The sequence below is a fragment of the Myxine glutinosa genome, chromosome 3, assembly GCF_964187855.1.
Source record: "Myxine glutinosa chromosome 3, kmMyxGlut1.1, whole genome shotgun sequence".
In the NCBI taxonomy this organism is placed as follows: Eukaryota; Metazoa; Chordata; class Myxini; order Myxiniformes; family Myxinidae; genus Myxine; species Myxine glutinosa.
Genome location: NC_136263.1, coordinates 170,794,543 through 170,866,631, shown reverse-complemented (window position 1 = coordinate 170,866,631; position 72,089 = coordinate 170,794,543). Strand labels below are relative to the sequence as shown.

Below are 72,089 nucleotides of genomic sequence, written 5' to 3'. Positions count from 1 at the left end.
TTGCGCTGAGGTTCGGGCATGGAATTTCTAGGAGGAAGTATAATTTGTATGCAATGAAAGTACATGTAATATGGGATCGAGTAAGATCGAGTAAGCTTCACCAGTGCGCGTGCGCGAATTTACGTCACGTCGGCAGCGAGAAGGCGTTCCCCAACACGAACCAATCAGGAACTGCCACGCCCACTTATATGATCTCAGAATTCCTGTGACAGGAATTAGCGTTACACTGGCTGGAAGTCAATCGCTAAAGGCGCTTCCTCAGCGCCAATAAATATACACAGAATCTTGTTTCTCACAGTCTGAGAATCCTTTCGGTGCTTTTTTGCAAACTCCAAGTGGGCTTTCATGTGTCTTTCACTGAGGAGAGGCTTCCGTCTGACCACTCTGCCATAACTCCCAGATCGGTGGAGTGTTGCAGTGATGGTTGTCCTTCTGGAAGTTTCTCTCATCTCCACACAGGATCTCTGGACATCAGCCAGAGTGACCATCGGGTTCTTGGTCACCTCTCTTACCAAGGCCCTTCTCCCCCGATTGCTCAGTTTCGCCGGGCGGCCAGCTCGAGGAAGAGTCCTGGTTGTTCCAAACTTCTTCCATTTAAGAATTATGGAGGCCACTGGGCTCTTGGGAACCTTCAATGCAGCAGAAATTTTTTTGTAGGCTTCCCCAAATCTGTGCCTCGACACAATCCTGTCTCTGAGCACTGCAGGCAGTTCCTTCGACCTCATGGCTTGATTTTTACTCTGATATGCATTGTCAGCTGTGAGACCTTATATAGACAGGTGTGTGCCTTTCCAAATCATGTCCAATCAATTGAATTTACCACAGGTGGATTCCAATCAAGGTGTAGAAACATCTCAAAGATGATCAAGAGAAATGGGAGGCACCTGAGCTAAATTTCAAGTGTCAGAGCAAAGGGTCTGAATACTTATGTCAATGTGATATTTCAGTTTTTTCTTTTTAATAAATTTGCAAAACTTTCTAAAATTCTGTTTTTTCTTTGTCATTATCGGGTATTGAGTGTAGATTGATGAGGGAAAAAACGAATTTAAACGATTTCAGCAAAAGGCTGCAACATAACAAAATGTGAAAAAAGTGTGAAGGGGTCTGAATACTTTCTGAATGCACTGTATACTAATCGTATTACATATAGCATATACTACACATATATCATATACTATAGATATTACATATGACATATACTATACATATTACATATAGCATATACTACACTTATACCATATACTATACATATTACATATATCATATACTATACATATTACATATAGCATATACTACACATAGAGCATATACTATACATATTACATATAACATATACTATACATATTACATATAGCATATATATATTACATATTACATATAACATATACTATACATGTTACAAATAACATACTATATATATTGCATATAGCATATACTTCACATATTATATATAGCATATACTACACATATAACATATACTATACATATTAGGCCAAGTTAAAAAAAAAAATGTTTCTTGTCCCCGCCCGCTTCCTTTTTGGTCGCCGCCTACTTTTATTTACTATTTAATACTTTTTTTTTTTTAATATGTACTTGTTTAAAAAAAAATCGTTTTGCGAAGACACTCGGTCTAAAACTTGCCGTTTCCGGGCGTTTGCTGATCGTATCTTGTGCATTGATGATCTGAACTATTATGGATCCTGCCCTCTAACGGAACTTCCTGGTTAATACATGCTAGGCTTAACGCAGACACTTTGTGCTAAAGACGGTCAATTCTCGCAGCGGTTGTGCACTGGGCAAGTGCAATTTACGTGTAAAAATCTTGCATTTCATACTTTTAATGGTACAAATTTGAGTAGGGAATATGACGATATTCGTATGTGTAAGGATCAGCCTTCCAATGAAACTACAGTAGTTGTTTTTTAGGATTTCATCAATCTTTTGGTCTGTTCTCTGAGTAGTCTCCAATATGAACAATTCTTGTACTATTAGTGTATTATTGTGTTTTTATATTAAACAAGGACACATACCAAATTTAAACATTGTCATTGTTTCTTTTTTGTTTTATTCAAATATAGTTTGTCTGGTGTAACACATGACATGTTCCATTGATTGATTCTATTCATATGCCATTTCAGTTAAAACATATATTTATTTACTAATTTGGAAATGAAATTGCAGGCCTTTCGGTAACAATCAACACTGGCATGTTTCACATTACATTGGACAAACTATAGAGTCTTTAAGTCAACCACAGTGGTCATTTAATTCATGGCAGCCATCTTGGAAAAAAAAAGCAAAAAAAATGAAAATAGTAAATAGTAAGGGCGTCCCTCCTCCTTTTTTCAAAAAAGTCCGGACGAGAAACTTTTTTATTTTTTTTTACTTGGCCTAATACATATAGCATATACTATACATATTATGTATAACATATACTATGCATATTACATATAGCTTATACTATACATATTACATATAGTATATACTATACATATAACATATACTCTACATGTTACATGTAGCATATACTATACATACTATGTATACTGTATAGCATATACTATACATATTACATAAATGTATAGCATATACATATTACTTATAGCACATACATATTACATACAGCATATACTATACATATTACATATAGCCTATCCCTGGTAATTCTATTTTTACATATAGCTTACGTTTGTTGTAATGTATATATTTGTGAACTACAAAAGGTGCATTTAAAGTATTTTACTCCATCTAATGTTGTTGTTTTTTTCGTTCAGTTAAAAAAATATTTCAAAGCAACATTTTCTTGGGAGCTATTAACCCTCCACGTTTCACTCTCGATCTGCTCCTGAGTTTATATGATCTCACTATAAACAACGTTTTGGTTAGTCGGCTTGCAACATGTGCAGTTCCTCCCCTTCTCTGGAATTCACTCTGTTTGGCAAAGATGCGCAGATCGAGTGGGTCTCCTAATCTACTCGCTGCAACGTACAGCTGTCCATGTGTAAAAACACATGACAGGTTTGATCGCTTCGACATGTTCGGCCTGTACGGCATACAAATTAAAACGTCGATCGTTGGAGTCAGCCGTCTTAAGCTGTTGTACCCCGTAATGACATTGTAGATGTAATGACGTACGGACACAAAACTGCCCCTACTTTAATATGTAGAAGATGATATATTTTAACCTTCAGTGACTTTGCAGTCACTACAAAAGGATTAGTGTTCTGATTAGATTTACTATAATATTAACATTACATTATCATTATTATGAAAATGATATTACTATCAAAAAACCGAGGCCAATTCCTTACTTCCGCGTTTATTAGTACCGTACACCGCTTATCATTGATTCATGAACCATACACCGCTTCAATCCATTAACTTTGCATTCACGACATTGGGATTAAATTGTTATGGTTATATTTACTATATTATTATTATTATTATTATTATTATTACGAAAATGATACTACTGTATTGAGAAACCCTGGCTTAGTTTGTCCGAAGCGGCCTGACGGTGAGGCATGAAGCCTAAGGTCTATATGTACCGTGTTGTTGGAAGAGCTGTAACGCCGATGCTTTCGATATTTGATGGACATTTTAACAATCGGTTTGTTTGTGTTTCGCACTGAATGAAAAACGTAAATGTAGAGCATGGTGATTGTGATATATGACAGGTTTGACGATATGTTCGGCATGAACGGCATGTAAAGCAAAATGGCAGTGTGGGGAGTCAGCCGCCATACCGCTGTAATGACATCGCATCACCCCTGTCATGTGACCCGACCCTCAGCTCTGATTGGTGTCCATTTGAGGGGACATACATACATACATGCATACTTACTTCCATGCATACATACATGCATGCATACATACATACCCGACAGACAAACGCTGTTCTAGATGGCTTTGCCCTATGGTCCATGCCGTAAAAAGTCCACCCTCTCCCCCAATCTCCTCTTTTCACCCAAGAAAAACCTTAACCGTTGTGTTTTCTGCAACAAATATATCTGTTAAAGCTTGGCTTCAGTGATTTCCAATGCTATTGCTCCTACAGATGCTACAAGACTGAGCATTTAGTAATGCAGTCTAGTGTAGACTGCAGCAGATATGAGAATATGAACAATATGCGTATACACTCACACTCACACTCACACTCACACTCACACACACGTTCCAATCACCTCTTCAGAAGCAGGTGGGTCTAATTAACAGGCATGTAAGAGATATTGACAGGGACTGACACAATCTGTCAATTTCCCGACCCGGATCTCAGTCAACGGAGCATCTTCTCTTCTGGACTTGGTTATGTCTAACTTCCCTAAAAATGTCTGCTGCTCTTCTGCTCCAATCGGCTCATCTGATCATGTGCCTGTTAAATTGGACATCTCTCTGACCATTCTCAGAGAGCCTCCTCAGCGTCGACGAGTCTGGCATTTCACTCAGGCCAACTGGCACGGTCTTCAAGCAGCCATCAATCATCTGGACTGGTCTCCCATCTCTACCGCCTCTGACATCAACTCATCCTGGGAATTCTTCCAAAGTAAATTGCTCTCTCTCATGCACAGATTTATCCCATCTTGTCTTCAGTTGTCATACCCTTCCTCCCGTCCATGGTACACGGAATCTTGTGGTGAGGCTATTTCCCAGAAACAACTTGCATTCGTCTCCTGGAAAGCAAATCCAACGGAAGGAAATCTCATTTCCTTTCACAAAGCCCGAAACAAGTGTGTGTCCACCCTCAGGAGAGCCAGGAAACAATATCTCTCCGTTCTCAGGACCGAACTCTCTTATCTGTCTCCCTCTTCCAAATCATGGTGGCGTCTGGTCAAATCTGTTTCTGGTGTTTGTTCCCCCTCCATCCCCTCCCTCACCTCAAATGGCCACACGGCTGACTCCGCACGTGAAAAAGCTGAATGCCTCAACTCTGTGTTTGCCTCTAAATCTTGTGTCCCAAACCCATCCCTCTCTGTACCCACCGTACCCAGTCGTACCCAGCTGCTCCTGGACTCTGTGTCCTTTCCTCCTGACAAGGTGGAAAAGTTTCTGTCAACTCTCGACTCTGATTCTGCAACTGGACCTGACGGCATCATCCCACGGGTCCTAAAATCCTGTTCTTCCGCTCTTTCACTCCCTCTCTTTGTTCTCTTCACCCTCTCTTTTGCTGAAGGTCATCTGCCATCTGCTTGGAAATCTGCCAACATCAGCACTTTGCACAAAAAGGTGCAAAAACAGATCCCAGCAACTACAGACCAATCAGCCTTCTCCCAATTATCAGCAAAGTCATGGATTGCTTCATTGCTTCATCATTGCTTCAGATATGAAATCTTTCCTCTTCTCCAATGGCTTGATCTCTGATTATCAATTTGGTTTCAGACCTGGTCACTCTACTCTGGACATGCTGCTTCTGCTTTCTCAACAATGGATGGAGGTCCTCAATGCCAAACAGGAAATTAGAGCCGTCTCCCTTGACATATCACGTGCCTTCGATACGGTCTGGCACCGCGCTCTGCTCACCAAACTCTCCTCTTTTGGTATCCATGAAAATCTCCACGCATGGCTGGCGGACTTCCTCTCTAGTCGTAGTCAACGTGTGGCCCGAATGGGTTTCTCTCATCTCCTCTTCCTGTTCAGGCTGGAGTTCCCCAAGGCAGTGTTCTGGGCCCTGTGCTTTTTCTGGTCTTCATCAACGATCTCTCTGACTCTTGAAAATCCTCTCTATCTCTTTGCTGATGACTCTACTCTCTGTCGCTCCATTCTTCATCCCTCAGATCGGCAGGCTGCAGCCTCCTCACTCTTTGCAGACCTGGACAAAATCACAGACTGGGCAAACAAGTGGAACATGTTTTTCAATCCTGACGAATCTCACACTCTTACGGTGTCTCTCCGAAAAGACCGACTGGACAACCCTCCCATCCACTTTCTGAATAATCCTCTCCAAGAAGTTCTGTCACTCAAGCTTTTGGGTCTCACTATCTGCCATGATCTTTCCTGGGAAAACCACATTTTGAATCTGGCCTCCAAAGCCGTTCGCCGACTGGCCATCCTCCTTCGTGCGAAGTCCTTCCTTGGCACACCTGAGCTCCTCACCACATACAAGGCTTTCATCTGCAGCTCAATGGAATACTGCTCTCCCCTCTGGGCTGGTGCTCCTGCCTCACACCTAGCTCGTCTTCACGCTGTTGAAACCAAAGCGTTCAGAATCATTGGAATCTCCCTCGATGAAGCTAACGCCAAGGGCCTCTCACTCACCGCAGGCAGGTTGGTGGTCTTTCTGTCTTCTACCGACTCCTCTCTGGCCTTGCCCCCCCCAGCTCTCTCTGGGCTCTGTCCCGCAAATATTCCTACAGGTCGCACAAGATCTGCCTGCAACCCTCTTATGGTTAAACTGCCAAAATCAAGACTCTCTGCTCACCTTCTCTCCTTCACTCCTCTTTTCTCCCGCCTCTGGAACAAACTCCCTCACTCTCTTCAATCCCACTCCACCCTCCAGGTCTTTAAAACAGCTGTTCACCACCATCTCTTATCTTCCCCCATCCAAAACCTTGATCTTTTCTACCCCCACTAATTTCACCCCAATTCCACTTTTTTGAAATACCAACTTCTGTCCTGGAAGTCCTTGGTGTCCTTGTGTTTTATACTTCTGCCACCCCCCACCCCCTTCCCATGCCTCCTCCCCCCAAGCCCTCTCCCTCCCACACATCTCCCTGCTCTCAAATGTTGTGTTTGTGTGCTTCCCCTTCTCTCCCCATCTTGTCTTCTGCTCCCTCTTTTTATATATTTTGTTTGTCTGGTTTATTTGTTTGTGAAGTAAATGTTAGCTCTTTCAGGATCCTCGATTCAGTATACAAAATATATATATATATATATTTTAAAATAAACAAACGGCATGTTAAACAACACAAACCCTCCCAGAGCAGACACTATTGAAGCTTCTCCTGCATCTATTGTTTTTTCTTTGACCCTTTTATCCCGATTACACATGTCTTATCCAGCAAGCAAGATTTTGCCGCACTACCGTAGATAAGCAAGCTATCGCTTAACTTGTAAACGTCTGTTTCATGTTTGTGCAGTTCTTATATAGTGGTTGGCGATGCCTTTGGATGTGCAGATTTCCGAGATGTTAGCTCCTCGTATTTGAAGGCATCTTGTTTTCTCATATCGTGAATTGCGACCTCAGTTGCGAAACTGAACAGGGAGACGTAAACTCAGTTAGTTCTACAAGACCACACAAATGCTGAGACGCAATTATTCATTATTTTTTAAGTCAACAATTTGATCAGCAAACTGCTAACATGTCACCCAAAAACAAACCACATGCAGTGGTGATTACCTATGATCACGTGATTAGACAAAGGTGAGCCTAATGCGACGTTTTAAAATTGGTTCCAAAGACAATTTGAATGCAGTCGTGCACACAGCTAAGCGCATACAGTCTATAACCCAACTTTCTGCATTGGAACGTTTCCACATGCTTCGGTGTTTGGTTTGCCCTCAGTTTTGTAGCATTGGTTTGCTAAAAGATGACTACCTTTTGGGAAGACAGTGCTACCCGTCCAAGAAAAGCTTTTTAAAAATGTCATGTCGACATAATTTCCTTGTTCTCTTCAACGCAAACAAAGGAAGGCCAAATGGCAGGGCATTTGATGCAAACACCAATAGCTCATCAACATTATGCAATGCAGGGTTCACATCACCGTTGGCAGCGAAAGGGCTTGAATTCGCTTTTCAAAAATCTTTATACTGTTACGGTTTAGGAAGACTGCATCGAGGCACATCCACCACATAAAGGAACCCTGGAGTTCAGATATGTCCATGGTACCGTATTTTGTTTAGTTAGATTACCTCTCCTCTCGTATTAGTAGACAGGAAAATGTGTTGAGTTTGTGCAGCAGATTCAAAACCCCCTTGTAGTTCTTCTTTTTCTGAATCCCCTCTCACTTTACAAAACCCAAAATTTTTTTTTTTTTTTTTGAATACAGGATCGAGGCTCGTGAAAGAGCTAACATTTATCACACAAAAAAAATCAAACAAACACATAAAACATAATAAGGGGAGTGGTAGACAAGATGGGGAGAGAAGGGGAAGCACACAAACACAACATTTGAGAGCAGGAACATCGGGAGAGCTGTGGGAGGGAGAGGGCTTGTGGAGAGGAGTCGTGGGAAGGGGGTTGGGGGTGGGGAGGGGTGGGAGAAGTATAAAACACATGGACACTGCAAGGACTTCCAGGAAAGAAGTTGGTTTTTCAAAAAGGTGGATCTGGGGTGAAATTAGTGGGGGTAGAAAAGATCAAGGTTTTGGATGGGGGAAGATAAGAGATGGTGGTGAACAGCTGTTTTAAAGACCTGGAGGGAGGAGTGGGATTGAAGAGAGTGAGGGAGTTTGTTCCAGAGGTGGGAGAAAAGAGGAATGAAGGAGTGAAGGTGAGCAGATAGTCTTGATTTTGGCCGTTTAAGCATAAGAGGGTTGCAGGCAGATCTTGTGCGACCTGTAGGAATATTTGGGGGGACAGAGCCCAGAGAGAGCTAGGGGAGCAAGGCCGGAGAGGAGTCTGTAGAAGACAGAAAGACCACCAACCTGTCTGCGGTGAGTAAGTGAAAGGCCCTCGGAGTTAGCTTCATCGCGGGAGATTCCAATGATTCTGAAAACTTTGGTTTCAACAGCCTGAAGCCGAGCTGGGTGAGAGGCAGGAGCACCGGCCCAGAGGGGAGAACAGTATTCCATTGAGCTGCGGATGAAAGCCTTGTATGTGGTGCGGAGCTCAGGTGTGCCAAGGAAGGACTTCACACGACAGAGGATGCCCAGTCGGCGACTGGCTTTGGAGGGCAGATTGGAAATGTGGTTTTCCCAGAAAAGATCATGGCAGATAGGCAGATGCATGGCAGATACATAATTCATTACAAATCCAACGGATCGGGGATGTGAACCTCCTCAACAACATAGTGGAGCTGAAGCAGTCAAGCCAAAGACCGCATATGGGTGTGTTGCCAGTCACTATGTCGCTGAGCCAGGAGCTCTGCCAATGAGAGCCATATGGCAACAGGCGCGCACAACTCAGAAGGCGGCACCCGTGAACAAAAAGCTGCCCTCGGAGCTGGTTGGTCCTTCGACCACGCCTCTCCCGAGGACTTTATAAACCCGAGCATCCGAGGCATCAGCGGCTGTTTCTTGCATCCACTGAACGTCGTGGATTCGGGCTGAACCTGCAAAAGTGAACCATTGTGAAAGCAAACCTCTTAAGGATGTCATTAGCTGGGAGCAAATGGGAAGTTGCCACGGAGTAAGGGCTGACGAGCTGTGGAGTTTTTCCTGGACGTGCCGGTTGACACACTAACTCGCACTATCTTTCTCTTTCTGTCCCTATTTCTAGTTTGTTCACGTGGAATGCATGAGAGCATTCAACGATTGCACCCTCGACACAGTCAGGGCTGGGTTATTGACTCGCATTCACGATTTACTCTGTCACATTATGAAGCATTCACCTGCATCTCTCCCCACACGGTGCACTACACCATTGCCCTCTCCTCTTTCTCCCCTCCCCTTTTCCACTTTGGGACCAGCGTAAGCCTGCAGGCTTATGTTGGTTGAGCGAAGGGTCGCCACCAAACCCTGCCTACCTTATCTCTCTCAGGCTATCCCTCTTGCTTGTTTCGTTTCCTGGAGTGACCGGGGCACCTGTGTGTGTAGATACATGTGTGTTTAAGGGTAAGTTCTTTCTTTGTGACCCGTTTTACCCTGTATATGTGTGCCTTTGCTTAATCTTGTAAAAACTTTCCAAACTGCCCGATCGTCCTTTTTCCATTGGTTTGACAGAGTATGTAAATCGTGGATGCGACTTCTGCCACAAAATTTTGTTAGGACCAGTGATTAGCCGATGTCCCACTTGCGGGATCGCTCGACCGTTCTTGATTTTGCAGTAGTGGGGCGTTGAGAGCATAGTTCTCTATCTGGGGGGATTCATTTACCAGGAAGGTAACACGGGAATTTGACACTGGGGCCTTACCTAAATTTATCATCTCAGACAGCGTCAGTTGTTGCTTCGCAACCCGTCATGACGCAGAATTATCTGTGGCTCGTCGCCTTCAGTGTCAAAGGTCAGGAAGCGTGTCCGAGAAGTCCCTCGTGACCCAACCGCCAAACCCATAAGAATGCTCACCTCTTCTGGCAGGCCAGCTCGGTGGGTGATGTATTTATTTATTATTTTGGTTTAGTGGTGATTTTAATTTCTCAGTGAGGAGAATGTGATTATAAAGCCTTGTAACCTTACCAGACAGGGTCAAACCCGTGCATTATTCAAATGGACTGCTATTCTGATGACCGTCGTGTCTGTGGACATTGATCTCGGTGTATATCAGTCGCTTTCCATGTGATTATACCATGAGAAAGTAATAAACATAAATGCAAATTTCGCATGTGGAAAAAGTAAGTACACCCCTACACAATTGGCACATTATTTCCACAGAAGTGAGGCCAAGATTGGTTGGATTGCTGCAACTGCCTTCACGTCAAGGTAGAGTTACCCCTGTTGGTCAAAACACCATACAGTCACGTGAAAAAGTAAGTACACCCCATGTAAAGTTTTGACTTTTTCAACATATTTCAACATGCTATTTGATCTGATCTATTTTTGATCTTCTATTTGATCAACAACATGCTATTACTATTTGATCTTCATTTCGACAATATTGATAGATAAAGGTGATATAATATAACAAATATCATGAAACATTTACATTTTGTAGTCCATTGTATAATTTAAATAAACATAAATGCAAATTTCGCATGTGGAAAAAGTAAGTACACCCCTACATTTATCACTACTTCAAATACCAAAAATTAGAATCAGGTGCACCAGCTCAGGTGAAAATGATTAGAACATCGTTGGAGAGGATCTTGGAAGAACCTGTCTTATTTAAACCTCAGACATTCAGTTTGGTTTGCTCTTTGTTGTTGAAGTGTGTGGCGTCACCATGCCTAGATCAAAAGAGCTCTGAGGCCTTCAGAAAGAAGGTTATAGATGCCTACGAGTCTGGGAAGGGATTTAAAAAGATCTCCAAACAAGTTGAAATCAATCATTCGACTGTCCGGAAGATCATCTACAAGTGGAGAAGATTCCAAACAACTGCCAACTTGTTCAGGCCAGGCCGCCCCAGCAAGTTCAGCCCGAGAGCAGACCGCAAGATGCTGAAAGAAGTCTCGAAGAACCCCAGAATGTCATCACGGGACCTGCAGGTAGCTCTTGCCACTGTTGATGTCAAAGTGCACAAGGCTACCATTAGAAAGAGGCTGCACAAATTTCATCTACATGGGTGGTGTGCCAGGAGGAAACCTTTGCTGTCCAGAAAGAACATCAGGGCAAGACTAAAGTTTGCCAATGAACACCTAGGCAAAGACCAGCACTTCTGGAACAATGTGCTCTGGACAGATGAGTCAAAGGTAGAGCTATTTGGCCACAATACCAGAAGACATGTTTGGCGAAAACCAAAGACAGCATTTGACCACAATAACCTGATACCAACTGTAAAGCATGGTGGTGGAAATATTATGGTTTGGGGCAGCTTTGCTGCATCAGGGCCTGGGCAGCTCACCATCATATAATCCACTATGAATTCTTCATTGTACCATAGGGTGCTTGCTTGAGGATAATGTGAGGCCATCTGTCGGAAAGTTGAAGCTCAACCGAAGGTGGACCTTGCAACATGACAATGATCCGAAACATAACAGTAAATCCACCAAGGAATGGCTGAAAAGAAAGAAATGGAGGGTTCTTGAATGGCCAAGTCAAAGCCCGGATCTAAATCCCATCAATATGTTGTGGGGGGATTTGAAACGAGCTGTGCATGCAAGAAACCCCTCAAACATCGCACAGCTGATAGAATTCTGCATGGAGGAGTGGGCAAAAATGTATCCCAGTCGATGTCAGAGACTGGTAGACAGTTATAAGAAACGCCTACTTGAGGTTGTTTCTGCTAAAGGGGGCATTACCACCTATTAGAGCCAAGGGTGTACTTACTTTTTCCACAGAAGGAAATGGCATCTGTTAATTTTTGGTTGAATAAATTATTGCAAAGTCAATTCATTGCTTTTTGTTCAATTAGATCACCTTTATCTCTAGATACTGTTTAAATGAAGATCAAATATTGATATGTCCACCTATGTTAAAAAGATTTTAAAAACATTTCACGGGGTGTACTTACTTTTTCCACATGCGAAATTTGCATTTATGTTTATTTAAATTATACAATGGACTACAAAATGTAAATGTTTCATGATATTTGTTATATTATATCACCTTTATCTATCAATATTGTTGAAATGAAGATCAAATAGCTGTATGTTGAAATATGTTTAAAAAGTCAAAACTTTACATGGGGTGTACTTACTTTTTCACGTGACTGTATATCACTTGCCTTCTGCCATCTTCTCAGTGTCTTCTATTCCACCACCTTCATGTCATGTGGTTGGATCCAGCTTGTTTGCAGAGCTTTGATGGCATGGACTAGAGGAACGTTTGTTGCAATTTTTCTGGAGCATCCTGGTCTGCCCTGCAGGAAGTAAGTTGTTGGTGACTTTGTTGTTGGTTGAGATATTTTTGTTGTCCATTTGACAAAGGCAACAATATTTTTTCATGAGTTTGAAATTCATATAAGGATTTAGTATGTGTAGCCATATTGGGAAAGTTGAGGCCTACTTAAAGCTGAAGTACTATCCTTTTACCACCTTGCACCACATACATTTTCTTGTATGGTATACAGTGCCTTCAGAAAGTATTCACACCACCTGACTTTTTCACATTTTGTTGTGTTGCAGCCTGAAATTTAAAATGTAGTAAATTGAGATGTTTGTGTCACGAATCGACACAAAATACCCCAAAATGTCAAAGTGGATTTTTCCTTTTGAAATTTCTACCAAAAAAAAAACAAAAAAAAAAACTGCAATGTCTTGAGCCAATAAATATTCATTCAACCCCTTTGCTATGACACTCCAAATTGATCTCAGGTGCATCCCATTTCCTTTGAGAATTATTCTTGAGATGTCTCTCCAACTTGATTGGAGTTCATCTGTGGCCAATTAAATTGATTGGACATTATTTAGAAAGAAACACTAAATAAACACACCTTTCTATACAAGGTCTAACACTTGATGGTGCATGCCAGAGCAGAAAACTCCATCATTAGGAAATGGAAGAGAATATTGAACTACCCAGACTCTCTCTTGAGCTGGCCGTCCAACCAAACTGAGCAACTGGGCAAGAAGGATCTTGGTCATGGAGGTGACCAGAAACCCAATGACCACTCTGACAGAACTACAGAGTTCCTTAGCTGAGATGTGAGAACCTGCCAGAAGGACAACAGTCTCTACAGCACCTCACACATGTAGGGTTTATGGGAGAGTGGCCAAACGGAAGCCACTCCTGAAAAAAGGCACATGACAGCATGCCTGGAGTTTGCAAAAAGGCACGTGAAAGACTCAGAGCATGAGGCAAAATATTCTGTGGTCTGATGAGACGAAAATGCAACTCTTTGGGCTGAATACAAAGCGCTACGTCTGCTGGAAACCTAGCACAGTTCATCGCCCATCCAACACCATCATTACCGTGAATCATGATGGTAGCACCATCATACTATGGGGATGCTTTTCATCGGCAGGGATTGTTTTTTTTTGGAGGGATATCGGGAACAATGAATGCAGCCAAATCCAGGCAAATCTTTGAGGAGAACCTGCTTCAGTGTGCAAAAAAGACCTTAGACTGTAGCAAAGATTTACATTCCAACAGGACAATGACCCCAAGCAACAAACAGCCAAAGTAGCACTGGAATGGCTTCAGAACAAGAATACAAAAGTCCTTGAGTGGCCCAGCCAAAGCCCAGACTTGAATCCCATTGAGAATCTGTGTAAATACTTGAAGGTTACTGTTCACTGCCGCTCCCCATCCAACATGACAGAGCTTGAGGAAATCTGCAAGGAAGAATAGGAGAAACTCCACAAATTCAGATGTGCAAAGCTGATACAGACATTCTCAAGAAGACTTGAAGCTGTAATCGCTGCCAAACTCACTTCTACAAAGTATTGACTCAAAAGGTGAGGGGAGGGTGGGCAGTGGGGGGGGGGGGGGGGGAGGGGGGAGGAGTGGGGTGAATATTTCTGCATTTCAATACCCTCGCCAGAGGAGAGGGTTTTGCATTTGAGTCCGTCTGTTTTTTGTCTGTTTGTTTGTTTGTTTTTCCACACATAATAAATAAGATTTTCTCTGCAACAGTTGGTCCCATTGATAGGAAATTTTCACCAAAAGTGCAACTCCTCCTATATCATTTAATTTTTAATGATAATTATGACGTCATAGGTCACGTGGTGCAGGTGCCATCTTGGAAAAACAGACAAAACTTTGAAATTGAGAAGCTTTGGAAAAAATCTTGGAAATTGAAGCCATATTGGAGCCATTTTTGAAGCTTTGAAGCCATATTGGAGCCATTTTTGAAGCTTTGAAGCCATCTTGGAAAAAAACGACAAAAAGACGCTGCATAGAAAAAATTGAGATGGCTCATTGTAAAGAACTCTCCATGGGGAATAATATATGTTGATAATGATGTCACAAGCGCCTCCCTTATGACGTCGTAATTCGACAAGTACCAAACTTCATCCGATCAGGATGAAATTTCTTCAGCGTCATTTAAGGATAAATTGGTAGAGAGAAAAAATAATGATGACGTCATCGGTCACGTGTTTCGGCGGCCATATTTGTTTTAACGCAAAAGCCTTAAAAAAACACAAAAAACACGTCCTGGCGAGGGTCTGCAATCTCTGATTGCGCTTTCTTGTTTTGCAAATGGACTTTTAGGAATCCAATTATATTTCTTTCACAATATTAATCGGTGGCAGTTTCACTTGAAATGCACATTCAACGTGAAAAAGCGTAAATACATTTTAATGGATAGAATGTGCAATAAGATAATTATACATAGCAGTGTTTTGCAAATATACATGTACGTTCTTTGGTTGTGCATTCAGGATGTGATGGTATGAATTGGCAGTAAGAATATGAGTTAGAATTTTTCACTTTACAATGCATTTCAAACGTTTTAAATGTGGTGGTGTGGTTGAAAGAAAAAAAAAAAAAAAGGGATTTAACGTTTCAACCATCAAACTTATCTCCCTCCTCTAAAACCTGCCGGTGCCTTGCTAAGTCTGTCTCCGGAGTACGCCCCCCCTTGATCCCTTCCTTCACTTCAAATGACACCACAGCTGTCTCAACCCATGAGAAGGCAGAATACCTCAATTCTGTGTTTGCTTCCAAATCCTGTGTTCCCAACCCCTCGATCTCTGTACACACCCTACTCAGTCGTACCCAACTGCACCTGAACTGTCTGTTTCGCTTGAGAAGGTAGAGAAGTTTTTGGGAAGCCTCGACTTTGATTCTGCAACTGGACCTGAGGGCATCAGCTCACATGTCCAAAAAAACCTGCTCTGCTGCTCTTGCACTTCCTCTCTCTGCCCTTTCATTTGCCCTATAATCCATCTGGTTGGAAATCTGTCAACATTTCCGCCTAACATAAAAATGTGCCAAAACATATATCCTTAAATACAGACCTATCAGCTTACTTCCATTCATCAGCAGTGTCATGGAATCCAACATCACGGTTCACATAAAATCCTTTCTTTTCTCAATCACACCATCAGTTCAGATTAAGACCAGGTCACTCAACCTTGGACATGCTTCTGCTCTCCCAACAATGGACGGAAGCCCTCAATGTCGACATGAGATCAGGGCCGTTTCTCCAGAAATATATTGAGCTTTCAATACAGTCTGGCATCCCACCTTGCTCTCCAAACTCTGCTTATGGCATCCAAGGCCAACTCCATGCGTGGCTTACTGACCTCCTCTACTTTCGTAGGCAATGTGTGGCTCTCAACGGAATCCTTTAATCTCTTCTTCCTATCAAGTTTGCAGTACCCCAAAAAGTGTTCTAGTGCCCAAGACCTTCCTGATCTTTGTCGATGTATTCTCTGACTCTCTGGAAATCCCCTTTATCCCTTTGCTGTTGACTCCACCCTCTACCTCAATCTTCAGATGTGCATGCAGCACCTCTTCCTCCCTCTGCAGGCCATACCAAAATCATGAGCTGGTCAAACACTAATTCGGATATATCTCATCTCATACTCACCAAAATAACCCTCCCACCTATTTCCTTAACAATCCTCTTGAAGAAGTTCAGTCAGTCAAACTTTGGGTCTCACTATCAGCCATGATCTTTCTTGGATAAACCACACTTCTAAGTTGGCCTCTAAAGCAAGTTGCCAACTGGGCAACCTCTGTCATGCAAAGTTTCCTTCGCATGCCGCAACTTTTATCTACCTACAAGGCCTTCATCCACACCATGATGGAATACCGCCTTTCCCTCTGGACTGGCACTCCTGCCTCACCCATTCATTACTCATCTTGACACCATGGAAACCAAGTCATTGCAAATCATTGGAATTTCCCACCTTGAAGCTGAGTCTATGGGCCTCTCACTTTCATATCATAGACGGGGCGGTGGTGTCTTCGTCTTCTACTGCCTCCTTTCTGGTATTGCACCTCTGCCCCTGCCCCTACCCATGTTTCTGCAAGGGTGCACCCGATCTGCCAGGAACCCCCTTCTGGTGAAACTACCAAAATCCAGAATAACTGATCACTTCCACTCATTCGTTCTTGTTTTTCCCTGCCTATGGAACCAACTTTCTCAGGCTCTTTAAATCTCATTCTTCCCACCAGGGCTTCAAGACAGCTGTTCACCACCATCTCAGATCATCGGCATTCACCAACACGATCCTTTCTACCCCTACTATACCACCTCAAGCCCATCTCTTTCCGAGCTTCCAGTTTTTCCCTTCCACTTCTGTGATTGAGAGTTTGCGGATGTATCCATCTTGCTCAACACATCTCCTCCCCTCACGGTCATTCTTCCCCACATCTATTATTTCTCCGAGTCTTCCTCTATTTTGTCCCTCCACCTTGCTGTTGGTGTGTTCACCCTTCACTCAACTCGACCCATCTTCCCCACAATCTCTTTTTCCTGTTATTTTTGTTATTTTGCGTCCGATCCGTTCCACGAGTCTTTACAATGTACATTATATGGAAAAAAAACCTTCTCCATTTCAGGTCCATGCATTAATGCTATGAAAATAAAATTATACGTATAGTGTAATAATAATAATTAATTAATAAGCCTGTTGCATGAATAGCAAAAATAAAAATTTGTGCTCAAGGCACTGTACATTATTTAGTGATCTCGCAGGTCAAAGTTCATAAAGTTTGGTTGAAAAGTGCAAGTTGCTTGGAGTGAGCGCTAGTAAGCACCAGCGGTCCCAGGGACCGGCGAACGATGTCGAATCGTTGCTCCTCATCAGTTCTCTATCTCTTGGGGACTCATGTACCGCAGGCGTAAGAACACGTCATGAGGATGATTGCAGTTTCTGTGACAGTGACAGGTTTTTATCCACATCATAAGCCAGGTGACGCTGCCCCCACCCTGACAGTCGAAGTCTACTGAAATGCTGGATGTTCGTCGAGGTGTACAGCAGCGACCGTCTGCGCAACCACCGCAGAAATTAGGTCGGTGGTTTTTCCGGCTGGTGCACCCAGACAACACGAACGGTTGGGGTTGCGGAGGCTGGTACGTCTGCACACACTGCTTCTGCTCCAGCTTGTGGGGTAAGGAGGGAAGTGAGTCAATTAATCGGTGTGAATTGTTGTTTGTTGTTTGTGCAATACATTTCATAAGAACGTCAACTGAGCATAGTACAAGTGATGAAAGCTTAAATATTCAATTCAAATACACAATAGTAGTAAATAACTATTCAATTATACAAACAACAACAGGCATTTTAAGGCCATTTTCCCTGCTAGAGCGGGGGTTAGCCATGCAATTATCAAGTAAAATAATTATGTCTGCAGGTACACAGCATTCTGAAAGGTGTTCACAATTCCTTCGGCCATTTGTTCGTATGCAGCACAGGGTTGTGGGGAAGCATCATTGGCTGGGGGCGCAGCTGTGCCGCTGATGCAATATCCTCTGCAGATTCGGGCCGGAATTTGTAAATCTGTTGATGGGGCCAAGGATAGCACACCAGGGGATCTTCAATGTCCACCAACGAATGCCAGCAGATGGGATGCTGAGGTTAACAGATTTTTATTTAAATGAGAAAATTATTGAAAGTAGCAACATACTAGGCATTTTTACCCGTCCTCGCTGACAGACTTAATCAAGAGAACATGTTGGACTTCACAAACATTCTGTTCTGTTCACTTTATAATTTCCCCTCGATCATCCTCCATTTGCTTGGAAGGCCGGTACCACCTTTCTCAGCCAACCTTGCTCTTTATATATGGCGTGAGCAAAAATCACTTTCACTTCGCTGTGTAGCTCGGTGTTGGAGGCTTTGGTTTGAACATCCGCTGAAAATGAGTGAAATGAAACCTTTTTTTAAATTTCGAATTTTTCTCACTCAAATCTCAACATCTCCGTAATGCATAGTATCGGGTTTATTAAGCTCTTTTACAGGTGAATTTTATAACTTATAGTTCAAGATGATTTGTAATAGTAGCTACCACCAGGTGGTGCTATACAATAAACACATTTACGTCGAGAGAATTGGGGTCTTTCCACCCTGATGTCCCCCTTCCCCTTCCCTGTTATTTCCACTTCCCCCTCCAGATATGCTACCCAGACCCCAGACAGAAACCATACTTGTACCCTTAGGCACCATGTAAAATTTGGTTGGATGTGGTCCAGTAGTTGGTTTTTGAAGCGTATATCAACAAATAAATATGTTTTTTTTTTTCTTTTTCTTCTTCTTCCTTTTCTTCTCTACTTCTTCTTCAGTAGCTACAATTATTCTCACATTATTGTGGGGTTGGCGGGGGGATGTTCATGGTTCGTCGTCCATGAACTAGCCAGCCAGACCTGACCTTTGACTAATTAAACAAGCATTCTAAGTATTGCGCTGCAATACATGTCCCCTACCAAAGTTAAAAGTGCCATAACTTTGTCAAAAATGATCGAATATGCAAATTTATGCACGGTTGATGCTGGTTTTCAAACTTGATCTGAGGTATGCTGAGACACGTGTGTCACGCCTGTCCTCGTTGATAAGCCCGCAAGGTCGCTCCGTGGAGCAGCCTGCACGTATTGCACTGTGTGAATTATATAATTACCAACTCACGGTCTGAGGTTACTAGCGATTCAAGAGATATCCATTTTCTTTTTTAAATATTTTCGTTTAATTAACGATATCTGCCAAACCACGTGACCTATCTCAAATTCCAAAAGGACATTTTAGTAGACTGACATGCTGAACAGATATGTGGTTTCCCCTCGATTGGATCAAAAATGAGGGAGGGGCTCGGTTTTAAAGGTTCATGCTTAAAAACGTCATAACTCTGAAACCATGTGACGCATGACGTCATGCTCGCTGACTTTTTTGTTCGTCATGGGTATGCGATTCTGCCTGCAAAGTTTGGCCTCGATCTGTTCAACCGTTGCAGAGAAAAAGGGGTTTTCGTGTTTTCACGAAAAACAATATAGCGGCCGAACCACGTGACCTGTGATATAATTACCATTAAAATATTCTACAGACCGAGTTCCTCCTACGGTGAAAATTTGATCTCAATCGGTCCAATTATTGCAGAGAAAATGTTTTTTTAAAGGAAATAAAACTTAAAATGGCACTGAGTTAAGCATCATCAGAATTATCAGAATTCCCAAAGTTCACAGTGCCATAACTTTGTCAAAAATGATCGAAACGTCGTGAAGTTCGAACTTGACCTGTAACTTATCATGAGGAAACCATGTGCCAAGTTTGAAATCATTAGCATTAAGCGTTTATAAAAAAAAGTCCGGAAAACTGTTCTTTGCGTGACGGACTGACTGACTGACTGACAGACAGAGGGACGGCGTGCAAACCTATAGTCCCCTCCGGTGTACCGGTGTACCTCTGGTGTTGAGGGGACTAACAAGCATTCTGAGTGTTGTGCTGCAATACATGTCCCCGACCGGCAGTCTGTCATCCGGAAAACTGTTGGGGAAATTACCAAAGTTCAAAGTGCCATAACTGTCCAAAATGATCGAAATGTCGCGAAGTTCGAACTTAATCTGTAACTTATCATGAGGAAACCATATACCAAGTTTGAAATCATTAGCATTAGGAGTTTAGGAAAAAATTCTGGAAAACTGTTCTTCGCGTGACGGACGGACGGACGGACGGACGGACGGACTGACAGACGGAGGGAAGGAGTGCAAACCTATAGTCCCCTCCGGTGTACACCGGTAGGGGACTAATAACTGACCAAATACAGCACTGGAGTATCAGGAGGAACCCAAAAAGACAAAGATTGATTCATTAGGAGGATCCTGAATAGGATTCGGATTTCGCCTGCTATTCCTCTACCTCCAAACCCATCCAAGCACAGTCTGGTGAACCCTAGAAAAACTACTTGCAAGATTCACTCCTCCATAGACAAAGAAAAACAAGCATTCTGAGTATTGCGCTGCAATACATGTCCCCGACCGGCAGTCTGTCGTCCGGAAAACTGTTGGGGAAATTACCAAAGTTCGAAGTGCCATAACTTTGTCAAAAATGATCGAAACGTCGTGAAGTTCGAACTGGATCTGTAACTTATCATGAGGAAACCATGTACCAAGTTTGAAATCATTAGCATTAAGAGTTTAGAAAAAATGTCCGGAAAACTGTTCTTTGCGTGACGGACTGACAGACGCAAACGGACAGACGGAGGGACGGAGTGCAAACCTATAGTCCCCTCCGGTGTACACCGGTAAGGGACTAATAAGGGAAGAAGGAGAGATGGAGGACAAAAAGAAGCATAAATAAACAAATAAACCACAAATACACACACCAGAAAATGCTCACCACTTCTTACCTTACCACCACAGAATGTACACAGCAATACACACACACACACACACACACACACACACACACACACACACACACACACACACACACACACACACACACACACACTGGAAGTCCTGCATTTGTTGTTTGGCCAATAATGAAGGGAGGAGGGGGAAGTTTTTGACATTTGCAGCTTAAAATGCTCATGAAAATGGACCAGTATGGGCGTGACAGTGCAGCCACGTGACTCAAGTGCACCATTACAACACCAGTGTGAACGTTTTGTCTCGAGGATGTCCACACGTGTTTGCCTCGAGGATGTCCACACGTGTTTGCTTAACTGTTCTCTAGTAGGAAATGAGTGTGGCAAACATTCCTCCATCTGTTTTGGCCTTGTTTCCTTCTGTTAGGGTAAATGTATGGCATAAAAATGCTTGTGGCTGTCTGGGGCGAGGATGGGTTTGGAGAGGGATGGGGGGGGGGGGAGCAGTTGAGCAAAGAGCAGAAATGATTGTATTTACAGGAAGTTTAAATGGGAGGGGGAGGGGGCGGGGGGGAGAAGTGGAGTGAGGAATTATCTTCCCGTAAAATCAGCCATAAGGGATGCTCAGAGAGTAGGAAAGAACTGCAGTGGATTAAGGCAAGGGGGTTGAAGGGGGTGCAAGATTTCACAGTTGGTAGGAAGAGGAGGTTTTTAGTACGTTTTTTAAAAATAACCATGAGATTTGATGAGCTTAAAAAAAAAATCTATCGATCTATGACGTCATTGGAATCTATGACATAATTGTGGAAATGATTATCACAACATTCTTTCTTGTAGAGCTACTTGTGCATGAACCTGACTTCCATTTGGTGCCTGTAAAAGGGTTAAGTTGTGCAACTTTAAATGTTTACTTTCTACAAAACCGGATTACTCATCGTGTTCAGAGAAGAGAGGTCATCCCAGTACCCCTTGGCTTGGATTCTGTATAAGCATGTTTTACAAGCTCTACATCCCTTTACGGACAGGACAGCGGATCGACCAGGACTAGTTTCTATTTTTCCAACTAGATTAGAAACATGCGGTTCTACTCCACGGGAGAACAAATCCAGGATCAGAGACCCCAGACGTAAGCACATTAACAACGGAGATGTATTTTTGTCCATCAGCCTCCAAGTTTGTTACTTGCGAACGAAGGTTTCTCAAGTATATTGGTTGGTCTTGTGCACTGTACTGTCCGTTTGTCTGTTTCTATGTCAATCGCTTACAGGTCACAATTTTCAACCAATCTTTACGAATCACAAAATGGTAGACTGGTCATAAGGAAGAAACCTATTGATTTTGAGGTCAAAAGGTCAACGTAGGCCAAAGGTCATCAACTTTGTCAAATGTGTAAAATCCTCAATTTTCATCTGATTGACTTGAAATTTGAAGAGGAATTACATATCCGGTCACTGAATCAAACACCAATTATTGTGAGGTCCACATAGGCCAAAAGGTCAACATAGGCTGAAGTTCAACAACTTAAGGTGGACTTTCTAAAATCCTCAATTTTCATCCACTTCACTTGAAATCTAAAGAGGATATGCATATCAGGTCACTGAATTGAACCACCAATAATTTTTTTAGATTAACATATTGCAAAAGGTCAACATAGGCCATGGGTCAACAACTTAGGTGAAATTTCTAAAATCCTCAATTTACATCCGATTGACTTGTAATTTTAAGAGGATTTGCATATCAGATCACTAAATTCAACCAATATTTTTTGAGGCGAAAAGGTCAACATATGCCGAAAGGTCAACAACTTATTTTGGGATTTCACAAGTATCGTGCTATGCACGACATATTTTGGTTCATGAGTTATCAAACAGAGTGACCACTATATTCGTCATGTGTGTGTGTCTGTCTGTCCGCAGCATAACTACCCGATGATATCATCCGATCTTGATGAAATTTGGGTGGGAGGTTGATATCATGATCTAGTTGTGTCCTTCCCAGAGTGGGCGTATTGCGCCCGTTGTGGGCGGAGCCACACCCGAAAAAGATGTCTTTTTAGGGGGTAATCGAGTTCAAGCTACATCTTCTCTGAGGGGTTTGGTGGAATCTGACAGGGGTTTCGATATTTGGTTAGGCCAATGTCATGTGTCTAGCCCCACGGTGCTCGATTTTTCATTTTCGCCCCAAGGTCAAGGTCAAAAGGTCACAAAATTTAGAAAAGTAGATTTTTGATGGTTTTATTACATTGTTCACTTCCTGATAGGGTGAAATGTCGTACATGATCTTATATTATCACATACATCATGAAATACAAGTTTTCCACCAAATTTCAGAATCCTCGACCTTTGACCTTTGAAGGTCACAAAGGTCAAACTTTCAAAGTTGTTGGAATCTAACCGAATTTTTGGTATTGTGTAGCTAACTAACCTCATAACTGATTATACATTATTTTCTAGCTCATTTCAAGGTCAGTAACCTTCATTTTGACATTTCCGGGCCTGGCCTGTCCGGGCCTGTTTCGGTCATACAGTAGTCCGTCCTTTGTCATTGAATACCGCTCGCTCGTGAACCATCGTCGTCTCCTGACTTGTCTTGTTTTTTTTTCTTTCTTTGTTTCCATGTACATTTAAGTACGAAGCACGTTTGTTTGGGTAGGCTTTTAGCTACCGAAATCGATGGAATTCGACAAATTTCTAAACAGTGTAAAGCAATTTTACAGATAACCTTCATCATCTTGATCACATGCCCACTTGCATTCAAGGCGAGGGTTTTTTTGGCAATTCGGATGCACACATCCAAAACGGTTGCAAATAGTGCAAGTGTGACTGTTTTTTTTTTTTTTGCACTATCTAATCCTCGTAGTGTGGCTGACACACACACACACACACACACACACACACACACACACACACACACACACACACACACACACATACACATACACACACACACACACCTCTATTTCATTTATGTTCCTCAGAATTCTATCACGCGGCTGACTTTTTAAAGAATAACAAGACCAAAAGTCTAACAGCGGCATAGCCGGGCTTGTACAATATTATAAACCACAAACACACATGATTAGCTTTTCAAACGGTCGCTAATGCTGTCTATAACATTAAACAAATAAATTTGGAGGATCTATTTACCCCACAAAGGTTGGAGGTGTGCTCATTTTCCTATATTGCTCATAGGCCTAAACGTACCATATTGTTGGAAGAGACGTAACGCCGATGCTTTCGATATTTAATGGTCATTTTAACAATCGGTTTGTTTGTGTTTCAAAAGGAATGAAAAACCTAAAGGTAGAGCATGGCGATTGTGATATATGACAGGTTCGACGATATGTTCGGCCTGAACGGCATATAAATCAAAATGGTGTCTGTGGAGAGTTAGCCGCAGCACCGCCGTAATGACATCAGACGTAATCACATCACCCTGTCATGTGACCAGATCCTCAGCTCTGATTGGTATACGTTTGTATACCGCTTGTGAGGTTGATTACTTAGGGGGTGAGCCCCCCCTAAGTGTGTGCGTCATATATATATATATATATATATATATATATATATATATATATATATATATATATATATATATATATATATATATATATATTATATATATACAGATATATATATATACAGATATATATATATATACAGATATATATATACAGATATATATATATATAGATATATATATATATAGATATATATATACGGATATATATATAGATATATATATACGGATATATATATATACGGATATATATATATATATATATATATATATATATATATATATATATATATATACACACACACACACATTGTGTTTGTACATTATTCTTTCACAGCTGAGTCATAGCACCTAGAGGTCGCGCGTTCCCAGCGCCGGGAACATGCATACATGCATACATACATACATACATACATTCATACAGACGGACAAACTGTGCTGCCCGATGGGCTACACCGTAAAAATTCTGCTCTTGAAAGCCTTGATTATGTACACAAAGACCAGTAATGGTTATTCCTAAAATATAATATAATTTAAAGGATTAATTAATTTAAGTAATTTATGTTAACTAGCAACGGTACCCACCCTATGGGCAGGTCTTCAATTGGGAGGCCCAAATGAAAAGGCTAAATATCAGAAATTGAAGTAAAAAAAAAACAAAAAACGATTCATATAAACATCTGTTAAATCATATCACACGCAAATCATCAAAATCTGAACAGTATCTTTAGAATTTCAATAAAAGCCACATCACTGTTCATATCGGTAAATATTATTCCATCGTGTTTCAAATCATGATCGATACACTATGATCGTGATGATCGTGATCGTGATCGTGAATCGTGATCGATAATCGTGTTCACAATCGCTATGTCGTATGTACTCCCGATACGTGTAACTGTACCAAATCAACAGTTAAAAGGATTTTGAGCGGATAGCTGTTACGGCCTTGGCAAGATCGATGGAGACAGCGATCTGTTAGCGATCGATGGAGACATGTTGCTTTCCCGGGTGCCGCACAAACGGCTGCACCGATCGCGCGGCACCCGGGAAAGCAACATCGTCACAATGAGAACAATGAACGTTATGCGAATGCGAATGTTATACGGGAGTCCAAACCTGAGAATGCTGGAGACCAAAGCTGAAATTGGGAAAATCTAAATGTCCTATTTTACTCCTGGAGATCCCAGGATTATCCACCCAAAATATCTTTGCGATCGGTTCAGCAGTTTTTACGGTACCTTCGAACACATAGACAGACGGACGGACATTTGGTGAATTATTGTAAGATTTTACAACATCCCATATTCAACTTTATTTAAATTGTAAACCTCAAAACATAGTTCCCTTACCTAAATTAAGAACCTTGACCTATAAGCAATTGACTTCCTCATTTCCTGACTGCACAGATCACCAGCTGGACATCATTCTTCCTTGAGGTTTCGATCCTTTCAGCCCAGGACCTCTCCAAATGGTGGATTCACATCAGTAGATTACCCACGTTAACAAATCCACAACCTCAGTTGCGTCCAGGCAGTTAGTCAACCCATCAATAGACACACAAACACCTATCTCACATACATGGACATACAAACAAAAAAACACAGGACAATTAGATGAGACGAGCACCACCACTGAGCATGTGGGAAGCGCCGTCACTTCCCGGTACACTCTGGGTACCAGCGACGTCACAACAATGGTGCCACCTTTCTCACCACACTCAGCAGGGCATTACTTAAGGAGGAGTGTCAACCTATGAGGATTGTCCACCCTCTTAACCTTTTAAATGCTGAATATCATGCAGGCAAGCAGCACGTACCATATTTAAAGTTTTTGGTATGAATCAGCTTGGATGAGAAAACTTAGAACCGCTGACCTCCCCGACTTGCAGCGGATGCTCTCTAACCGTTATACCACTGAGTCTGGTCACACCTGTTGTATTTAACGAAATCCCAAGATGTATCAAAATAGCTAATATTGAGCTTGATACATTCATTGGTTAATCTTACCTTTGCGATGCCCTGAACATCTACGTCACAAGGGCGTACCAAACACAGGCGGCTCTGTCTGTGCAGGTAGCAGTTGTAATTGTCATTGGTGATTCGCGTCGCAATACCCATGCCGCACGTCTGAGAACATGGACTCCATGGCGTCTTTTGCACCAAGCAGTTCTTCTTCCACACTTTGGTGTCGGTTTCCGTGGCTGCACAAGAGGGTTGGGGGAGAAGAAAGTCTCAGAATGTTTTATATAAATGTGCGTTTGGTTTCAGGAGTGGGATACAGCCGACAGCTCGGTATTCGGTCTGCCTCTTCTTGCATTAAAACTTCATCATCTGACATTGCTTTTGATCCTCATCATGTGATGAAAAAATGTAGTGAAAGTACACGAGGTAGGTATTTCAAATGTTGCACTTTTTGACGTCGTGGAATACTCAGTCGTAAAGAGGGCTGGGGGTATGGAGAAAGTGAATTCTGGGAACCATCTTTGGAGGTATAGAGCCGAAAGGTTGCTCAAAATATGCTTCAGGGTTCAATGAAAACAACCAACTGCTTTGAACCGAATTCTTTCCACTGCTTTTTGGCCTTTACGATTCGACTTCAGTCTTGAGTTGCCCCATCAGGTTCTGCTTCTCGTCAACACTAAAACTGCACAGCTGTTGTAGACGGTTGATTAAACTCTCTCCTCGTCCCATAGCAGTCGGGTTGTCGGGTCCAACAATGGAATTCATTGTTGGATGAGGACAAAGTACAGGGAGTGGGTTGCCACATACCTGTCCTTCCGTTTTCTGGACCTGAACCCAAATCGAATCTGCTTGTCCTTGTCACCTAAGCCTGGTGATGGCTTCACGGTTAGGGTGCCGGCTTGGGATCCCAGAATCCTGGGTTTGAATCCCGGTCGATCGCTGAATTAATGCCAGGGGGTTGACTCAGCTTGTCATTCTTCCGAGGTCGGCAAATTGAGTACCAGTTCACTGGTAATTCCCTGTGTGTCGCAAAAGGCGACTAACAGGTTTGGCGCCAGGAAGGGCATCTGGCCATAAAACATTGTTTCAAAAAGGGGACCATGGTGCCCAAAAAAAGGCCAACCCCTGCTCTGCGGCGAAAAATGGCCTCTGAAGGTGGTTACTTTTTTTTTTTTTTGGTCCTTGTTATCTACCCAACTCATCCACCAAGTTTTGTCATAACTCATCCACAACTTTTTTGAGATATCATGCTATATATCGCTTTTGGTCCAATCACTCAATGGTGAAAAATCACTTAAATAATTATAGTATCCGGATCTTCACCAAAATATAATCGATTTGTCCGTGTCACACACCTAACCCGTCCGCCAAGTTTCGACAGAATTCATCCATAACTTTTTTGAGATATCCTGCTGAGACAGACAAATAAACGAATGAAAACGTAACCTCCGTCCACCTTTCATGGCAGAGGTAATAAAATATTAACTGTTTACAAAGGTCAAATGTATGTTTCCTCATTCACGAGGGAGGAAGAATAACTCACAGAATGAACAATTCGAAAATGTTTCTCCCTCGTGGTTGAGATGAGGATGAAGTTCATGCAGTAAGCCAATGTAAGATGCAATTGATTCGCACTGCTGGTATATATATATATATATATATACACACACACATTGTGTTTGTACATTATTCTTTCACAGCTGAGTCATAGCACCTAGAGGTCGCAAATTGTGGGTGTATGTATTTCAGAATCTGTGCAAGGTTTTAAGCTACCACATGCTGACCGTGACGTCTGTTTTGAGGCCACCAAAGGCCACTGAACCACCTTTAGAGGCCATTTTTCCCCGCAGAGCAGGGTTGACCTTTTTCGGGCACCGTGGTCCCCTTTTTGAACAATGTTTTACGGCCGGATGCCCTTCCTGCTGCCAACCCTTTTGGTCTCCTCTTGCGACACACAGGGAATTACCAGTGAACTGGTCCTCAATTTGCCGACCTCGGAAGGATGACAGGCTGAGAACCCCCCTGGTGTTAATTGAGCGATCGACCGGGATTCTAACCCAGGATCCTAGGATCCCAAGCTGGAACCCTAACCGCTATGCCAACACCAGGCTCACCAAAGGCCACTATAAAGTGTATATTGGGTTCTGGTTTAGGCAGTACTGCCACAGGCAAAATATATCCGCCATGAGGCCAATAACTCCATAGCTTTTCAATATCCAACATGTCCTGAAACCACTGCTGAGATATAGGACTCACCCAGCCGGGCAGCGCCGGGAATCCTCACCCCCAGACCCGGGTAGCGCCAGTTAGCCCCTGCCTGTAATAACTATACATTCCAAACATGATTCATGTTTTTTGGTTTCTCTTCATCATCCATCCCTAACCATGATACGCACAGAGATACCTGCGGCAGCATCTGCTTCTCACCTGCCGTTGACAGGATGCTTGATACGGACTTCTTGAACTTCTTGCTGTCGAGGCAAATCCACTGCTCGCAACACTTTCCCGGCCACTTTACCCGTCGTGGTTTCTGACACCGAAGACGCACCGAAGGCTTTCCTTTGTGTGTGCAAAGTGGTACGCAGCCAAAGGTCCCGTCGATGCATGTACACGAGTATTTGCAGTTTGGGGAGAAGGTCTGTCCATGCCGGTAGCGCACGCCATTCAGCAAACAACCTACACCGACTTTGTCTGCAAAGTAAAAGGGAATGGAAGATCAGGACCGTTTAGCCAAAATCACATGTACGGTGAGGAATGTCAAAATCACATGGGACATGGGGGCATGCTATCACCACACCTTGTTGAAATTGTCCATCTACCATCATGCCACCTGATACATTTCCAAGATGTACTCTATTTGATTTACAGCGATGAGTTCGGAGGTTGTAGGTAAATGATGGTGTGTGGATACTGTCTGATGAGTAGCTCATCCAGGTCATCAGCCTTATGATAATAACATTCATGAATGTGGAGTGAAAGAGACAAAGCAGGCCTGGAGCTTAGAGTAGATTAGAGAGACATGAATATATAATTGATGGATAATCTGGTGAGTTGACCTAACTGAAAGTGGGATTGACAATAAACGTTGAGAAACAAGAGGAGGCAAAAGTGTTGAGATGAGCAGATCTTTCGTACAGTTTATCAGGTGTTTCCCTGTTGAGGTCTGGGGTGGAGTGCAAGACCTGATGTGAGAAATCAAACGACGGAGATTCGTAAAATGCGTGCAGAGGGAGAGTGCAGGAAATAATGATGAAAACCAAGGCCTTGGTTTGTACCACTTCCAGTAATGTACAAGGAGATGCAGGAGTCCCCGCATACAGTTGAAAGCATTGCTCCATTAAGCTGTGTACAAATACTTTGGGTCAATGGCGCACTCTTCTATCTTACGTAAGAAGACCTTTGCCATTTTTGCTACAAAATTCATCTCGTTACGCTCACCAACAAGCCACCAGGAAGTGCCTCTCGTGCACCACCTGACGTTGGAGAACCACAGTGTGCCATTCGGATTTGCAGAGGGTCCATCCAACAACAGCTGTTTCACATTGTCAGCATCAGCTGTTTGGCGCTGGTGTTATCCGGAGAATGTGTCATTGGCGTGCTCTAATCCCAGCTGCACCCGCTCACATCCTTGGATAACCAGATGTGAAACTATCTCTATTAGTACAAATACTTTACAGAAGAGCTTTCCACCATGGTACGTTGAGAATAAGATGTCCTCAAGGGTGATGTGTTTACATTTAAGTGCAAACATGAAGGATATTCTAATGTAGCGTTCAACAACTTATGCAAAGGAGTGTCTGATCTATCACGTGTTTCATATGCTCATCCTCTAATCCTTTTACTTTATATGGTTTGATCCATCTGCTTTCATCGCATTTAATGTAGTAGAAAGAACTACTTTGGTAGTACTGATGCTATGGAGTGTGGCATTTTGAAGGATGAATATAATGTGATGAAAGCCATAAACCAATGCGATATTTAATCCCCGTGCAACTGCTATTGAAACTGTCAGCTTAATGTCTCTGACATCTTGACTTAAGAGGAGCCTACTTATTGGAATTCCACTCCAGGATGAAGGCCTCTCTCAATATGGTCCATTCTGTTCAATTAAATAGAATTTAAGACTACCCTAGTTGATATTTTTCAATTTAATCTCTCCATCTGATCTTTGGTCTATATCTGCTTCGTCTAGGGCCTTCTTTAGGTTCCTAGTTTGTAATTCTTGAAGATCCGGATTCGGATCAAGAATATGAGAATGTTTTTAATTTTTCAAGCGAATCTTCAACATTGAGCGATAGGGCCAAAAATGACATGTAGCATGATATTTCAAAACGTCATGGACGGATTATGACAAAACTTGATGGATCTGTTGGTTGTGTGACGAGGACGAATTGATTCGATTTTGGTGAAGATCTGGATTTGGATCAAGAATATGAGAATGTTTTTAATTTTTCAAGCGAATCTTCAACATTGAGCGATAGGGCCAAAAATGACATGTAGCATGATATTTCAAAACGTCATGGATCGATTATGACAAAACTTTATGGATGTGTTCGTTGTGTGACAAGACAGAATTGTTTAGATTTTGGTGAAGATCCTGATTCGGATCAAGAATATGGGAATTAAAAAAAAAAATTCAAGCAAAACTTCACCATTGAGAGATAGAGCCAAAAACAATATGCAGCACGGCATTTAAAAACGTCATGGACGGATTATGACAAAACTTGGTGGACGTGTTGGTTGTGTGACAAGAAAGAATTGATTGGATTTTGGTGACGATCCCGATTCGGATCAAGAATATGAGAACGTTTTTAATTTTTCAAGCGAAACTTCACCATTGAGAGATAGAGCCAAAAACAATATGTAGCACGACATTTCAAAACGTCCTGGACAGATTATGACAAAACTTGGTGGACATGTTTGGTGTATGACATGTATGAATTGATTCAATTTTGGGGAAGATCCAGATCAGGCCTATCAGTGGGCCACAAAACATAAACTGGTCAGTCTGGTGTGGAGGTATGAGCTCTACTGCATGCTGTTGTAGTTATTGCTGTTTTTCTTGAACTTTTTTCTTCTGTACCACCGTTAAGATAACAATTATTTTGACATCTTTGCTGATGCCTGCCAAGACATCAGCAAAGATAGGGCCAAAAGTCCAGTCCAGTTGCCATTATTTTTTGACTCCTGGAACAAAACCAATATAGTGTGAGGCATTAATATTTACTACCCTTGGTAAATAATGAGACGATATGTGTGCAATTTTACCTTCACCTAGAGTCCTAGACCTTCAAAAGTTACAAGTGGGATTGCGGAACTTTCGGAATGCCGCCCTTAAAAACACAAAACATTCTGGAAACTTCTCCCACTTCCCTCCGATCGAAAATCTGAGGATATACACGTATGGAAACCGATTTATTGGATGAAGCACTTCTTCCAAATTGAAACATGCAAGAGTAAGTTGATCTCCTAATGCAGTCATGGGATTAAATGTGGCCGGACATCTGGAAAGTGCGTTTTGACAGCTGTTTGGATGCGGATGAGGGAGAGGGGGATTATTGGACGAACAGTGCTCCGTAGTATGGACGAAACTTGCAAAGCCTTGCGGAAAGGCAAGTAAGGGATAAAGACTGGAAAATTAGGAGGCTGAGGGTGGGAATGGAGGAGGATGTAAAGAGACCAAATGAACCATTGTGAAAATATTAGCAAAACACACTGTGTTTCAGATCCAATCCAAATTTTCCTAGATTCCAGTGGTTTGGAGTGGAGAGCGTTTGCTGTAATTGGCAAATGTGAGATACGAAAGAATGTGCTTTGCAGAAAATATTGAATCAAGAGATTCTTCCACCATTCCATCTCTCCCTCACAGAAAATAAAATGCAGATTATACTAGGGCCATTCGTTTGATGTGGAATGTCGGCGAAATAATTTATGGGCAGTGGCAATTTGGGAACCAGACTTATTTCGCCCCTGTCTCGCTGTTATTTCACAGCCTTCCTCTTTTGAATGTAGCACATGGCTGCGGGTAGCTTCATGTGCTGGGGGAAGAGCTACCTGTTGGTGTTCCCATATGAACCCCCTGGCAAATCCCATATCACTACATGTTTTGTCAATTGTCTACTGTTGTCTTTATAATTCATGGAAAATGGAAATGTACACTCATGTCTGTTCATGTCTTTGTACAAACTGCACCATGAGCCTTAGTACAGGGTCACAAAAAAAAATATGGTGCAGTATGCATTCTCTGATTATGTGTCCTTGGGATAGTTTATAGTATGTGACCCTGGCCTTGCACAACCATTTAAGTACAAAACAAATGTGACAAACTATCCCCAGGTCACTCATATTCAAGGAATGTCCATTTTACTATCTACACTTCCATTTCAATTGCTTAAGTTGTTCTGTGAGAGATAGCAGAGGAGTTTTTGTATGGTCTGTATAAAAGGGAGCTTTCGGCACTGCCAAACACCTCCTCACATGTGCAGATGCCGACCTCGTACTTTGGCCTGTCCCCAGAGTAGTCACAGTATAGGCCTCTGTGCGGGTCGCACGTGTCGGCCTCTGTGCAGGTGTTCCCGGCCTGCCGAGCACACGTCCTGCAACAGCCGCAGCCGTCCTTCACGAGGCTGATTCCTGGAGAACAGTCGGGAGGCTTTTCGGGACACTGGCACGGCCAATGGCAGTACTGTCGTCTTTCCTCGGGCTGAATGGACATTGTCGTCGAACCTGTTGCTCCGAAGATAACCTAAAGACAAAATAAAGAGTCCACATTTAGATCAGGAGTGATGTTGACTGTGGAGAGTGCTTCAAACCAGAGGTTTTGCTCACTTTCCTTTGCTGAAAATATGGAAGCAAATTCCATTCGAGTTTAATCGTATTAAGTCATTGCAACTTTCTGAATTGTAATCCACTTAGTGGAGTTGGGATTTCATGAGGTCACACACAAGCACACACATGATCACGAGCGAACTACAGTAGGAGTCTGTCTGGGACTCTGTGACGATCCTTAAAAGAGCCCTCGGAACAAAACTCTGCGAACAACAGCAACTTCACAACTTAGCCAATGAATCGCAATCCTTCTCTGAAACGGTGGTGGATACTTCGAGTCCTGGGAGGACTCCGTTCCACCTTCTGAAACCCGAATTGTGGACATGACAACAATTATAGCCACACCATTTTAAGACCAAGTAAGGCTGAAGGCGTTCTTTAGCCTGTTTGAGTGCTACCTCTGATTGTGCTGTTCACCGTACATTTGAACAGCACCAACAATTTGGCTTTGCAATATTATACACCCGATGGTGTGCTGCGGTTAGTATGACATACAGTGTCACATTGAAACCGCTTTTTGTTGAACCGATTAGAGAGGAAGGCACAATTGTTGAAATACCTAACATATCGTGTGTTTCGAGACGGAGATCCTTGAGCAGGGTGGAAACCAGCTTAGTTGACATCAGTTTTTTAGGAATGAGTTTGGAGACGTTATCACAAGTTATAACTAAAAGTGGGCGATGCCTGGATAGATATAATCAGTCATGGCTTTATGAACGTGTCTAAACACGTGGCACAAATTCAAATCTGTCCACTTAATATTATTATTTAAAAAATGAATATCCTCATGCTTATTCTTTGTATCACCCAGGTACATTGTACAGGGTGTCTCAAAATACATGGAACCCATGTCACTGCTAATAATTCTGCCAATATTAATGTTCTTCTTTTTTTTCAGATTTGAAGAGAGGAGACCATAACAACTAATAATATTATCAATCAAAATGCCTTGGACAAAGGAGGAAAAAATATTTTGCGTCACTACTTATTTGGAAAAAATGCAGAAAGTTCAACTTCAACAACTATCCCCAGAAAAACCAAATTTATCGTTGGGCACACAAATTTCAAGCCACTGGATCAGTAAACAACCTCAACAAGAAGGCAGAAACACCCAGTTCTGGCAGGAAGCTGACTGCAAGATCTCCTGACAATGTGAATGCGGTGAGACATTCTGTCGGAAGGAGCCCGAAAAAGTCCATCCGAAGACGTAGCCAAGAGCTAGGTCTTTCACGTGCGTCAGTGCAAAGAATCTTGATCAAGGATCTTCAGCTGTACCCATACAAGATCCAGATCAAGCATAAACTCACACCAGCTGACATGGCAAAACGTGTTGTGATGTGCCGGTGGTTCGAGAACAAGATCGAAGAGGATCCTGACTTTCTTGATGTTTGGTTCAGCGGCGAAGCACACTTCTTGCTCTGTGGGCATGTCAATAGCAAGAACAATGTGTTCTGGGGGCACACAAGCCCCAGACGAGGTGCTTCAGAGGCCCTTGCACTCTGTGAAATGCACGGCCTGGGTGGCCATCTCAAAACATGGCATAATCGGACCGTTTTGGTTTGAAGACGCAGACGAGGAGGCAGTCACTGTCACAAAGGAGCGTTACATTGTGGTGCTCAACAAGTTCTGGAGGGGACTTGGGAGACGTCGTGGCATGAATCGAGATGTGCAATGGTTCCAACAAGATTGGGCAACTCCACATACAGCCAACATCACGATGGAGTGGCTGGACCACCGATTCCCTGATCGGCTGATCAGCAGGCGCCGCGAACCCGAGTGGTCTCCACATTCACCCGATCTGAACCCCCCAGATTTTTATCTCTGTGGGTTCTTGAAGGACCACGTGTATGAGAATCGTCCTCAATCCATTTCTGAACTGAAAGTGGCCATTACCCAGAAGATTCGTGCCATCAGGAAGGAAGAGTGTGTCAGGGTGATTGACAACTTCGCTTGTCGGCTTCAAGTGTGTCTAAGGCGCAAAGGCGGTCATTTGGAACATGTGCTCTAATAAATGTATCCTTTGAGCTAGAGACCTCAAACCTTCAGTTTTTTAATTGTTATATCAGCTTCCAGGAAATGTAATGTTTTTTGGAGTTTCTTGTCTGAGTAATAAATTATTATCATGTTAATGGGTTCCATCTATTTTGAGACACCCTGTACAATTACTTGCAAGTTTGAAGAGAGGCAAAAAGCAGGGAAATAGATTATTATATATATATATATATATATATATATATATATATATATATATACTGTATATATATATATATATATATATATATATATATATATATATATATATATATATATATATATATATATATATATATATATATATATATATATATAAAAACGGATTTGGGAAACCCTGCACTTGGTGTAATTGTTGTAAATATCACCCTCTGTAAATAATAATTCTTTGTAAATACCTCCATCAATTGGTAAGATCAAAGGTCATCCCCTAGTTAGTCCATCGCACCACGTAGTGAACCATAGGATCTCTCCATAGTTTTATCCTTATTATGTGTATCAGATAAGGCTGTGTGTCCAATAATTGACTCTACGTTGCATCAAATCAAATAAGATAGGATCCCCTACAATATCGCCGTGGCCTCCAAAGCGCCAGTACGGCGGCGTTCGCCACCGTTGCATTGGGTGGTTGTTATTGGCATCATCTTCATCCCAAGACTCCATTGCACACGAGGCCAACAGGAGGGGAGGAGCCGTGGGATCACGGGCGTGGCCCACCTCGTCACCCAAGGTGGAGCAAAAGAGCCCTCGCCAGCCAACCAGCGCTGAGGTGAGAAAAACCGGTAGGCGTGGCATCGGAGTTGGCGGCTTCATCGCACGACGCACAATATAAGGTGCGCGCAAGCCTTTTCAGGAGGACAGGAGATGCGTGATCCAGCTGCGAACAAAGAAAGGTGTGATCCAGCTGAACAAAAGAAAGACGCGCGAAGAGGCTGACGACCGGGGTTTTTGTCGGCTTAACCACGAGGGGATTAAACCCCCCTCGGTAAGGGGAGTGCCGTCGTCCGATTCCGTAACAATTGGTGTCAGGAGTGGGATTTGAGGCCCGAACCAATTTTTTTTTTTTAAACATCCAAAAAAATTTGGTCAGAATTACGAGCGGCCGAAATTTTTTATTTAACATCCAAATTAATATCGTGCCATGGATGATCAAGGCAACCGGATGCCGGCAGGGGAGCTAGAAGAGGGTTTGGAGGTAACCCAGGACCTCAGGGAGGAATTGGAGGAGGAGAGCAATGATGTGGTAGCGGAGATTTCAGGCGCACAAGATGGTGGCCTCGCGCACGAGGTTTCAGGCGCACAAAATGGCGCCTCACGCGTGGCTGCGGCAGCCACGCCCGTGGCACCGTTGGACTGGGGCCTATTCTGGGAGCAAATGAGGGCCCTTATGCTCAAGGCGAGTGAAGACATTAGGGTAGAGGGGGACAAATCAAGGGCAGAGATGAGGGCCGATAATGAGCAATCGAGAATTGACATGGGAAACCAAATTGAAGGATTGGAAAACAGAATGGGGGAGCGATTGGGAAGCCAAATCGGGGAATTGAGAAATGATTGGAAAACCAAATTAGGGAGGCTAGGAAGCAAATTGGAGGGCATAAATGGCCAAGCCAAATAAGTGAATGAGGGGTTGGCGAGGGACAAGGCCCCATATGAGGTAAAGGAGGTTGAGAGGAGGGTTGACCGCAGGTTGAGTGAAGAGGTCGCGGGGGTACGCGACGGGGTAAAGCGGGTTGAGAAACACCGGTTGAACGAGTTGGAGCAAAGCGCGGGTAACTGGACGGGGGTAGAAATCGCAACCCAGGGTGTGGGGAAGCCGCGACAGCTGAGGTGGAAGAGGGAATTTTAATAAAGCCAGCGGTCGTCGAGGTGAATGAAGAAAAAGCAGTTGGAGTTGAAATTGAAAAGACGACGGAGGTAGCCCAGGAATTGAAGGAAGTGATGGATAATGTACAAAGTCTAAGTTCACATCCTGATGCCGTACTTGCTAATCCTTATAAAGATTTGCAGGTGCGCGTGGAGAGGAGGATCCCAAAGGTGAGACGGGCTGTGTATGGTGCGAAAGTTTTTTTCGGAAAAGTGTTTGGCGCAAAAATAATTTTAACGCGCTTGGGATCCCTGCGTACCGCGGGCGTTTGTGGTAGGTCCGTTGGGCGCTGTGTGAGAGGAAATGGCGCGCGTGTAAGAAAAGAGTGTGCGTCGAGGAGTGAGTGTGTTACAAAGTGTGGGAGTGATACCGAGTGCGAGCGAGAATGCACGTCAGAGTGTACGGAGTGTGACACGGAGAGTGAGTTGGTGGTGGCGCGGGTGCGGGAGGGCACATCGGAGCGCGTGATGGTGAGTGTTACAGAGGATGTAACAGGAGAGTGTGCGCAAGAAGGTGCGCGAGAGGGGTGGTGTGTAACAGGGAGTGCAGTGGTGGAATGGACGGAGTGTGTGGAATGCATGAGAGGCGCTGAGACGCCGGGCTTGGTGAGTGTGAAAGGGGTCGCGTATGCGTGTGAGCATGCGAGTAAGGCAATAAGGCATCGACGAGGGCCCGGGGCAGCGTTTAGGGCGACGGATAGCCGACGCGAGCACTCGGTGCGCGGTGCGCTTTGTTTGTTGCGGGGGTCGGTGCTGCGTCGCTCCTCTTCGGAGCGTCGTGCACGATCCGGGCCTGGCCCCGCCCCGCACGGTCGAGTCCGGGCAAAGCGACCGGCCCGGTTTGAGGACAGGTAGGAGGGATCGGAACGGTGCCCCCTTGTGGTGGGGGCGTTCCACCCGGGCAAGGTTGGCCCATCACGCTTGGGAGCGAGAGGCCCTGCGTAGGGATGGCGCTTTAAACCTCGGCCCAACCAAACCTCCTCCCCTGAACCGAATGCCGGACGGACTCAACCTGCAGGCGACCAAACCACCCGAATTCATTGCTCGGCTTTGCGAAGCCGAGTTTTCATGATGTAACGACGCACCGAGGCTCAAGTTTAATGGACTGTGAAGATGATAGTGTTTTGGATTCGAAATTGGGGTAGTGAATTTGATGATTGGCGAAGATGATTGACATGATTGGCGAAGATGATTGGCGTGATTGGCAAATTTGATTGGCGTGATTGGCAAATTTGATTGGCGTGATGGGCAAAATTTGATTGTCGATGGTGATGTAGAGGAATGGCAACTCTGCCATCCCTCACATCCACCCCGGGCACATGAGCACTTGTTATGGGGTTTGGCAGTGTAAGCTCGCCGAGGGAGGGTTTGGATAATGGATTAGGGATCTAGAGAAATGACCATAGGTAACTGTAGGGTTAAGTAGCGACATGATACCTGTAGTAGGGGACGTAGCAGATTAGTGGATTATAACGACGAGGGAGCGCAATAGTATAAGGGGCAACTGGGAAGCGCGAGTTTCAGAAGGGCACCAGGTAGATCAGATGATGCAGTGTGTTTGTGGTTTATTGAATGAGGAATTGGTATGGAAGTTTTTGCGAGTGAGCATGTTGAGCAAATGAGGAATTGAGGAGCATTGCTCGGTGAAGATGTGTGTATGAGCGTGGGAGAATTTGGGTGCCTGAGGCAATGGTTTGGAGAATGGAAAGTGTATTGAGCAGCGTATTGTGAAAGGTGTGAGGTGATTGTGAGTTGTATTGAGCGTGAAAGTGTATGGAGCAGTGTATGAGTGAATAATTGTGATTGTGCATTGTATTGAATGAATGAAGAAGCCTGGGAGGAAGGAGGGTGCAGGAAGCACCAGGTGTGTGAGCACAGGTGTGCAAGTGAAGAACAGGTGTATGGAGAATGGTTGTGTGGAATAGCTGGTATGGAATACATGGAGTATGGAATGGATGGTGTGGAGTGAGTGTGGTGGAAAACGTGGAGTGGAGTGGTTGGTGCGAAGGGAGTGGATGGGGAGGATGGACCCCCATCACGAATACCCGGGGAGGGTAGTTTACGAGTTAGGTAGAGGGTATAGGTAAATTGTGGTTGGATATTGGCATCCGTGGTGCGTGTGGAAGAATGTTGTTTGGATGGGTGCATTGGTGGCATGGAAATGGCTGGGCGTGTGGCCTGTTAGAGATATGGTTGGTTGAGCGCTCCGCCACTGTTATTCCGTCGGCCAGGTGAGGCCGCAGGTAGGCTCTGGGAGCCAGTTAGAGTTGTTGTGGATGGGACCCGAGGATCCGGAGGACGGACCCGGGTAGCCCAGTGCCAGAGAGGGCACCGAGGGGGTAAGTGCCAGGGAGGGCCCAGTTAGATAGGTTAGTGAGGAGCAGGTAAGCTCGGGTGGCAACTTCAGTGGCGGAGGCGCACAGGTAGGTAGACCGCTGAGGGGAGCCACACGACTCAGCCCAGAAATTGTGCGAAGGCACAGGGAGTTGAATCGGGGGAGTGAGACCCCAAATTGGTGAGCCCCACAGATGGTCAATGGGAGTTTGGTTTTTAGAACCGCATAGAGTAAGATGGCCAATGGTTGGGCAGGGAAAGACCCCGGGTAGTGTAAAGTGTGTTAATGTCATTTAGGAAGTAGTTAGGATTAAGAATCTCCTCACACCATCGACATCCACTCACTCACCTGAGGTGATGACGTAACTCCACACCATGCCATGGCTGTTTTGTTGTTTTTGTGCAAATGTTTTGGAAATGTGAGACGCATCATGACGTGGGTGAGACATTGTGCTTGTTGTTCCATCTCTTCATCCTTAAGAGGGATTGATGATGAATTGGTGATGGCAAATTTGGTTTCAGAGGGATTGGTACGAATTTGGATTAGGGGAGATATGGGGAAGACGAGACTGTAGAGACGAATTTGTAAATGTGTAGTTTTGTAAATATGGGGTAAGGGCAAGGGCAAGGGTAGAGTAGGTGATAGGGGAGGGGGGGGGGGTGGCGTATGTTAGGGACGAGCTTTCTCCGCCCGCTCTTCGTGCGCACCTTGCTCTACATTACCTGTGTTGATGTGTACCCTTGTGACCTTACCCCTCGCTAACGCTGCTGCTTTGTCTTCCTTCCCCACCCATGGACCGTGCTCTCTGGGCACTGAGGGGGAGCGTGCGGGAGCCGCATCTGTGTGCCCGAACCAAGGGTGTACTTACTTTTTCCACATGCGAAATTTGCATTTATGTTTATTTAAATTATACAATGGACTACAAAATGTAAATGTTTCATGATATTTGTTATATTATATCACCTTTATCTAGCAATATTGTTGAAATGAAGATCAAATAGATGTATGTTGAAATATGTTGAAAAAGTCAAAACTATACATGGGGTGGGTGTACTTACTTTTTCATTTGACTGTGTATATATATATATATATATATATACATACATACATATATATATATATATATATATATATATACATACATACATATATATATATATATATATATATATATATATATATATATATATATATATATATATATATATATATATATATATATATAACTCCATAGTAAGATCTCCAACCTTTAATTGAACAAACAATGACTCAACGTTTCGATTAACAACGTGAAGCCACACGCCTCCGTTAATCTTCCTCAAGAGTGATAAAATCATCTCAACATCCCCTTATATGCAAAGTGGGGTGGGCAAAGCTGGACAGCCAATGAAACCGTATCACACCGCTCTAGTGAACGGAGACGTTATTGACCAAATTCAAAAATCAACCGTATATTAACAGCTTAAAAGAATCCTGTAAGCAATGCTGGATTATAACTCAAGTGTTTAGAAAATCAGGAACAATAAATACATTTAATTAAAAGTTAAACTTGTAAACAATTAAATTGTAAATTAAATCAAAACTGTAAATATATGAAAGCAAAAAAAAATTTTTTTTTTTTTTGTGATTGGCGAGTTATGGGATCGAGTACAATGGGGAGCTCACACTTTTGCGGAGCACACTCGGACATCGGTGGGGAAACGACATCAACGAAAGTTCACAGCATTGGTTGATGAAACCACACATCGCATGACTCCCGTCGTTGACATGAACATTCTTCGGAACCGGTGGGTGCTTAACCGATCGAGTACGCAGCTCTCGGAGGCACAAACCAGCTTATTGCAGAAGGGCCTTAATTTTGCCATCACTCCCCGATTTGTTCCGAAAGACACCATTGTATCACAGGTGGAATCTGCGATGATGAATCTTGATAACACCACCAAGAACGAAATCAGATCACGTGTGGCTGCTGTTTTACTTCGCCCTCCGCAATCTTCACGCAACAATTTCAATTTGGACCCAAAAGAACAACAAGCTTTACGAGAGTTACGCAACATGGATGACGTGGTGTTCTTACCAGCGGACAAAGGACGGGCAACGGTGCTCATGGATCGTCTTGTATACACGAACAAAATGCAGGATATGTTGGCGGACCAAAGTACTTATGAACGGTTAACCGCAGATCCAACGAAGAAGGAGGAACGAAGGTTAAACTCAATGCTTGCCAGATTAAAAGCGACTGGTAGACTATCAGCTGCGGTGTACAAACGTTTGTACAGCAGTAAGGGCGTGGCTCCCAGGGCATACGGGCTACCGAAAGTGCACAAAGAGGGATTTCCGCTACGGTTAATCGTTTCCTGTATTAATGGTCCGTCATATGCTCTATCCAAGTTTTTGGCAAACATTTTGAAGCATTTGGTGGGGACAACAGAGCGAACCGTACACAATAGCACAGCATTTGCTGAAAGAGTGAAGCAGCTCACCATCGCAGCACACGAGACCATGGTTTCGTTTGATGTTGTGTTTATTTACCAACGTGCCCATAACCCTGGCGATTGAGGTGGCAAACCGGCGTTTGATGGAAGATGATCGATGGAAAGAGACTGCGGGAGCTTTAAGCCCGATGGACGTCTGTGACATGCTTTCTACCTGCCTCTCTTCCGCCTACTTTGTATTTAATGAGGTATATTACAAGCAGGTTTATGGCACCGCTATGGGTTCCCCGGTATTGGCTGTGATTGCCAACATGGTGATGGAGGATTTGGAGGAACGCACCATTCCAGCCCTGTTAGTGCAACCATGTGTTTGGTTCTGGTACCTGGATGACACATTTGTCATCTGCCACTCTGATGAGGTGGGCATCATACATGAGGCCATAAATAAAACTTTTTCCTCCATTAATTTCACCATTGAAGAGGAGAAAAATGGAGCCCTTCCCTTCCTAGATACACTCGTCGCAAGGGATCCCAAAGGAGCCTTAAAGGTAACGGTGTACAGAAAACCAACACACACTGATCGCTACCTTGATTTCAATTCTTGCCATCCAATGGAACACAAAAGATCGGTGGTGCACACCCTCTCGAAAAGAGCACGTGATTTACCATCCACCTTTGAAGACAAGATGAGTGAGGTGGACCATCTTCAAAATGTGTTAAGGGCAAATGGTTATCCTGACAGCTTGCTACCCAACAGGAAAACGATAAGGGCTTCCCCACACAACAGGCTGAGACCGAGAGAACAACCAAAGGGTTTGTGTGTTCTCCCTTTTGTACCGGGGGTTTCACAGAGGGTCGGCAGAATTTTGAAATCGGCAGGAGTGAGGGTGAGTTTCACACCGGTTTTCACCCTTCGCCAAGCCCTTATGAGGGTCAAGGACAAGCTTCCGAGGAAGGATAGGTCAGGGGTGGTATACGTAGTGCCCTGTGGTTGTGGAGCTGAGTATGTGGGTGAAACCGGGAGGACCTTAGGTCAACGTATTGCTGAACACCAAAAAGCATTTGAATGTAATTTCCCCAGCAGATCTGCTATTGCCAAACACGGCCTTAAGGAAGGCCACACACCTTTATGGGATAGGGTTAATATTTTGGGTTCCACACCCAACAGAAACAGAAGACGTGTTTTGGAGGCTTGGCACACAGAAGAAACTGTTACCTCGATCACACAAGAGGTAGTTGACTTACCGGTAGCGTTTGACCCACTCTTGTGTAAACGAAGCAGGCATTCCTTACTTTGAACAACGAGTCCACATAATATGTCACAAAAGGTTTTTATTCGGACAATTTGCCCCCTCCCCCTCCCCCCTCCCTCCAAACCACCCCTCTCCCAAACCCCCCCCTCTGCTTCCACCCCCCCTGGTTTCCCCCCCCCCATTCTATCCCCCCCTATAACTCCCTCCATCCCGCAATCCGCTTTACCGCATCGGGCCACATGTGATGATCTTGATATTATGCCAATTTTATTTTATCATTAAAAAAAATTTTTTTTTTTTGCTTTCATATATTTACAGTTTTGATTTAATTTACAATTTAATTGTTTACAAGTTTAACTTTTAATTAAATGTATTTATTCCTGATTTTCTAAACATGAGTTATAATCCAGCATTGCTTACAGGATTCTTTTAAGCCGTTAATATGCGGTTGATTTTTGAATTTGGTCAATAACGTCTCCGTTCACGAGAGCGGTGTGATACGGTTTCATTGGCTGTCCAGCTTTGCCCACCCCACTTTGCATATACCCCGCCCACTTTGCATATAAGGGGATGTTGAGATGATTTTATCACTCTTGAGGAAGATTAACGGAGGCGTGTGGCTTTACATGTTGTTAATCGAAACGTTGAGTCATTGTTTGTTCAATTAAAGGTTGGAGATCTTACCATGGAGTCATTTGGATTTACTCCCAACCGCAAATCTTTGCTTATATATATTGTTGCGGATATGAGATTGGCCTCCATCCATATCCGCTTGTAAATATTCCCCTATTTCCCCAATACTTCCCAACTATCCCCAATCCCCCATTCCCTAGTCCCATTTTCTGTAAACAGCACTCTGTAGACCCGACCTTCCCCTATTTCCCCCATTAAATGTCGCATCCAGGTCCACCGCATCTCACGTAGACAACTTTCGGACATCTTGCTAGTTATTCTTAGTCTATGTCAGTTAAGGACTCGTTTCCATTAATTCTGACTCTTCGTTGCACCAGAATGTGATTGTATGGCACCATTAGTAAGTTTAGGACCTCCCAATACCTCCCCGCATCTCTTCCTCATGGAACAACAACACCAACAACAACAACAGCGGCGGCGGCGCGGGGAGTGCGCGTCCTCACTCCGGCTTGGTTAGCCGCCATTGAACATGTGCTCCGACGGGGTTACCACGCAGGGGCTCGCTGTCAGCTCCTCGTCAAGGGCGGAGCCCGGTAACCCCCCCGCACCCAATAGGAGCGGTGGACCGATTCCATCTGGGGCGGAGCTAACGAGCCGAGGGCGTGTCACTCCCCGCTGAGCATGCGCAGAAAGGGGGAGGTGACGTCAGATGCGCGCTGGACTTGAAGGAAGAGAGACGCCACCAACCGAGCGCTGCGAGACCTCCCCGCATCTCTGGACTGGACCGAGCTGTATTCTGCCCCTGAGCCAAGGTGCACCTTGTGCCATCGACTGCCTGCCCTTCCTTGCCATCAATCCCTGTGTAAGTCAGTCTTGTCCAGTTTGTCTGTGGTCTGTCGGGGATAAGATAAGACTGTGTCTAAGTGCCCATCTTTCTGTGCTTTACCTCTGACCGTGTAATCTACCCGTTTCTGCATCACCAATATTATATCCTCCTCCGGAGGTCTTGAGAACTGTACCCCTTGTGTCGTTGCATTTACCCCAGCCGTTGTGTCCTTTCCTTCATTGATTTAGCATAGCGCGACTTAGTCAACGTTCGAGTGGAATCGGGTAAACTGTGCGGACGAGGTAATACCAAACCGCTCGGTAAACTAACATCTAAAACCGCGTCTGTAACAATTGGTTGTCAGGAGTTGGATTCGGACCTGGGACTAAATTTGTTAGGCCCAAATTTTGGAACACCAATTGTACTATTAGAGTAACAATTGGTGTCGAGGAGTGAGATCGGTCCCGTAGCGCGCTTCACGCGCTCGAAATTGTTAACGGCGAAATTTGATTTTGTTTTACAAAAATAAAAACCCGAATTTTGAAAGTCGCGCTATGGCAGATCAAGACGGCTGGGTTCCGGTAGAGGAGAGTGAGGCAGGTTCGATCCAGGACCAAATTGAGGGACAAGAGGTGAGCGAAGCAGTGAGGGTGGCAGGTTCGCAAAATGGCGCCTCGCACATGGCTCCGGCGGCCGCACCCGCTGCACAAGTGGGAGGGATGGCCCAAATGCAGGCCCTCATGGAGCAATTTATGGTACAAATGCAGACGTCCCTCAACCTGCAGAGTGAGCAAATGAGGGCTCAGAGTGAGCAAATGGGGGTAATGGGGAACCGGATGGATGCTCAGGGTGAGCGATTGGAGGGCCAAATGGGGGTAATGAGGGACGAAGCGAGGGGTACCGGTGAGGGGTTAGAACAAAGGATGGGGTCCAATAGCGAGAAATTGAGGGAGGACATGGGGGCCCAGATCGGAGGGTTGGGGAGTAGAATAGAGGGATTAGACAATAGATTAGGGGAAATACAGGAGGGGTTAATGGGGGTAGAAAATAGAATGGCTGCCCAGGAGAATCAGATAGAGGGAGTGAAAAATGGGTTAGAGGGGTTAGAAAACAGTATGGAAGGCAAATTGAGGGACATGAGGGACCAAGCGGAAAGGGAAGTTAAAAAAATGGGGCAGCAGATAGAGGGGGTCAGAATGGGGGTAGAAACTAAATTGGATGCTCACAGGGAGGAAATGGAGCAGATGAGGGTGGCATCTGGGCAGGAGATGCAAGTGATGGGAGAAGAGATCAGAAGAGGTGTGAGTGAGGAGGTCGGAGGAGTGCGCGAGGAGGTGAGGCACTGTAAGGAGCGCATGGAGAAGGAGGTGAGAAAGGGGACTGTAAAATTGCAAGGTGGTATAGAGGAGTTGATGCTGGGAGTAGAACAACTGACAGTGGGACAAAAGGAGTTGGGGGACCAGGTAAAGAAGAACACAGCGGTAATAGAGGGTTTAAAATCGACACAGAAGGAGATGAAAAAGGACGTAGGGGTAATTAAAAAAGAGTGTCAGACGGTACATGAGGACCTGACGAGGAAAATGGACAAGGTGGTAGAGGTGATGGAGGTTAAAGAGCGGGAGGTGCGGGAGCACATAGAAAAAAATAAAGTGGAGTTAGAGGAAGAACTTAAAGGGGCGCACGAGGAGATGAAGGAGGTGAAGCAGAAATTAGAAGAAGTGGAAGAAGGGGTGAGCGAAATTAAGAAGCGACGGAGAGAGGATAAGAAAGAGATAAAGGAGGAAGTAAAAGAATTGGTCCAAAGTCTGTGTTCGGATCGTGATGATGTGCTCATTAACCGGATGAGGGATTCGCAGGTGATGGAGGAGAAGCGAAGAGAAAGAGGACCCGGTGTAAGTGGTGACCAATATGGTCGTGCGTATGATGCGCCAGGTGATTAAATAAGCTTGGGGGTCGAGATAGACCCGGATGTTCGTGAGAGGCCAAGAGTGAGGTGTATGGCTGGTCCGGAGGGTATGGAACGAGAGGTGCGAGGTGTGGGTGAGCAAGGTTGTGGTGGTATGGAATGGGTAGCGGGTTGCGGAAGTGTGACCCATGCATCGACACCAACAGGGGTAGTTGTTAGAGGGACAGGGGAGGCACGAGAGCCCCTTGGGGGTAATGTACTGTGGGGACCCGGCCGGTTCGGCCCCGCGCTGACCCCGCAAGGGGCGACGCACGGGGTCCGGCAGGCGGGCAACGACTCGCATACGAGGTGGTCCCACAAGGTCCCACTCGCGCCGTATGACGGCAAGAGTGATCTACGCGCGTACCTGGCGCAGTTTGACTGTGTGTGTAAGGGCAACGGTTGGGGTGAGGACGAAGGTGGAGTACACCTGGTGGCCGCATTGCGCGGCGCGGCGGCGGAGGTGCTGACGGCATTACCAGCGGGTGCTCTCACCCTGCCAGCCCTCCGCGACGCCCTAATTAATCGATTCGGCATTGAACAGCAGAGCGAGCTTGTTAAAGCTCAGCTCGCGCTGCGAAAACGCAAGCCCCAGGAAGCCATCGGGGAACTTGCCCATGACATTCGCCGCGCAGTGGGGATCGCACATGCTAGCATGGCAGCGGATTCCCGGGAAAGCCTGGCGCTGGACCATTTTATCCAGGCCCTCCCGGATATTGAGCTCCGGCAACAGCTCGCCATGTGGCGCCCGCAGACTCTGAGCCAGGCGGCTGACGCTGCGGCCCGTTGGGAAGCAGCGAGGCCCCTGGCCCGGGGGAGCGAGCGTCACGCAATGGCGGTCCGCCAGGTGGGACCTCCGATGGAGGGCGGACCCCTTCGGGGGCCCGCCCCCGACGTGAGTCCTGACCTGGCGGGCATGGTCCGGAGGCTGGTGGACCAGCGCCTGGCGGGACCTGGACCATGGCAGGCGGCCCCGGAGGTGGCCCACGGTGGACCACGAGCGGGTAATCCAATTCGGACCTTCAGGGGGGGAAATTTGGAATTCCGGAGACAAGCACCTTATCAGGTGAGGTGCTATACTTGCAACCGTCTGGGTCACCTGGCGCGGCACTGTCGAGCCACGCGCCGGGATGATCCCCGGCGGTTGAGGTCCTCAACTCCGCCCAGGGGGGAGCGGGTTAGCCGACCCCAGACACCCCCCCGCCAGACCCCGGGAAACTAGAAGGTGTCGGGCACGTAGGGCGGTGTTCGGCAGAAGAGGATGGAGGAGAGCCCTCATTGACGCGACAGGTCATTTATTGTGGCCAAATTGGAACCGGTAGCCTGACAATCAGATGCAAAATTGCCGGCGTGGGGGTAGACGCCGTAGTGGACACAGGAGCTAGCGCCACGATCATCAGCCCTGTGGTCCTTGATTCGAGCGCAGGTGGCTGGGATAAGATCCAGCGCCTGCAAAATTATAGTTTGCAACTTGCTACCGGGGTAACGGCCCCGATCATAGGGCGTGGTTCTGTGACCCTCAAGTTAGGGTCGGTAAGGAGGGAGATAGATGTTTGGGTGGCGGAGGTGTGCGACCCATGTTTAATAGGGTTGGACTTGTTGACTGCCAGCGGTTGTAAAATCGACTTGTGCCGGGGGATCCTGCAGGTGGGAGTAGAAGAGCTGCCGTTAGGGGGAGTGAGCACGGCCGAGAGAGCGGAGCTGGAGGCTTCCGAGGCCGTGACCATTCCCCCAAGGGCCGAGGCGATGGTGCCGGCCCGGTGGGCAGCTCGCCCAACATGGCAGGAGTCCTGCGGCTTTGTCGAACCGGTGGCAGCGCAGTCCATACCGGGTTTAATCGTGGGCCGCACCCTTGTAAAAACGGACGGACCGGTAGTGGCCGTCCGAGTAATAAATATAAGTACAGAACCATGCACTATAGTAAGGGGCACGAGGGTAGCTGGCTGCACCCCAGTTGAGGAAGTCGCGACAGTGAGGGGCGAGAACGTCCAGCCGAGCCGGCCCCGGGGGGAGCCTTCAATAAGAAGTAGGAATTGGCCCGATCCCATTTGCGAGATGGTAAATCGTAGTAGCGTAGAGTTGGGAGGTACCCAGAGGGAGGCCTTACACAAACTGGTTGGGTCCCATTTGGACCTCTTCTCCCTGTCCACCGAGGATATTGGACGTACGGGCCTGGTGAAACATCAGATCCACACCGGTGAGGCCCGGCCTATTCGTCAGGCCGCCCGACGGCTCCCTTGGAGCAAGAGGGCGGAAGCTGACGAGCAGGTTGAAAAAATGCTCGACGCAGGCGTGATCGAGCCCTCGGGAAGTCCTTGGATGTCACCTGTTGTGCTGGTCAAAAAGAAGGATGGGACCACGCGGTTCTGCGTGGACTATCGCCAGCTAAACAACGTGACACTCAAGGACTCATATCCCCTGCCAAGGATTGATGACACCCTCGATGCCGTTGCGGGCTCAAATTGGTTCTCAACTTTGGACCTCAAGAGTGGGTATTGGCAGGTGGAGATGGATAGGGCAGGGAAGGAGAAAACGGCATTCTCCACAGGTAAGGGACTGTATCAGTTTACTGTGATGCCGTTTGGTTTGTGTAACGCCCCCGCCACCTTTGAAAGATTGATGGAACATGTACTAGGCGGCATGCCATGGCAATCATGCCTGGTGTACCTGGATGACGTCCTGGTACATGCCAAAACGTTCCCCCAGGCAGTAGCTAATTTGGACCAGGTGTTCGGGTGCCTCAGACAGGCAGGGTTGAAGCTGAACCCGAGTAAGTGCACTTTGTTTGCAAGAGAGGTGGCCTATCTAGGTCACGTGATCGGCCGCGAGGGGGTAAAAACGGACCCAGACAAAATTAAAGCGGTAGAGGAGTGGCCCGCACCACGTACCATCAAGGAGGTGCGGGGATTTTTGGGACTCTGCTCCTACTACCGGCGCTTTGTGGCGAAATTTGCGGAGTTGGCCCGTCCCCTCCACCGGCTTACGGAGAAGGGGACGCGATTTAATTGGACACGGGAGTGCCACGAGGCCTTCCAAAAATTGAAGGGGTGTTTAACATCCGCACCCCTTCTAGCTTACCCCACTAGTAACGGGGCATTTACCCTGGACACGGATGCGAGCCAGGAAGGATTGGGCGCAGTTTTGTCTCAGACACAGGAGGGCGTGGAGAGAGTGCTTGCTTACTATAGTCGGGCCTTAAGTAGGCCCGAGCGAAATTATTGCGTCACTCGCAAAGAGTTATTGGCTATGCTGGCTGCCATGAACCATTTCCACCCGTACACGGGCGGAAATTTTTGGTTAGAACTGACCATTCCTCCTTGCAATGGCTCCTTCGGTTCAAGGAACCGGAGGGCCAAATTGCAAGGTGGTTGGAAAAGTTGCAGCAGTGCGATTTTGATGTGGCCCATAGGGCCGGGAAGGCCCATGGTAATGCGGACGCACTCTCTCGGCGTCCTTGTTTGGGGGAAAACTGCAAATTTTGTGCGAGACACGAGGAGAGGGAACAATTGGGCGATTCGGACCCGACCCTCGTTGTCCGGGCAACCCGGGTGAGAGGGCCAATTTTGCCACTAACCGCAGATGAGGAATTCGGAACTTTGGCATGGAGCACGGCCCAGCAGGAGGATCCTGTCCTGGGGCCAGTGTTCAATTGGGTCAAATTGGGGCAAAGACCAAAGGGGGAAGAGGTCACCCCCCTCGGGGCGCAAACAAAGGCATATTGGGCTCAGTGGCAGACCCTGGAATTGAAGGATAACATCTTGTATCGCAAGTGGGTGGAGGTTCCCTCTGATAAAACTTCCTGGCTGGTGGTAGTCCCAAATAAATTTAAGACCGATATATTGCAACAGGTGCATGGTACCCGCCCCGGCGGCCATTTGGGCAGGACAAAGACGACATCGCAGGTACGCCGGAGGTTTTATTGGGTGAATATGGGGCGCGACATACAGGACTGGTGTCGGAGATGCGACGCCTGTACTGCCAAAAAGGGACCAGCACGGAGGATGAGGGCCCCCCTTCAATTACACCAGGTGGGGGCCCCCCTAGAGCGGGTGGCCATGGATATCCTAGGCCCACTACCCCGCACCCGCCTAGGTAATAAGTACATCCTCGTTGTGATGGACTACTTCACCAAGTGGCCGGAGGCCTACGCCCTCCCCAACCAAGAAGCAGGGGTGGTAGCGCAGGCCTTCGTGGAAGGATTTGTGTGCCGGCATGGGATTCCACAGGAGTTGCACACCGACCAGGGACGAAATTTTGAGAGCAAATTGCTAAAAGATGTGTGCAGTCTCCTGTCAATTCGGAAAACCAGAACAACGCCTTTTCGACCTCAATCTGACGGGATGGTGGAAAGATTCAACCGAACTTTAATCCAACAACTGGCACTGTTCACCGCCACCCGTCAGGATGAGTGGGACGAACATCTCCCTTATTTGCTCATGGCCTACCGAACCAGCCAGCACGGGGCCACCGCATGCAGTCCAGCGTTGCTTATGTATGGGCGGGAGTTACGGGCTCCCGCCGACTTGCTATGCGGTCCCGTGCCAGACACAGTGGTTAACCCGCCGAGGGAGGGGTACGCACGTCACCTAGAGGAAGGCATGGAGCTAGTCCATGCCTTCGCCCGCCGCCAACTCCATCTGGCGGGGGGAAAGATGAAGCGCAGGTACGACCACCGGAGCCAGGGGAGTAGTCAGTACACTCCGGGGATGAAGATTTGGTTCTTCAATCCCCGGAGGAGGAAGGGTAGGTGCCCGAAACTCACCTCTCCCTGGCAAGGCCCGGGGGTCGTCCTGTCGCAAGTCTGTGACGTGGTAGTAAAAATCAAAATGGGGCCACGAGCCCTCCCTCGGATCGTCCACGCCGACCGGATAAGGCCTTACACCGGCGAGCAGGCGCCCCCGTGGATTGCCTCGGCTTTAGATGCCGAGGCGGGACCCAGTACCTCTGAATAAGGGGGGCTCATTAGTGCCAGAGGACTGGGGGATTGATGAGCGATGGGCCCGGTGGGTAAGGGTGGCATCCCTGCCACCCTTCCCATAAGTGGGGGCAAATGCGCTGTAGCTTATGGGGTTGATGGCAGTGAAAACTAGCCCGGGTGGGTTAGGTTATATGTGTAGGGATCTAGCGAAGATGACATTAGGTAACGTTAAGGTTAGTTAGTGACAAGGATACCTGTAGTGGGGACGCAGGTAGATTAGAGTGGATGATAATGACGTGGGAGCGCAATAGTTTAAAGGGACGACTGGGAAGCGCAAGTTTCAGAGGGGAGTAGTTAGCTGAGATGATGCCGTGTGTTTGAAGATTGAACAGGTGTGATTGAACAGGTGTGATTGCACAGGTGTGCAACTGAACAGGTGTGTGGAGCAGTGTATGAGGGAGTAGTGGTGATTGCGTGTTGTGCTGACCAAATGGTCCAGGAAGAAAGGAGGGTGCAGGTGGCACCAGGTGTGAGGGCACAGGTGTGCAACAACAGGTGTATGTGGCTGTGTGGAATAAGTGGTAGTGTGGAATAAATGGGGTATTGGAATGGATGGTCGTGGAGTGAGTATGGTGGAAATTGTGGAGTGGAGTGGATGGTGCGAAGGTGTGAATGGGGGAAGAGTGGACCCCCATCACGGATACCCGGGGCGGGTAGTGTAAGTGTTAGGTAGAGGGTACAGGTAAATTGTGGTTGGATATTGGCATCTGTGGTGCGGGTGAGAGAAGGGACTTTGGATGGGTGCATTAGTGTTGTGGAAATGGCTGGGCGTGTAGCCTGTTAGTGTGTGTAGTTGGTTTGGGCACTCCACCACTGTGAGGATGTCGGCCAGGTGAGGCCGCAGGTGGGCTCTGGGAGCCGGTAGGAGTTGTTGTGGATGGGGCCCGAGGATCCGGGGGACGGACCCGGGTAGCCCAGTGCCAGAGGGCACCGAGTGGGGTGACAGAGCCAGGAGGGGCCTGCCCCAGTTAGATAGGTTAGGGTGAGGAGCTAGGTAAGCTCGGGTGGCAACTGCAGTGGTGGAGGTGTGCAGGTGGGTAGACCTGCTGGGAGAGCTACACGTCGCAGCCCAGAAATTGTGCGAGGGCACCGGGAGATGAATCGGGGGAGTGAGACCCCAAATTGAGAAGCACCACAGTTTGGTCAATGGGAATTGGTTTTTAGAACCCATAGTGTAAGTGGCCAATGGATTGGCAGGGAAAGACCCCGGGTAGTGTAAAGTGTGTTAATGTCATTTAGGAAATAGTTAGGATTGATGAACCTGTCGCACCATACGCAGCCACTTACCTGAGGTGATGATGATGACTCCACACCTGTGTTCCTTTGTTCTGTGTTGCAGGAAATGAGAATTGCTGTGTGGATTTGTGAGACGCATCACGACGTGGATGAGACATTGGGGTGATTCCATCTCTCCCTCCTTAGGAGGGACTGATGATGAATTGGTGATGGCAAATTTTGATGTTGAGTTGGAAATGGCAAATTTGATTGGTTAGGAGGGAGAGAAGACGAATTTGGTTTATGGGAGGAACGGGGAAGACAGTAGGGACGTTTGTTGATTTGTAAAGTAGATGTTTATGGGTAGTGTTGTGTTTTGTGGATACAGTAAGGGGTAAGGGAGGGGCAATGTAGGTTACCTGGTGGGGGGGGGGGGCATACGGTAGGAACGTACCTGTCTCACCTGGTTCCCATGTGCCCCCAGTGTGCATCACCTTGTATTGCGTGCACTTTTGCGCCCTTACCACCTTACTCACTTGTCTGCTTCTTTTGTCTCCCACCTCCGAGGATCTGGCTTTGGGGCAGAGAGAGAGGAGAGAGAGGTGCTGGCTCCGCAGTTGTGGGCCTGTACTTTCGCTGCTTGCTGCCTGGATCGATACACCATATGGACCGCAATTTTTGTGGTCGCCCACCATGGACCGCAGTTCTCTTGCGGGCAAGCACCACCCGTTGATGGACCTATGGGTCAACGTGGCACCTATGCCATACAGGTGAACCACTTTTAGTTGGCCCCCTGACGGCCACAATTTAGAAATGGACGCGGTTGGCGCCTTTCTTTATTTTTGAAAGAAGCCAGAAGGCCAAGTGCTTCAAGAAGGCAAGACCAGCGGCAGAACATCGGCCGGCTGCGACACCACCGGTGACTATGAACACTTTATTGGTGCACCGGATGGTGCTGACTGTATGTAGGGGGTGGTGCTTTTGGTGCTTGGATGGGGTGCTCTGCACATTATTAAAGGCCGTAAGGCCACAGGGCACTCGTGGGTTGGTGTATCGATGCTGGCATGCGTGCTCTCTCTCTATGCATAACATCTGCATGTGTTCCTCAAAGAGCAGGTCCTGGATCGTAGTGTAAATATCAGTGTAGTCTTGTGTAAATAATGCTCCCTACCGGCTGTATGTTTAGTTTGAGGATTCTTTCCGCGATTCGGTTATCCTGTGGGTGTGTTTCTGGTAGGAGAAGGGTGCAACGTCGCAGGGGGACATATTTACTCATTTGTGAACATCTGTAAAATTGTCGCACTCAGGGTTGAGTTAATAGTAGAGGGAACTACATCTGAGTGCCACACTAAAGTAAGTAAAAATTTATCGGGTCGGGACGCCCCGAGGTAGAGAAGGGTGCAATGTTGCGGATATGAGATTGGCCTCCATCCATATCCGCTTGTAAATATTCCCCTATTTCCCCAATACTTCCCAACTATCCCCAATCCCCCATTCCCTAGTCCCATTTTCTGTAAACAGCACTCTGTAGACCCGACCTTCCCCTATTTCCCCCATTAAATGTCGCATCCAGGTCCACCGCATCTCACGTAGACAACTTTCGGACATCTTGCTAGTTATTCTTAGTCTATGTCAGTTAAGGACTCGTTTCCATTAATTCTGACTCTTCGTTGCACCAGAATGTGATTGTATGGCACCATTAGTAAGTTTAGGACCTCCCAATACCTCCCCGCATCTCTTCCTCATGGAACAACAACACCAACAACAACAACAGCGGCGGCGGCGCGGGGAGTGCGCGTCCTCACTCCGGCTTGGTTAGCCGCCATTGAACATGTGCTCCGATGGGGTTACCACGCAGGGGCTCGCTGTCAGCTCCTCGTCAAGGGCGGAGCCCGGTAACCCCCCCGCACCCAATAGGAGCGGCGGACCGATTCCATCTGGGGCGGAGCTAACGAGCCGAGGGCGTGTCACTCCCCACTGAGCATGCGCAGAAAGGGGGAGGTGACGTCAGATGCGCGCTGGACTTGAAGGAAGAGAGACGCCACCAACCGAGCGCTGCGAGACCTCCCCGCATCTCTGGACTGGACCGAGCTGTATTCTGCCCCTGAGCCAAGGTGCACCTTGTGCCATCGACTGCCTGCCCTTCCTTGCCATCAATCCCTGTGTAAGTCAGTCTTGTCCCGTTTGTCTGTGGTCTGTCAGGGATAAGATAAGACTGTGTCTAAGTGCCCATCTTTCTGTGCTTTACCTCTGACCGTGTAATCTACCCGTTTCTGCATCACCAATATTATATCCTCCTCCGGAGGTCTTGAGAACTGTACCCCTTGTGTCGTTGCATTTACCCCAGCCGTTGTGTCCTTTCCTTCATTGATTTAGCATAGCGCGACTTAGTCAACGTTCGAGTGGAATCGGGTAAACTGTGCGGACGCGGTAATACCAAACCGCTCGGTAAACTAACATCTAAAACCGCGTCTGTAACAATATATATATATATATATATATATATATATATATATATATATATATATATATATATATATATATATATATATATATATATATATATATATATATATATACTGAAACGCAAAAGAAACTTACCACCTCTGAAACCTTTAAATATCAACAATAACACTGCGTGTAGTAAATGTGTGAACTTATTTGTGGACAATAGTGTCCTCACTGTCAGACAAAACGGTCACGGATGGTCACTTGAACCTTCAATGGTCACTTCATCGCACAGCTGTTGAACAGCCATTTTGACTGTCAGTGATTAGCCAAGGGGTACGGGATGATTTTAATGAGCTGTACGTGATGTCTTGATATTGGCTTTAAAAAGGCCAGTGCAAAATGGGCATTTCAATCAACATGCCACAATTGTCAAGGGATCAATGGCAGCGTGCCCTGGGCATGCTGCAAGGCGGACTGAGCTACCGTGAGGTGGCACGTCGCCTTGGCTGTTCACACCAGACGATATCGGCCCTGGTGGACGGAGACACCCTCCACAACTCTGCAGATGACAGACCTCGATAAGGGAGGCCAAGAGTCACCACTGCAAGGCAGGACAGGCAGATGGTCTGAAGTCACCTGCGGGATCGATTCCGTCCAGCATCCCGCACTGCGGCAGAAACTCCGGGGCGTGCAAACCCACAGATCTCCAATGATACTGCACAAAGACGACTGCATGATAGTGACTGATATAAAAACCGAAAGGTTCACAGAGTTACAAGTGTATGGAAGCCTCACTGCGTTGCCCTGATGAAGCCCCAACAAGGGCGAAACCAGGTCGGTAACTGTGAGTTTTGCATGCACTTGTGACAGTATCTGGATTTATAATCCGTAATGACGCACTGGTAGATGGTTCCTCTGGAGCTTTGCAGGCAATGCAGACATGCATGGTGATGACGTCATGTTGTCCGCTCATTAGGTTGGAGAACCAGATTACAGATACCATTATTAGTAACTCCCAACCGCAACCAGGTCGACTCCATATGATGAGTGGATACCAGAGATAACGTTACCGTGTGGCAGGCGGTGCTTATCGCTCCCAGCAAGGTGCAGCAGCAGCTGTATGGGACACCTTGCTGGCGGTTCTCCACTGATGATATGAAGGTCGCATAGTGACTGATTTTATATATATATATATATATATATATATATATATATATATATATATATATATATATATATATATATATATATATATATATATATATATATATAAAATCAGTCACTATGCGACCTTCATATCATATATATATATATATATATATATATATATATATAGATAGATAGATAGATAGATAGATATATATAGTCTAAGCCTGCAGCAAGGCCACAGTCTCTTCTGGCGGAGCGAGCTTGTCTGTCCAATGTGCTAAGACTCTAACATTCGCTCCTGGCATAGTTCGGGGTTGCAATCAAAATATTAACGTTGTTCTATCGGGGAGTGTGGCCAGCCCTTAACTCAGGCTTAGTGACAACAGACCATTCTGGGTGGTTGCATTGAAAGAGTTTTCGGTGTTCTTTAATGCATTGGCCCAATGTCCTTCTGGTCTCCCCTACGTACTCAGCACCGCAAACTCCTGGAATGTTGTAGACCACACCTCCGCAGTCACTCTTGGTTATCCTGTCTTTGACATTGGTAAATGCTCGTCTGAAAGGTGCGTGTATACAGGTTGAAATTTTTTCTTCACTCCTGCCGATCTCGATATTCTGCTAATCGTTTGGAACAGACCTGGCACAAAAGGTAGCACGTAGAAACTTGATGATTATTCCTGCGGCGTGTCCCAGATTTTTTTGGCTGCCATGACCATTTTGACTTTTGGGCAGAGGCGATTAGGATAAGCATTGACGACAAGAAAATTGTGGTGCTTTATAAGCAAGAACTGCCTTCCAAGGCCATTTTTCCCTGCAGAGCAGGGGTTGGCCTTTTTCGGGCACCGTAGTCCCCTTTTTGAAGCAATGTTTTATGGCCGGATGCCCTTCCTGCCACCAAACCCTGTTAGTCGCCTCTTGCGACACACAGGGAATTACCAGTGAACTGGTACTCAATTTGTCGACCTCGGAAGGATGACAGGCTGTGTCAACCCCCTGGTGTAAATTCAGCGATCAACTGGGATTGCGAACTCTGGATCCTAGGATCCCAAGCCGGCACCCTAAGGTGCTTTATAGGCAAGGAGTTGCATTAAGGAGTTCGCTGGCAATCCAAATAAATAGCACCGCAAAGCAGGTGTAACCCCTCAGCCCATGCATGGTGGAAACCAATTTCAAGATGGCTGCCCTGGCGGCCATATTGAAAATCGCAGCGTGCCCATTTTCGAAAGGAACCTTCCTCTACTCAACCTCAACACACACTGCAAAAATGGATTTAATCGGACAAGTCGTTCTGCTTGAAATTGACGGAAACCAATTTCAAGATGGCTGCCGTGGCGCCCATATTGAAAATCGCAGCGCACCCATGAACCTTCCTCTACTCTACCCCAATACACACTGCAAAAATGGATTTAATCGGACAAGCCGTCTGCTCGAAATTGACGGAAACCAATTTCAAGATGGCTGCCGTGGCGGCCACATTGAAAATCGCAGCGCGCCCATTTTCGAAAGGCACCTTCCTCTACTCAACCCCAACACACACTGCAAACATGAATTTAATCGGACAAGCCATTCTGCTCGAAATTGACTTAAACCAATTTCAAGATGGCTGCCGTGGCGGCCATATTGAAAATCGCAGCGCGCCCATTTTCGAAAGGAACCTTCCTCGACTCAACCCCAACACACACTGCAAAAATGGATTTAATCGGACAAACTGTTCTCCTTGAAATTGACGGAAACCAAAAGTTGACGGATGCCCAGATGCCCAGACGACTCCCGTGACCAGGATCCTAGGAACCCAGGATCACCCTATCATTTGAACCCAGGATCCTAGGAACCTAGGATCACCCTATCATTTAAACCCAGGATCCTAGGAACCCAGGATCACCTTATCATTTGAACCCAGGATCCTAGGAACCCAGGATCACCCTATCATTTGAACCCAGGATCCTAGTAACCCAGGATCACCCTATCATTTGAACCCAGGGTCCTAGGAACCCAGGATCACCCTATCATTTAAACCCAGGATCCTAGGAACCCAGGATCACCCTATCAATTGAATCTAGGAACCCAGGATCACCCTATAATTTGAACCCAGGATCCGAGGAACCCAGGATCTCCCTATCATTTGAACCCACGATCCTAGGAACCCAGGATCACCTTATCATTTGAACCCAGGATCCTAGGAACCCAGGATCACCCTATCATTTAAACCCAGGATCCTAGGAACCCAGGATAACCCTATCATTTGAACCCAGGATCCTCGGAACGCAGGATCACGTTATCATTTGAACCCAGGATCCTGGGAACGCAGGATCACAATATCATTTGAATCCAGGATCCTAGGAACCCAGGATCACCCTATCATTTGAACCCAGGATCCTAGGAACCCAGGATCACCCTATCATTTGAACCCAGGATCCTAGGAACCCAGGATCACCCTATCATTTAAACCCAGGATCCGAGGAACCCAGGATCACCTTATCATTTGAACCCAGGATCCTAGGAACGCAGGATCACGTTGTCATTTGAACCCAGGATCCTAGGAACCCAGGATCACCCTATCATTTAACCCCAGGATCCTAGGAACCCAGGATCACCCTATCATTTGAACCCAGGATCACCCTATCATTTGAACACAGGATCCGAAGGAACCCAGGATCACCCTATCATTTGAACCCAGGATCACCTGATCATTTAAACCCAGGATCCGAGGAACCCAGGATCACCTTATCATTTGAACCCAGGATCCTAGGAACCCAGGATCACCCTATAATTTGAACCCAGGATCCTACGAACCCAGGATCACCCTATCATTTGAACCCAGCATCCTAGGAACCCAGGATCACCCTATCATTTGAACCCAGGATCCTAGGAACCCAAGCCGGCACCCTAACGGTGCTTTACAGGCAAGGAGTTGCATTAAGGAGTTCGCTGTCCTAGGTGATCTATCGCTTGTTAAAGATCCCACTGTACATTTTTAAAATAGGAGGTCATTGTGTGCCGGTACTCTAGTCTTTGTATAGGGGCACAGCATCACCCGAATACCCGAAATAGTGCTGAGCAGCAGACTGAATTTGCAATTGAATGCAGGTCAAAATTTCCACTTGCCAGTCAGACAAATGGAACGCCAAGTGCAAGTTCAAGAGGCCTTGGTTTTAGGCGGAAGGGAGTTTGTTTGGGAAGCAGTTCAATGCATGCCAACGGAATAGGAATTGGCAGCGCAAGATACCCGAGACAAACGTGCGCTGTGTGTGAGGAAAAGAGACAGGATGGGGTCCAGGGGAGAGGGCGTGGGGGGAGGGAGGAAGAAGAGCATGCAATAGCAATGGAGAAGGGAATGCGAGGCAGGAATTAGGGGCGTGGCTATTTGAAGGGCGTGGCACGCGTCTGTAAAATGACCCTGCAATGTGGAAGATTCCTGAGCTGTTCAGCATCGAGTCTATGCCAGTGGAATGGCGCCAAAACAAGTTGTGGTTTCACTCCAGCTTAATGAGTCCCACCTCCTTCCCTTAAAGCACCCCTTCCCGGCCTGTCTTTGCGCTGGCGGGACTATAAATCCCACGGAGATCCATGCCAAGCTAACCCTCCCAGTCCCCACTGTTTTGAAGCATTCGTGCCAGAGGAGCGTAAGAGGACTTTCGAGTTCAGGAGGCAAAATCAAGTCGGACTTCATTAATACAGGCAATTTCTACCATGGCGAGGAACTTTCAAACACCATAACTCGTCCATTTATTTATTACCACGGCTCGCTCGGTGATTGGACACTCCAAACCAAACCGTGAGCTCTCTGCAAGATTAGTATCGTTCGAATGGGAGGAAAATAATTTAATATATGATTTAAGATGAGCATGGACTCTCTTTAGTAACGATAACTGTCAACTGAGATATGGAAAAAGAGATTAGGATAAAAAGAGAAGTTTGTTATCGGATAGCTTTCCCCCTTCCCCCCCAAGGTGATGTGAGTTTTCAGGTACAGGTGGGGCTCGTTTACACTTCTGGACTGAGCAAGCTCTGTACAGAAAAGGCACACTCGGTATGAGACGCACACCTTGCTCTTGCCAAGATTTGTGTAACTGGGCAGAGCTAATCGCGACTCCCATTGCACACCCATCCAGGTAAAGCGGAGCTTGTCGACAGGTAACACGATTTGCACGCAATATATAGGTGCTGTGGAAGGGTACGGTAGGCAGCAATTTATCACATCAACAGACTCGATTTAGGAGGAGGCTACGAACGGTGCCAGGAGGTGTTGGGATGAAATAGAAGGTACATCATTTTGATATCTAACCTTACCTGGAAAGGCAAAGCCAATGCCAACAGAAGCGACCCGAGGACCAGGACATAGAAACCCATCGCCGGTCAGAGGCTTCTCCGAGTCCTAGGAGCTAATGTATGGCTCTACAACTCAGTGATGCTTCAAACTGTAGACCCAATATGTCCTACCTACAAGGTTCTTCCATTAATGCCGCAGGAACAACTTCGCGCACGATCTGTGCACAGAGGCTCCTCCCAGGAGGGCGTGGCTCCAAATAACCCAGACACGCCCTCTCCCAACAAAACAAGAATCTCTGTGATTGTTCTGGTCTGGAGTTCCTGTCATATGTTATCCCCTGACTTACCCAACCACTGATTCCAAATCGCCTCTTTCATTTGCAAAGCTCTCACACTTTCACTTCAGTGATGACTATGGAATGGCTGGATGGGCGTTGGCAGAGAAAAACATCCCAGAGCTAAGGAAACAGATCAACGAGTTATCACTGTGGCCACAACATTTTTCAACAATCAAGAAAAAAATGACAGCATTATGACTTTGCCCTTAGAGGACAATGGTGAATCCACGTTAGACTAGGTAGAGCAATCAGAAATTGCAGACCCTCGACTTGTTTTGTGTGGTGTATTTTCTGTGGAAAATAAATGGAAGGATGTACTAAATGAAATGTCGTGGATTGCAAATGAAAGTCTAAATGGTCTCGTTGTAAATATGTAAAGTCCAAAGGTCTGAAAGGTTGTGAAGGTCAAGTAGTCTGAAGGTCTGAATATATAAATAGGTCTAAAGGGTCTTAAAGATTGTAGGGGTCTCAAGGGTGTAATTTAAGGTCTAATGGATCGGAATTTTCTTAAGGGTCTTAAAACGTCTAAAAATGGACTAAATGGCAAAGGGTTCTCCAGGGTATTAAAAGGTCTAAAGTCTAAATGTAGGAAGGAGCCTATGGGTCTTAGGGGTTTTGAAGGGTCTTGGAGGTCTGAGGGTTCTTAGTGTGTAACGTGGTCTAAATGGTCTACAATGTCATTGGGCTCTTACATGCCTTAGGGGTATGAAGGGTCTTATGGGTCTTAAAAGTTTAAAGGTCTTAGTGGTCTTAAAGTTTTAGGAGTCTTAACGGGTCTTATGGATCTGGGGTATTAAAGGTCGAAGGGGTCTGAAATGGTCTTACAGATTTAAATGGTCTTAAGGCTTTTGGGGGTCTTAATGGGTCTTATGAATCTAAAGGTTCTTAGGGTCATTAAAAGTTTTAAGGGTCTTAGGGTTTTTCTGGGTTTTAGGGGGTCTTAATGGGTCCTCAGATTTAAAGAGTCTTAAATGGCCTTAGAGTTTAAAGGAATCAGGGGTCTTAATGGGTTTTAGGAGTCTTAAAGGGCATTAGGGATCTCAGGAAGTCTAAATATATCTTACTATAATTCACCAAATGTTTGTCTATCCGTCTGTTCCCAGGTACTGCAAAAACGGCTGAACCGATCGCAACGACATTTTGGGTGGGTAATCCTGGGACCCCCAGGAGTAAAATAGGCTGCATTGTTTTTCCAATTTTCTCCCAATTTTCCAGTTTTTCCAAACACTCTTTACTGAATATTGGGCTATTTTCACAAAAAGGGACAAATAACGGTAAAGACACAATCTACTTCTGTTTATGTTTTAAAAGTAAGAAATCAAGGTAAGATGATTTTATAAGTGTGTGATATTGGTTGTTTTGGGGCTTCACTATAAAATAAACCACAACTTAGATAATAGGCCTCCTTTATGTCAGAGTTATCGATTAAATTTACATCATTTGGCTTTACCGTTATCATGGAAAAGTAGAGATGGCTAATCTTCACATCAATTTTATTGTATGACTGAAAGAATATATAGAAGTAACAACCATGTATTTATTTTAACAAACTATAAATCAATTAAAAACTAATATCCGTTTACATAGTTAAATTCGAAATGACAAATTTTCGATGTCTAATGCGATGTCTAACATTAGAAATTGGACATTGTCTTTACCGTTATCAACTACCTTTGAATTAAAAGTATAGTTAATTTAATATGGGATAGAGGGAGTTACTATTGTTTTAAAAAGTCCCAGGATGTAAAGCATCCATTTAGAAAAAGTAGCAGACAGGAAGATCAGCAGATGGTCACAGAAATAGGCAAAGTCTGTTGATGTCACACAAATTGCTTGTCTTTACCGTTGTTAATGAAACTCTAAATAGGGGTAAGTAAATATTAAAAAGAAGAATTTAAACAAATAAACAACCTTATATGAAGATTATGAACAAATTATATTATGCATTTCAGCTATACAGGATCTTGTAGAGGATTGAGTATGTCTTTACCGTTATCAGAATATGTCTTTGCCGTTATAGAACTGTTATAACGGTAAAGACAAAAATGTAACGGTAAAGACATCAGACACATTTTTCCAATGATTTTACATAAAATAATTTGTTTAACTGTTGTTGAAAGCTGGTCTGGCCTGATGGCATCTAGCTAACAATGGCTGCATGTCTTAATTTCACTCATGAGACCTAACTTTATGTGGTTTTGCCTAAAATGAAATATTTTGCCAAAGGAAAAATTTTGTTTCACTACAGTAGACTCGTACTTCCAATCTAGGAAACTGCATGTTTTAATCTTTTCATATGCAGAATTTCAGACTTTTTTCTTCATTTGCGTGATCAGCCCATAATATATATGGTATACACTATCACCACTAGGCACCTCACGCACCTGTGTTAACATAAAATACAATTCAATCAATATGTTGGATTGTTGGTTCAGCTCATATATAAATGGTTTAATTGTGCTGTTCACAGTAAAATTGTAACAGTTTGATTGAATCTTCTATTCACTTTTTCTAAAACTATTATTTATTTTCTTTTTCAGTAACCTGTGAACTGTAAGAAAACAATATGCCGCCAAAGAAAAAGTCAAATGCTGAAGCCATGAAGCGCATTCGGGCACGCATCAAGGCTGATCCTGGTGCTCACGAAGCATACAAACAACGGGAGCGAGAGCGTTACCAGAGAAGAAAGGACGCAAAAACATATCCTACCATTAGGGATAAGAGCCCAAGAGTGCAGCGAGCTATGAGAAAAAAGTGGAAACTTGAAAAGCGGGCGCAACGAAAGAAGGGGAATGATTCTGCTGAACAGGAGCTAAATGACATCATGCCTCCTCCAAGTCCTTTACCTGAAGCGAGAGATGAATCGCTGCCTCTTTTTGAACCCCGTTCCTCTCATCAGAAACGAGCAGGTCCAAAGAAAGTAAAACGAAAAAACAGACAAGCTTACAGGACAATTGCGAAAAATAAGGCGACAATTGATCGGCTTGAAAAACAGGTTCGCAGTCTCGAGAAGAAACTAACGTGGGCTCAGAAGAAAGAAGAAATAGTCCCAAAAGAACCGATGGACACCCATATGTTTGCTGAGTCTTCTCCAGCCACAAAAGCAAATACCCTTCTTGAGTCTGGTAATGTAAGGAATGTAAGGAAACAGTTAACCTATGGGTTTGCCTTGTCAGCTGAGGTAAGGGAAAAGTTGAAAGCAAGCAAAAAGAGACATAAACCCAAACAGGTAGTGCATAGAATAACATATGGCAAAATCATGAAGAAATATAGGCTGATTGAAAAGGCCAAAAAAGAAATGAATTTATCAGGGAAAAGTATAAGAAAGCTGAATGAAACAGCTTTTGGTTCCTTTCTGGATTTCAAACGAAAAACAAAGGAAAATAAAGAAGTTGCTGAACGCGTGAAGTCATTCTACCTGCAAGATATTAACAGTGCCCCGGCATCTGGCAAGCGAGAAACTATCACATGGAACAAAGATAAGAAGCAAAAGAGATACTTATGTGACAGCCTTCTAACACTTCATGATAAATTCCAGGCAGAACATGATGTGAGGGTTTCCTACACAACATTTACAAGACTTAGGCCTTTTTATGTTGTTGCTCCATCAATCCATGAAAGAGATACTGTGAAGTGCAGGATTCATAGCAATTGTGAATTGAAGTCAAACAAGTTGCAATCTATGGGGCTTTTGGTACATAAGGACCCATATCAACTAATCAAGGGCATTGTATGCTCTGTTCACAATAAGGCATGCATGTACCTGGAATGCAATCAATGCAAAGGTAAATGGGGGGATATGTACACAGGAAAAGAAAAGTCGTCAACTGAAAAGACATCTTATTTTGAATGGGAGAATGAAAATGAAGAGCGACAAAGTGCTAAAGGAGAAACTATCATCGTCAAAGTTGTAAACAAAAATGAGAAAAACAACACAATTTCTAACCTTTGTCAATTGTTTGAAAACGATTTGAAAATATTTATGCCACACCAGTTCAGGATTAATCACCAATTCAGAGCCATCAAAAACCTCAAAGCAAATTTGTCCGAAAATGAATGTGTATTGCAAATAGATTTCAGTGAGAACTATGCATGTAAGGCCACAACAGAAGTGCAGCCCATGCACTTTGGTGGAAGTAGAAAACAAATAACATTGCATACCTGCCATGCCACTATGAAAGATAGCATTCAATGCTACTGCACTCTAAGTGAAGATCCACGACACTCAGCAATTTCAATCTGGGCCCACCTCGATCCAGTATTAAATGACCTTTCACAGAAGGGAATAAAGGTTGTTCATTTTGTGTCTGATGGGCCTACTACCCAATACCGAAATAAAAGCAATTTTTATTTATTTTCTACCCTTCCATTTCAGAAGTATAATTTCAAATACATCACTCACAATTTCCTGGAGGCTGGGCATGGAAAAGGCCCAGCTGACGGGATTGGTGCTGCCATAAAATGTACTGCAGACAGAATAGTCACACATGGCCAAGATGTGTTGAACATAAAATAGCTGATGGATTCTTTAGACATTAAAGTCAAAGTAAAGCTCTATGTGGTGAAAAGTGAAGAAATAAATTTTGTTGAAAAAAACATTCAGAAAGTGGCACTTGCTCCAATCCCAGGAACAATGCAAATCCACCAACTAATTTCATCTAAAGAAGGAACAATTTCCCATCGGAAACTTTCCTGTTTCTGTGGAATTTCCCAAGCAACTGGTTTCCCCACTTGCAGCTGCTATTCTCCTGTTCAAGTAACATTGAAAAAAAAGCCAACCTCTACTGCCTCAAAAATAGAATGTCAACTAAGTGAAAAACAAATAGAAAAGTTTGAAAAACGCCTTGAAGAAGGATATGATGTAACTTTGGAGGATCTTGATGCCTTAGATGTGGAACACAAGCAGGAGTATCTGTTCTGGAAAGTTTGAAAATCTGTGAAATTACAAGAAAGCCCCATGGTGACAGGTGATCAAAGCACTGATGAGGATGAAAATGTGGAAACCTTGGATACATCAGATAATGTCAGTGGTGATGGGGATTTGGATTGGAAACCACCTAAAAATGAAACAAAGTCTAAAAGAGATTCCAAAGAGACCAATACACAATTTACGGAGACTCTTCCACAAAATATGCTTGAACCTCACGCTTACTACGCTGTCTTTTTTCATCTTCGCAGACAGAAGAAAGGAACATTTTATGTAGGGCGCTTGATACAAACGGATGGAATGAGGGCAGAGTTGAAATTTTTGGAGAAAAAGTGTGGGAGTGATAAACATGAATATGATTGGCCCCGCAGAGATGATGTGCACGGTTAAAAACAGCTACATTCTACAAAAAGTTGCATTTTGTGGCCCACCACCTTTTATTTTGGACAAGGGTCAATACAAAATAATACAAGAAATTGTTCAGAATTTTGAGGTTCTGTAGATGGCTTTCATTAATTCTGAGGGGTTATAGTGTGGTGATGGGTTATAGAGTGGTGATGGGTTAAAGTATGGTAGGCACAGTGTGACCGGAAGGGACGAGGTTCTCCTGACCACGTGGCCCTTGACTTGGTTTGTCCGCACAATGTGGGCGCTTTCAGGATGAACTTTAGCCGGGGAGCGTTTGGGCGCCCCGGTGTGATACTGCCGCCCACGCGCATAACAACTTGTGAGTGCACGTGGGTCCCGGCGGTCCCACTGGCCTAGCGCTACCATGTTTAGACAGCGAACTCCGTCCCCGGGCACCGGCACCTACTCCCGGAAGTTTGAGAGATCAGCAGTGCCGGGCACGGTAGGACACCCGCGGAGCCCCGGCGGACCGGAGACGCGCGAGCCTACGCGTTAGCGTGCTACTGCGGAATCAACGGCTTCGGCCACGGCCGGGCCGATATTCGGCCCGGTCGCCCGGAAATGAACTGGTTCGATGCCCACGCTAGAGAGGTCGCGGGCGACTGAGATGTATTAACAAATAATTAATTAATTTGAGACGTCCGATTTCTAGTGTTTGGAAATTTGGAAGAGCTTGACCCTAGCCTTTCCCTTGCGAGGGCAAGGAGGAACTTAACACTTGACACTTAAGCTTAGTTTGAAGTACACCCTGCCAGCGCTCCCGGTGGGACGGCAGGGCAACCAGAAGGGATGAGGTTCTCCTGACCACGTGGCCCTCGATCTGGGAAGCGAGAGGCGTTCCATTAGTGGACGCGCCCCTCACGCCCGACTTTTGGGCGGCCCCGGCAGGCCGTTTGTTTTGACGTTCCGTGACAGGCCCCGCACCCCCACCTCCGGGCCGACCGGGCGACCGGAATGAATCCCGGTGTCCCGATCCGAACCTTCAGAGCGGGCCGGCTGGGGAGTGCCAAGCACCCCGTACCTGCACTTTCCGTCCCTGCGGTCCCAAATACCGGAACCACCCGAATACCACTTTATTCAACAAAATGAGGTGCGGCCTACAGCCTTAGAAAACCAGCCCTATATAAGTCAATACCTCCAATGACACAGGCACGCATTCGTGCCGCGTGACGTGGTGACGTCATCGCGCTTTCACCTTAAAAGACTTATTTGATATAAGTTAATATCTTGATATAAGCCTTAGAAAACCAACCCTATAGAAGTCAAATGGTCCAATAAAGGGTGATGGGAGGGTGATGGGAGGGTGATGGGAGGGTGATGGCAGGGTGATGGGGGAGGGTGATGGGGGAGGGTGATGGGGCAGGGTGATGGGGCAGGGTGATGGGAGGGTGCAATAATCCGGTGCAATAATCGAAAACCGATTCAAAATGGCCCCTCGCTACGATTTTCCACGATCACATTTTATTTTCACCACTTCAAATCGACGGAATTTCACCAAATAAGATACCACATTCGATGCACTGATGTCATTTTTACGGCAAAAGTGAAAACAGATTTTAATTTGGAAATAAAACGAAAGCGTGCACAATGGATCCATTCGTGCCGCGTGACGTGGTGACGTCATTGCGCTTTCATCTTAAAAGACATTTGATATAAGTTAATATTTTGATATAAGCCTTAGAAAACCAACCCTATAGAAGTCAATACCTCCAACGACACAGGTGCGCATTCGTGCCGCGTGACGTGGTGACGTCATCGCGCTTTCATCTTAAAAGACATTTGATATAAGTTAATATTTTGATATAAGCCTTAGAAAACCAACCCTATAGAAGTCAGTACCTCCAACGACAAGACAAGACAGTTAAAGACAAGAGTATCCTAGTACATTATCCTAGTACATGTATCCTAGTACATGTCCCTTGTACATTAAACCTTAAAAAGCTTTTATCTTTACTGTTTAATAAAAACCATTCATTATGCATTACTGTAACCATCAGTGCTAATTACTGTTTGAATGAGAACATGAATAATAATTCTAATCTATTGATTCCAGATAGCATTAAGCTCTGTAAACACTTATTTTGTGACTTTCCTGAAGGAAAATTATATTGCACAAGCCAGTAAAGTTGAAAGAGGCAATTATGCCCAATTTTATTTTGTGACTTTCTGATTATTCATGTTCTCTGATTATTCATGTTTGATTCTGATTCATGTTTGATTCATTCAATTCTGATTATTCATGTTTGTTTTGTGATTTGATTAAAATTCTTTACCATTTCATCCTTACTATGTAGTGTTTTCTTTTCCATTATGCTAGTGTCTTTACCGTTTCGTGGTTAACGGCAAAGACAAATGATAGTGTCTTTACCGTTACATGGTTACAGGTAAAGACAAATTACATTTTTATAAAATCATTTATTTTTGAAACCATCAGTCATCTAGCGTGGCTGCTTGGTCAAATGTGTTATTATTTATTAACCATGATACTTTAGAATAAATGTACTACAATTGCAATAAAAAACAAAAAAAAATTGATACCTTGTCTTTCCCGTTATTTGTCCCTTTTTGTGAAAATAGCCCATTTACTGAATAATATTTACCGATATGAACAGTGATGTGGCTTTTATTGAAATTCTACAAATACTGTTTAGATTTTGATGATTTGCTTGTGATATGATTTAACGGATGTTTATATAAATCGTTGAAAAAAAAAAAAACCTTCAATTTCTGTTATTTTGTCTTTTCATTTGGGCTTCCCAAATGAAGCCCCGCCCGCAGGGTGGGTACCGTTGCTGGTAGGTCAAATCTGCATCTGGACCTGAACAACCAAAAAAAAAACCTTATTCTTGTCAACTGCCCAACTCGTCCACAGCGTTTTTAAATATCATGTCACATATCGTTTTGACCCTATCTCTCAATGGTGAAGAATCGCTTTAAAATTGTACTATCCGGATCAGAATCTTCACCAAAATGTCCTCAACTTTTTGAGATATCCTGTTCACAAACAAATAAGAAAGATGTGCATTGCATGATAGAATGATTGAACCCAGGATCAAGTTGCCATGGAAAAAAATAGTTGCCATGGAAACAGCAATTTCATAATTTAAAAAATTTGATGTATCAAGTGGTTTACATGATTGATTGTGATGCATAACGAATTTGACTGATACATTCTCTCAATGTGGCCTAATATGTGGTTTGCATGTTTTGGTTACCAAGGTATGGTAATAGTAAATTCACAAAGGCCCATTTGAATATAATGGGAAAATTGTTGTCATGGAAACCATTGACACATCATTATCTTTCTCTTAATAATAATAATAATAATGCATTTATTTTATATAGCGCTTTTCAGGAAGCCCAAAGACGCTTTGACAGAGTGCAAAACATAATGCATAGCAAAACATAAAAACAATTGCAAAAAAGAAGAATCAATAGGGAAATATTCAAAGCACAAAGGAGGGAGAAGGAGAGGAGATAGGCAGGGGTTAGATGCTGTGGGTTAAATGTTGAATGCAGTGTTGAACAGGTGGGTCTTGAGTGATGTTTTGAATGTGGTGAGTGAGGAGGAGTCTCTGATGGTGTGAGGTAGCGAGTTCCAGAGGGTGGGAGCAGCGATGGAGAAGGCCCTGTCCCCCCAGGATCTAAATTTGGTCTGGATGGGGGGGGGGGGGTCAGGAGGTTGGTACCAGCAGAGCGGAGGTTGCGGGTGGGAGTGTGTCTGGAGAGGAGGTCAGCCAGGTAGGATGGGGCCAGGTTATGGAGGGCTTTGTAGGTCAAGAGGAGGATTTTGTACTGGATTCTCTGGGAGATGGGGAGCCAGTGAAGCTTGTAAAGGACGGGGGTGATGTGGTCACGGGTCCGGGAATCGGTGAGTAGACGGGCAGCGGAGTTCTGAATGTATTGGAGTTTATTGGTGATTGTTGAGGGTGAACCATAAAGGAGGCTATTGCAGTAGTCCAGACGGGAAGTGATGAAGGCATGGATGAGGGTTTCTGCAGCCACGGAGGAGAGGGATGGACGGAGACGGGCGATGTTTTTCAGGTGAAAGAAGGCTGTCTTTGTGATCTGTTTAGTGTGTTTGTCGAAGGAGAGGGTTTGGTCAAAGATGATGCCAAGATTCCGGATGTGAGGGGAGGTGGATACTGGGAAACCGTCGATGTTGAGGGCAAAGTTATGGGTGGACTTGGTGAGAAACTAATACAAAGAATCTTACTCTTACTCTTTCTCTTTCTCTTTCTCCCAATTGCGAAAAGTGGTTTTCAACACCAGCACGAGTGTGGAAAGTGGTTTTCAATGCCAGCACAAGTGTGGAAAGTGGTTTTGCAATATGAGCACATGTGTGTAAAGTGGTTTTCAATGCCAGCACAAGTGTGGAAAGTGGTTTTGCAACACTAACACAAGTGCAAAAATTGGTTTTCAATGCCAGCACAAGTGCGAAAGTGTTTTTTGCAACAATAACACAAATGCGAAAGTGGTTTTGCAACACCAACACAAGGGCGATAAGTGGTTTTCAACACCAGCTCGAGCACGGAAAGTGGTTTTCAATGCAAGCCCAAGTGTGGAAATTGGTTTTGCAACAATAACACTAGTGCGAAAAGTGGTTTTGCAACACTAACCCAATTGCAAAAAGTGGTTTTCAACATGAGCACGAGTGCGGAAAGTGGTTTTCAATGCCAGCACAAGTGTGGAAATTGGTTTTGCAACACTAACACAAGTGCAAAAAGTGGTTTTGAAAACTAACAGTAGCGCGAAAAGTGGTTTTCAACACAAGCTGAAGTGCAAGAAGTGGTTTTCAACGCCAGCACAAATGCGGAAAGTAGTTTTGCAATGAGAACACATGTGTGTAAAGTGGTTTTCAATGCCAGCATAAGTGTGGAAAGTGGTTTTACAACACTAACACAATTGCAAAAAGTGGTTTTCAATGCCAGCACAAGTACTAAAAGTGGTTTTTGCAACAATAACACAAGTGCGAAAAGTGGTTTTGCAATACTAACACAACTGCAAAAAGTGGTTTTCAATGCCAGCACAAGTGCGAAAAGTGGTTTAGCAACACTAACACAAGTGAGACAAGTTGTTTTGCAACACTAACACAACTGCAAAAAGTGGTTTTCAATGCCAGCTAAAGTGCGGAGTGGTTTAGCAATACGAGCACATGTGTGAAAAATGGTTTTCAATGCCAGCACAAGTGTGGTCAGTGGTTTTGCAACACTAAAACATGTGCAAATAGTGGTTTTCAATGCCAGTACAAGTGCAAAAAGTGGTTCTGCAACACTAGCTCAAGTGCAAAAAGTCGTTTTCAATGCAAGCACAAGTGCGGAAAGTAGTTTTGCAACACCAGCTCAAGTGAGACAAGTGGTTTTGCAACACTAACACAAGTGCAAAAAGTGGTTTTGAACACTAACAGGAGCGCGAAAAGTGGTTTTCAACACCAGCAGAAGTGCGAAAAGTGGTTTTCAATGCCAGCTAAAGTGTGGAAAGTGGTTTTGCAACACTAACCCAATTGCAAAAAGTGGTTTTCAACACGAGCACAAGTGCGGAAAGTGGTTCTCAATGCCAGCACACGTGTGGAAATTGGTTTTGCAACACGAAGACAAATGCGAGTTGTGTTTTTCAACACTTGCGTAAGTGCAAAAAGTGGTTCTGCAAAACGAGCTCAAGTGCGGAAAGTGGTATTCAACGCCAGCACAAGTGTGGAAAGTGGTTTTGCAACACTAACACAAGTGCGAAAGTGGTTGTGCAACAATAACACAAATGCGAAAGTGGTTTTGCAACAATAACACAAGTGCGATAAGTGGTTGTGCAACAATAACACAAATGCGAAAGTGGTTTTGCAACACC

At 45.0% G+C, this 72,089-nt stretch overlaps 1 protein-coding gene across 1 annotated transcript; it reads right to left on the bottom strand.

The window, feature by feature from the left end:
- Positions 1-14,797: 14,797 nt before the first annotated feature.
- LOC137414437 (CCN family member 4-like) lies at positions 14,798-60,907 on the bottom strand. The gene is made up of 5 exons (XM_068099972.2): positions 60,597-60,907; positions 32,842-33,109; positions 28,792-29,055; positions 26,410-26,603; positions 14,798-17,687 (listed from the first exon to the last, which is right to left on the bottom strand). Exons 1-5 carry the CDS (start codon positions 60,654-60,656, stop codon positions 17,388-17,390), a joined length of 1,086 nt encoding a protein of 361 aa, XP_067956073.2. The 5' UTR covers positions 60,657-60,907; the 3' UTR covers positions 14,798-17,387.
- Between the last annotated feature and the right edge of the window lie 11,182 nt (positions 60,908-72,089).

What these genes read in the sequence shown, in the direction of transcription:
- LOC137414437 (XM_068099972.2), bottom strand. Translation starts at nt 60,656, where the DNA reads ATGGGTTTCTATGTCCTGGTCCTCGGGTCGCTTCTGTTGGCATTGGCT. An exon ending in AAGCATCCTGTCAACGGCAG is followed by an intron (nt 26,604 to 28,791) that starts GTGAGAAGCAGA and finishes CCTCTTGTGCAG; the next exon opens with CCACGGAAACCGACACCAAA. An exon ending in ATGTTCAGGGCATCGCAAAG is followed by an intron (nt 17,688 to 26,409) that starts GTAAGATTAACC and finishes TTACCCCACAAG; the next exon opens with CTGGAGCAGAAGCAGTGTGT.